Source organism: Uloborus diversus, chromosome 3 (assembly GCF_026930045.1).
Source record: "Uloborus diversus isolate 005 chromosome 3, Udiv.v.3.1, whole genome shotgun sequence".
NCBI lineage: Eukaryota > Metazoa > Arthropoda > Arachnida > Araneae > Uloboridae > Uloborus > Uloborus diversus.
Genome location: NC_072733.1, coordinates 119,489,240 through 119,561,328, shown reverse-complemented (window position 1 = coordinate 119,561,328; position 72,089 = coordinate 119,489,240).

The following is a 72,089-nucleotide window of genomic DNA, read 5'->3' as shown; positions in this document are numbered from 1 at the left end:
GTGTTTTTGGATATAGTTTCTAAAATTATTTTTATGTTCACAAGTTTCAATGGTACTAGTGCATTTTTCCTGAAGTAAAATTTTAATTTCCTGCCGACGTAAATGTAAAACTTTTAAAACACAAGGGTTTCGTGTTTGTATCTAAAGATGCTTAATTTTTATTAGTTTTTTTTTTTTTTTTTTGGAGTGCTTCATTGATGATTTTTTTTAAAATTATTATTATTTTAGTTTTGATCGATAAGTATGAAAGCTGGCTCCAGAAGAAAAAAAAAAACAGAAGAAAGAAGTTAATCGCGATACGATAAAAATTTACTAGAAAACATAAGAATTTAAATTTTAAGTACTCACATCCTATATAACACAAAATAAAATCGTAAACAAAGTCTAATGTTCTAATAACTTTAAATACGATCAAGGAGGGAATTGATTTCTTTTTAAATCAAATTTGAGTTTCAGAAAATGTTTAAAAACTATCATACGTGCAGTAAAATATTCAGAATAACAACAACTACTCAGATTTTTGCTATAAAGCAATCGCTACAACTTAACTAAAAGAAATTGCAAAGTCAACATCGACGAATATTGGAATACGAATTACGATTTCTAAATAAACACTGTTATTTTACATACATTCTCGATGATAAAGAAAACTACATTTTGAGGAAAAGGGAATGAATAATATAACTAGCACTTACCTTTAACTTGGATTACAAATGAGCAGTCCTGCCTCAGCACAGCCGAAATATCAACAAAAATGGCTGTCGATACCTTGAATTCATTAGTTTATCTTCCCGTATGAAAGAAAACACCTTTTGCGCATCGTTTTGCGCAATCTATAACATTTTTACAATTTTTCTCTGTTATTTAGCTGAGCAGTATTAAACTGTAAGAAAAAACGGTATATTACTATGAAAACAACAATTATTTTTTGCAGTGTAGCATTCCCGTACCCGGCATTGCTCGGGTAATCAATTAGCAGGGGATAACTGTGCATGGTGCACCTAGTTAGGAAAATCCCTTTAATAATTACTTATTACCTATAATTTTTTCTAATGTGGGGAGGGTCCCGGGGCCCCTGGACACCTTATATATATATGCCCTTGTCCTTAACCGATTCTTTAACTGTCATTAAGGATCCTTTTAAAGAATTAATTTTCTTTGCAAACGCAGACCATCTACAATTTATTGTTATACCTATGTTTAAGCAAGAACTTCTTTGTTTACAACATTTTTTTTTCCGGTGCTAAAAGTATTAAGCTGCTTGATGAACTCACTCTGGAGCAAGCTACATTAAATTTTCCGTGTAAACAGTCTTCTCTTAAATAGATCCCTGCTACTTTTAATGTCTGTTCTTGTGACTTATTTACGGTTATTGTAAAGCAAACTTTTACAGGAAACTGCACTCTTCTAAATTCAAAAGGAAAGTTTGCCTGTGATGCTGTTCTTAAAAACTTCGTTTCCAATGTTGAAAAAAATGAAAGCAAAAGACAGCAACATTATTATTTGACTTGAGAAAAAAGCCTAGAAGAATCAATCACGTAAGAAATAAAACCAATATTCGCTATCGACAAAAAGTTGAGATGAAGTACTGAATAATGATTTGAATGGAGGAAAGCCTTCGAAAATAAGGGATTTCAATTACAGGTTTTAATTTCACAGAAATTAAGGGGTTTTAATTAGTTTCTCCCAAACTAATTGATAGTTCGAAAAATCCTTTCTTAGTGGATACTTTCGTAATCATCTGGACATGCCTGCCAAATTTCAAGTCTGAGGTTTCAGCGGTATTGACTGTGCGTTGATATATATATATATATATATATATATATATATATATATATATATATATATATATATATATATATATATTATCTCAGGACATTGATTTTTATATATTAAGATTAGACTTCTTTCAGACATCTAATCTAATACGGAAATTCCTGTTAGACGTTAGCATGCATAGATGTACATTAAATAACGCGAGACGTTTGCTTTTTCTCCCCTTTGTATAAGTGAAATTACTGAGCGTTTTTTTTATTTCCCGCCTAAAGTAACGTTCATTTGTTTCAGACGTCCTTAAGGATTCTTCCTGTTAGCTTGCATAGATTCATATCAAATAAATCGTTTGTGAAACATTTGGTTGTTTTCTTTTCCTTGCATAATTGAAACTACTGATCTGCTTAACTATTCAAAATTAAATCTCATTTTTTTAGAGGTGTTTAATTACGTAAGAATTGTTCCTGTCCGCCGTTAGCGTACATAGATATGCATCAAATAGACATTTACCGTGAGTAAATCGTTTAATTTCCATAATTAAGTAAAACCATTTTGATATCACCATTTTGAATGAATCTGAATGTTAATTTAATTACTGCCAAAATTAGATTTATTTCTGCCATCTATTCTTAAGGACAGATTCTTCCTGTTAGCCGTTAGCGTGCATAGATGTGCTTTTAATAGAGGTTAATTGTAACCTGTAATGTAGAGCACTTTTCAATGAATAATTATTAATATTTAGCAGCTAATTATATTTACTGCCAAAATTAAATTTCTTTCAGACTTCTAGTCTTAAGTAACGGTTCTTCCTGTCCTGTATATAATTGTGCATCAAGTGACTTCATTCTGGCTTTCCTATTACATAGCTGGAACTATTAAGGTAAATTCTATGAGAATGCAACATAGATATCATTTTTTAAATTTAAACTAAATCAACTGTTTTTTGTTTTAGTTGATAGAAAATAAGTCAAATTTTAAGAAAATAACAAAATATGATAAAATAATTGCATACAAAATTATTTAGAATTAATCACTTGAAGACTTACTGAGAAACTGAAAATCAGTTATTTTAACCTCTAGTTTCATGCTCCTTAATGCATATAAATACCACATAGATTTTTTAACAAGCATATTTATTTGAAAGATTGGTTCAGTTTCTTTTCAAAAATACCAAAATTTTAACAGGAAACCGTTTATTTAATTTGCTTTCTCCCCCAAACATGTCTGTTACAATAAGTTTTTAAACAACTTCGCATTAATGCTTAGCTTTTAAGGTTACTATATTATTGTTATTTAGCTTTGTATTGGTTGTAGCTGTATTTTTTACTACTAAGATTTACTTACTACTAGATTTATAACCTTGAGTTTTACTGCTAAAAATTAGATTCCTTTCAAACAAATATTCAGTCTTTAGGTCAAGATTCTTTCTGTTGTGCTATGCTACAACAAAAATGCGCAACAAATGACATGATTTTGTTTCACTAATGTCATTTAGCCTAATTCTGTAAGCTAATAGTTTAGAGACGTACTGAGTATACTTGGTAACTGCAAGGTACTCAGCCAAATTTTGATCAGGTACTCCGCTAATACCGAGTAGTTGTAAAAAATTGAATATTGTTCAAAGCAGATTTTACAATTAGTAAAAAAGTACAAGTATATAATATACTGCAATCGTTTACAATTCAAATTTAAAAGTCAAATTTAAATTTGTAAATCTTATATTTTAACGCCCCCAAGTTGATGAAACTTATTTATTAAATTCGGCAAAAAAGGCAAGTACAGAAAATATGAAATTTTTATATTATTAATGGATTTTTGAAGCATTAAAATACCTTTTCTTAAAAAATAAAACTACATTAAAAGCACAAATGTGCAGGAACACTGCAAACACGTGTTTTGGCATTACAAGAAATGCTTTTTTAATTGCACAAAATGTGAGCTTATGGATTTAAAGACGTACAAGTCAGATCTTTTTACATTCATTAGCTCACATTTTATGCACTGAAAAAGATGTTCCTTGTAATTCAGAAACATGTGTCTGCAGTGCTCCTGCACATTTGAGCTTTTAACGTTGTTCCATTTGCTATTGAAAATTATTTACGTTTAGCGGACTAGAAGTATAGATTGATATAGTGTGTTTTGATTCTAACTCGGTTAATCCTACCTTAATGTATTTGTTTATTTTTGGTTTAAAAAATAACTTATTGGTAAAATTATTGACACAAATAAAATCTTTTCAGAAGTGCATAGTTAAATTTCAGCTGGAATTTCGTTTTTAAAACTAATTGTGGACATGGAAGAATGGAGGTCTATAATACTATTCCAATGAGTTCAAAATTCGTCACATATGTGTGTCGTGGTTCTTCTTAAAACATAATTGGTACTCGGCACGTCTCTATAGTAGTTGATACAAATAACAAAGCAATAGAGAATACTTTTCAAATTCTTTTTAAAAAAAGAACAAATGACCTGTGCATATGGTAAGAATATTTTTCTTTTTAATTTGATGGCAATATTTCTTTCAGACATGAAATATTATCTATTTATTTTCATTTCCTGGGATAGTTCTCTAATTAACTTTTTATTTTGTCTAGCAACAAATGCGAAACCTGTTTGCAGTTTGCTTAGAGCTAAATTATTTAAGCATGGAATACTAATCAAATTAGTAGGGCGCCTGGCATATTCGTGAATATAACCTGAAGTAAAAGTTTGTCTTTCAGTGAACAGTCACTGTTGGAACAATCATTGAACTCTTTGAGGTAGTGCATCTGTTTTGCAGCATGAAAGCAATTGCAAGTTCAACTATGCGCTAACTTTCTGTGGATGTGTAAAAATGCCATATTTCAGTGTGTGCCCAAAGTTGAGTGTTCAATTTGTACTGTGAGTTATGACTGCATTATTTGTTTATTTACATATTTATTTCTCAGAGCAGGTTCTGTGTTAATTTGATAGCACGTAAATCGTTTGATCCTGAATAATGAGAAGATGCACAATTTCTTGGAAACTTAAAGCGCACTAGTTGAATTTAGACATTGCATGACAGTTACTTTATTAAAGTCTGCTGCAAAGTCTGAATTTTGCTGGTGATAATGCTTTAATTGGAAGTTTACCTCTCAATGAGCTGGAAAAGTTACTGTAGTGCACCACCTTCCTGTGGACATCTCTGTCGGAATTCCAAACAGTTTGGAATACTCCAGGCATATTTCAAACCTTGGGTTGAGAGAGCATTTCTGACTCCATATTTGAGTCATTCCATTTCAACTGAACTAATTTTTCAAATCGTTCCCACTCGACCATCTCCGTTTTGGATGAAATTTTATAGAGGCATAGAGATGCCTTTGAAACTAACCTATGCAAATTTTCAGCTTCCCAGATCCAAATCCTGAGAATCTAGAATCTCCGAAAAGTATGATCCAAGATGGCGGATTAGCTTTTTGTGCCAAATTTCCAAGTTTACACCAAGTTTACAGGAAATTTTATTACACTGGAAGGCTGAAATTTTAGGCGCTTAAAGTATGTTTGACCGTTAGTATATTCAAGTATTTTTGTGAATTTGAGCTCGTTAGATTTTGTGTAGCATGAACTTGTGAAAAAGCGCGATGGGAAATTTTTTGCCTGGATTTTAGGATGTCATAAAATCTAAACGATGGTTTTCTTTCAAATAAGGATAAAAAACGAGCTTGAAATTATATCTGTCGTAATGAATTGCCATGTTCAATCTCGGATTACGGGACATTTTAGAACACTGGAAGCCTAAAATTTTAGAAGCTTTAAGTACTTTTGGTTGTCAACACGTTCTAGTATTTTTGTGAATTTGAGTTGATTAATTGTTGTGTAGCACGTATGCAAAGTCTTGACAAAACGCAGCAGAGAAACAACTTTTCCCTGGATTTTAGAATGTCATAAATTCTGAACAAAAATGGTTCAAATGCACGAATTTTGTAATTCTATTGTCAATAAGCACGTTTTTAATGGGTTGTAGTTGCAGAGCGTAAATATTGACTTTCTAAGAGATATTGGCATCCAAAGTGGCTATCAAAATAGTTCACATGAAGAATAACCTGTTTTTAATGCCCTGTAGCTCAAGTTTGTCACCTTGCATCTTCTTTTCGATGGTACCATGAGATAGAATATATTTTTTCCTATAAAAATACTTTTTCTTTTCGATGGTGTTCTTTCATATAAGTGGAAAAAAATGAGCCTGAAATACTATTTGTCGTTAGTGAGAAAATCTCGTTCTACAATAAATAAAGAATGGTGAATGCCGTGACAACCGGCTTATACGGATTTTGCTACTGTTATAAGTCAGAAATAATTTTTTATTAATCATTTAAAAAGATACTTTGCAAATGAAATATGATAAAAAAAGAAAATTATCTTGTTCTGTCTATTGTATCAGCTTCTTAAACAAAATCTTTTTCTGATTCTAACGTATTTAATTTACAAAAGAAGTTTTTAAATGATTAATAAAAAAACTATTTCTGACTTATAACAGTTGCAAAATCCCTATAAGTGGGTTGTCACAGCATTCACCATTCTTTTTTTTCTCGCTAATGACAAATAGCATTTCAGGCTCATTTTTTCCCACTTATCTGAAAGAACACCATCGAAAAGAAAAATTGTTTTATCTCATGGTATTAATGAAAAGAAGATGCAAGGTGACCAACTTGAGCTACAGGGCATTAAAAACAGGCTATTCTTCAAGTGAACTATTTTGATAGCCGCTTTAGATGTCAATATCTCTTAGAAAATCAATATTTATGCTCTGCAACTGTAACCCATTAAAAACATACATATTGATAATAGAATTGTAAAGTTCAAGCATTTGAATAATTTTTGATTAGAATTGATGACCTTCTAAAATCCACGAAAAAGTTTCTCTGCTGCGTTTTGTCAAGACTTTGCATACGTGCTACACCAAAAGTTAATGAACTCAAATTCACAAAAATACTAGAACGTGTTGACAACCAAAAGTACTTAAAGCTCCTAAAATTTTCTGGTTTCCAGTGTTATAAAATGTCCTGTAATCTAAGATCTAACATGGCAATTCGTTACAACAGATATAATTTCAAGCTCGTTCTTTATCCTTATTCGAAAGAACACCATCGAAGAAAAAACTTAATTTGAAAGGAAAAAATGTGTTCTTTCTAATGGTATAGACGAAAAGAAGATGCGAGGTGACAAACTTGAACTATAGCGCTTTGAAAATGGGCTATTTTTCACTTGAACGGTTTTGATAGCCACTTTGAATCATATCTTTTAGAAAATAGATATTTAAGCTCTGTAGCTGTAACCTATTAAAAACAAGCACTTTTACAATGGAATCACACAGTACGAGCTCTTGAATTATTTTTGTTCAGATTTTACGACAACCTAAAATTCAGGAAAACAAATTTCCCATCGCGCTTTTTCATAAGTTAACGCGTATGCTACACATAATCTAACGAGCTCAAATTCACAAATGTACTTGAATATACTTTTGGTCAAACATACTTTAAGTGCCTAAAATTTCATGCTTCCAGTGTAATAAAATTTCCTGTAAACTTGGCAATTAGGCACAAAAAAAGCTAATCCGCCATCTTGGATCACATTTTTCAGAGATCCTAGATCTTCAGGATTTGCATCTAGGAAGCTGAAAGTTTGCGTAGATTAGATTCAAAGACATCTCTACTCCTCTATGAAATTTCATCCAAATCGGAGATGGTCGAGTGGGGACCCCTAGGTTACTTGACATGGAAATGACTCATTTCTATACGATTTCGAGTCACCATGATGCATCTGACCCCTCTTTAGAGTACCGAAACAGTTAATTGAGACATCCTGTATAGCTAGCTGAGTTAAGTATGTTTATTTCATTCTTTATTTCAATAGTTTATTCATTTCTTATCTTTATTTTAGTTTTTGGTCCATAGCAATCAACAAAATATTTGTTCCTCTTATGTATTTAAAAAAAACATGCAGAAGATTTTTTATGAATCTTAAACAGTTAAGATATTTCAACATGTTTCAAATGTTTGGGATGTCGATGTTTTTGCTGATCTGATGAGCGAACTGCAATTTGTTCTATTATTAAAAACGAATTGTCGAAGATTCATTGATTACAAACTGGCATTGATCTCGTTTTTAAAGCATAATTTGATGTTTTGTTTCAATTTGTTCTTTTAAAATTTGTTTTGTTTTTTTTAAAAACTTTTCTTGTTTTACTAATTAATATATAGTATTGGTAATTTGAATATTATTCATGGAAATTACAAAATTTGAAAGGGTTCAGTTTTTGTTTTATTTATCATTTGTTTTTGACTTAAAATAAAAAATGCAATAAAAAAGATTGTGAATACAAGAGTTAGGAAATTTAAACATGCCAGCATTGAAAGAAAAAAAAAAGCTCATCAAATAATTGCTTACTCAGGCCTAGGAAGTAGTCTTTAAAGTATCTATTTTCATGTTGAAGTCTTAAATCTTTTTTTTTTTTTTTGCTCTGCAAAATTCTTATTTTTAGTGTCTTTTTCAAACAATATTCAGAAGTTTGTTCAGAAAATGTGCAAATTACCTATCAGATTGCTTCTAGCTATCAGAAATGAGCCTCAAAAAGAGCAAGCTTGGTGAGCAGAATGTATCAGTTTGTTCAATAGTCCACATTCTCTTTTCATCATACTTAGAAAAAGTACTTCGTTTGTAAGCGGAATGCAGTAGTTAATTTACAGGTTCGGAGACATGTCGGAATGTATTTTTTGAGGGCTCCTTTGTCGATCACAGAACTATGTAAAACATTTATTATATGCTTGTATGAATCTCCTTTGGGGCCTCTCTTAATTGTGACATGGTAAATTCGCTACTGACAACGAATAAAGATTCTCCTTTAAAAAAGTTTTTTTCTAATTTAGCAAGTCATTATTTTTTAACTATTTTTAAAAGGTGTTTTTCGTATTGTTGTAATGCCATGCACAATTTTTTAAGTAATTTGTAGCCCCTTAGGAAGTGGGGGGACCAGGCCTAGTTGGCCTATGCGATCAGGCCCTGGGATTGAGGAGGGAGGGATTTCCACCTGCCAACATTGCTATGCTTCAGCGATGTTATGCTGACAATTTCGATTCTTTTGCTTCCTGCAATTTTGAAGTATGAAGTTATTTCATCATATGCTAGCCTAAGTTAATCTTTTTAATTTTAATATTTTATATAATTTTTAAATTCATTTTTGTTAGTTGTATATTTTTGGAGAAGCACAAAATGTGAAAGGAGTGAGCTTTTAAATGCTTAATTTTGAATTTGTTCAAAACTTAAAACGAAATACTTTTGAAAATCTTTTAAATATGAAATAAACTAAAAAATAAAAATTCTCCATACATTGAAACATGTGATTCACAGGAAATTTCTTTCCCATTTCCATCCTGTTGCATCTTGCAAATACTTCAATAGTTTTCAAGTGGAAGAGATACTTCACCACTTGGAGATGGTTTTTTTATATGAATTTTTTTAACATTTGTTACTTTTTAGTGCTTGTATATTTTTTCTGTTAGAATAGTTGTTTACTTTCTCCTTTTGTTTTTAAATTTAAATATTATGTTTATTAACAAGTTAAAGATAGGATCATAAGTATGAAAGATACTTGACCATGCAAATGCTGAAGTTTCCATTGCTTGATGGAAAATTGCTCACTGTATTTGAAATTTCAGTTACATTTCTGCCTTTAAAATATATTTCAATTATTTTTTAGGAAGTTGTTTTATTGTGTACTAAGATGGAATAGCTCTTACAAAATAATTGCTTATTTCTTTTGTGAACTTGAACTTCATGTAATGATTAATTATTGGCACTTACTTATTTCAGTACCGAACTGGAAGGTTAAGCAGTTTTTATTTGTTTTAACATGGAAATTAAGTATTTGATTTTTTAGATGATATAAATTCAAACAATTAAAGAATGCCAACATTGAAACGTGTCCTTTGCATAAACTCAATTGTTGTGTTGAGATCCTTTTGCAGCCTGCCAGTGCATTTCATTTATTTTGAAATATGAAAATTCATATGTTTACTGAGAAAGGTTTTATTTACCTGAAATTTCACCTATTAATACATTTTTTGTAGTTGCATATTTTCTGGGTAGTGCTAAATTTGTGAGGAATGAGCACTTCTTGTTTGATTTTTCTATTGTTTTTATCTCAAAGTAAAATGTTCGAGCAATAACTTTTAAATTAAATAAGAATTATTAAATGCATTTAAACACGCCTACATTGAATGTTTACTTCTCAATGGGTTGTTTACTGTGTTTGAGATTTCAACCTTTTGTCTTGCTAGTGACTCAATTTTTTTTAATACAGAAATCATTTTATCTTTATGCTTAGAATAGCTTTTTTTAGAAAAAATTTTAATTGTTTAATTACTTATTAATAAGCTGTTCCTAGTTAATCTATTTTTCATAAGAATTAAATTTGAAAGGATTATATATTTAATTGTTTCATTTATCATTTGAAAAATAAATGCATTGAAAGCATTACTACAAATATACAGCAATATTTAAGCATGGCAGCATCCTTAGCTAATCTAAGGCATGCATGCTCCTTAGATAATTGCTTACTGTGTTTGAGGTGCAAATCCTTATTCCTCCTGCTGTTTTTTTTTTCCCCTCATGTACCAACTAAGAATAGCATATTTTTATTACTTTTATTTTTAGTGGGAACTATCAAATTTGAAATAAGCAAACAATTGTTTTGATTTTGATTATTTTTCAGTTAAACAAGTAGCTTATTGTGGAAAAATATTTTCAATAAGATATTTGAAATAAAATCAATATTTCAGCATACTGACACTGAAAGACATATGCTTGATTACTGCTGTGATTGAGATTTCAATCCCTTTCCTTTCCTGATTTTTTTTTTTTTTTTTAATCTGGAAATTAGGGAATAAATTGCTGAATTTTTGAGCGTTTTTAAAATGAAGGTAAAATGTTATTTAAAAGTCTTTAAAATTTGAATGTAAGAGTAAAGTGTAATTGTGTGTGTGAACACATGGTTTCCGAAAAAAAGCTTGCTGTGTTTCAGATTTTGACCTTCTAAATTTTGACCTTGTAAATTTTTAATTCTTTTGTGAATTACAGAAATAACGCAATATTATAATCTAGCTTTTCTCAATTTAAGAAAATAATAATGTTCAATGTTGTGTAAATGAATGTACTTTTTGTGTGATGTTAATAAATATTTTTAAAAATTATTTGCTTTTTGTTTTTTAGTTTCCATATCAAATTTTCCTGCAAATATTCGATTAATCCACATGACTTATTAACGCGTAGCTTATGCTTGGCCTGCACGTTTCCATTACAGGCTGTAAGAAAACGAAATATTCCATAGAGATGAAGTAGTATTATGTAACAACTTCAGAAAATCTGGAGAATCATGTCGGATTTGATTCGAAATTACCTTTATTTTGGAAGATATTTTATTTTTAAGAATTATTGAAAAGGGTCCAATGAAATATTGTTTTAAACTTGCTATTCTGTAGGATCTGTAAATGATGTATTTAGTTTTGAAAAAGGCATGGGGGCAAACCCAAGTAACTTCCCGCATGACATAGCTATTGGTTTAATTCAAACTCAAGGGAGTGGACCAATGGGAAATGCGCAAAAATTATTTGCTCAAAAGGTAAGTAACGTATGCAATTTCTAAAGCAGAGAATATTGTAAATTATCCTTCAAAGTTAACTGCCAAGGGGGACAATGGCATGTTTACCATGCCAAGTACGTTTGGTGTCAACGAAGGAAGGAAGTCTAGATATGTCGGAAAAAGCGGGTGTTTTTTTTTTTTTACACAGATCGACGCAGGAAAAAGATCTGTATTCAAAAGGTGTTACATTTTTCGGAAGATCGACGTAGGGAAATCTGGATTTATATTGAGGTCTAATATAGATCTATGTCAGAAAAAAAGCTATTTTTTCACACAGATCGACGTTGGGAAAAAAATCTAGATTTATATTCAAGACTAATATAGATCTATGTCGGAAAAAAGCTTATTTTTTTACACAGATCGACGATGGGAAAAAAAATCTAGATCTATATTCAGGACTAATATAGATCTATGTCTGAAAAACTATTTTTCACACAGATCGACGTTGGGAAAAAATCTATTTTTTACACAAATTGACGTTAGGAAAAAATCTAGATATATATTCAAGTTTTATATAGATCTATGTCGGGGAAAAAGCAGATTTCTTATACAGATCGACGTAAGAAAAAAATCTAGATCTACATTCAGGACTAATATAGATCTATTTTCAAAAAGTGTTACGTTTTCCGGAAGATCGACGTCGGGGAAAAATCTAGATCTGTATTCAGGACTAATATAGATCTATGTCGGAAAGGAAGCTATTTTTTACACAGATCGACGTTAGGAAAAAATCTAGATCTACATTCAGGATTAATATAGATCTATTTTCAAAAAGTGTTACGTTTTCCGGAAGATCGACGTCGGGGAAAAATGTAGATCTATATTTTTGCTGCAAATTTTTCTATGTCGATCGGTTAGAACGCTGCGGTTAGTAACCGGTCGACCGGTGGGGTTCGTCGAACGCAAGGAATGCTTGCGTTCGACGTGGTCAACTGGTAGCTCCCGTGATTCGATCACGTGACATCAAATGATCACGTTCTTCAATCAACTAATCAACATATTAATACGGTAACCGGTTGATGATAGAACGCAGCGGTTAGCACCGGTTACTCAGTGGTCGACCGGTTAGGATTGTCGAACAAAACCAATCACAGTACATTGGCGAAACGAGAAATAAAAACGAGCGCGTTCTATTAAACAGCATGGTAACCTGGATACATTAAAGCAACCCCGAGTAAAATGTAAACAGGGCCGCCCCTTTAAATTGTGAGGTAGAAATTGCAATGCGAAATATTGCTGTTTAAGAGCCATTATTTTGAAGTTCAGACAAGGTGTGGCAGTGACCATTTTTGATTTTTCTAATTTTTTTATATGTCAAAGTAGGTCATGAGAAGTGAACATTTTGAAATTTTTAGCCTTCCAAAAATTTTTTTTCGCTTGTTAAAAATTCCCAAAATTTGAAGTTTTGCAGCGCTTTTTTAGAAAAATTCTAAAAGTAACATTTCAGTGCGCTTTAGCTCTTTACAGAAACACCACCCCACGATTATGTTTATATTTATTGGTTATACAGTATCTAGTGATGATGACTTCATAGTTATTTTGGTTGGGGGTTGTTGCTTTCTTCAGATAAGGGGTCGCAAAATATGGATTTTATCCGATTTCGCGCAAGTTTAACCTGCGTTATTTCCCCCCAAAAGCCAACCCCCGAAAAAAATTTAACATATACTGAAAGTTTAAACTATGAAGAGAGTACATAGCACAAAATTTGTTTGAGGTTTAATTTTTTTTAGGAGAAAAATGCCCTGATATTTTTCAATTTTTCAAAAATTGTGCTTTTTTTGATCACAATTAACTCAAAACAGCATCACTAGGAAAAAAAAACCTTTTATATATTATGGTACCTGGCTATGTGTAAAACATCATGAAAAAGGAAACAGCATGGGATCTCTTCTTGTTTTCTAGAAAAATTTTTTGTAGCTCATTTTATGCGTTTTCTCGTGCGTAAAATGTGTGTATAGTATGCAGATTAGATCTGCTAAAACTTAAAGTATGTAGTAGGAATGTATATATGTGTGAATAGAGAAAGAGAAAAAGATTAGCAATACTTTATTTTTCTGATTTTTACAAATTGATGGTATTTTAATTGCAGGTAAATCAGAAAACGATAAATCGATATCATATATATATATATATATATATATATATATATATATATATATATATATATATATATATATATATATATATATATATATATATTGATTTATCGTATCAATCCCAAAATAATTCTTTTTTATTTATGTCCATAGTAGTGGAAGAAATTTCATGAATAATATCTGCTTCACTTTCCTCTAAATGTCTATTTTCTATGTCATCTTTAAATACCTGTTCAGAGTTCTGTTTCTTATGGTCTTGGTCAGACATCTACCAGTCAACAAGGAGAAAACAAAGAAGAAAACATTTTGTCTATCTCATGTGAGGGGTGGGCTCTCCCAACTCGTAAAAGTACACGATTTTCAATCAAACAAGGAGAGTTTCTTTAAGAAAAGTTCCTTTATGATGAGAAAACCGGGAGAAATCAGACGCCCGACCAAGTAGAACGTGCAATGAGAACAGAGATGATTGAAGACATGAAAATATTCCAACCAAACAATATCTGACAAAAAGTCAAATTCAAGCTGCTTTTAGCCTATATACAAAGCAAAAAAAAAAGCAAATAATACTGATATATCAAGAACCGACAGCCTTTTAGAGGTATTTGAAGATAACATAAAAAATAGACATTTAGAGGAAAGTGAAGCAGATATTGTTCATGAAATTTCTACTATTGCTACGGACATAAATAAATAAATAAGAAAGAATTATTTTGGGATTGATACGATACAACGATAAATCAATATATATATATATATATATATATATATATATATATATATATATAACACATATGATATCGATTTATCGTTTTCTGATTTACCTGCAATTAAAATACCATCAATCTGCAAAAATCAGAAAAATTAAGTAGTGCTAGTCTTTTTCTCTTTCTTTATACATACATATATACATTCTTACTACATCCTTTAAGTTTTAGCAGATCTAATCTGCATACTGGACACACGTTTTACGCACGAGAAAACGCATAAAATGAGCAACAAAAAAAATTATTTTCCAGAAAACAAGAAGAGATCCCATGCTGCTTTCTTTTTCATGATGTTTTACACATAGCCAGGTACCATAATATTTAAAAGTTTTTTTTTCCCTAGTGATGCTGTTTTGAGTTAATTGTGATCAAAAAAGCCCAATTTTTGAAAATTTGAAAAATATCAGGGCATTTTTCTCCTAAAAAAAATTAATCCTCAAGCAAATTTTGTGCTATTTACTCTCTTCATAGTATAAACTTTCTGTATATATCACATTTTTTTCGGGGGGTGGCTTTTTGGGGGGAAATAACGCAGGTTAAACTTGCGCGAAAACGGATAAAATCCATACTTTGCGACCCCTTATCTGAAGAAAGCAACAATCTCCAACCAAAATAACTATGAAGTCATCATCACTAGATACAGTACAACCAATAAATATAAATATGACCGTGAGGTGGTGTTTCTGTAAAGAGCTATAGCACACTGAAATGCGACTTATAGAATTTTTCTAAAAAAGCGCTGGAAAACCTCAAACTTTGGGAATTTTTAACAAGCGAAAAAAAATTTTTGGAAGGCTAAAAATTTCAGAATGTTTACTTCTTATGACCTACTATGACACATAAAAAAATTAGGAAAATCAAAAATGGTCACTGCCAAAATTTCCGTTTTTTGTCTGAATTTCAAAATAATGGCTCTTAAAGTTTTAGTTCGTTTTAATTTCACGATTTACTGTTTTTTGTGTTGTAAAATACCGTTTTCGTAGGGTTTCTTCTGAATCTTAATTTACATCTGTCTTTTTATGTTTGGAAAATTCTACCTGCTGTAAACATTCGCAATAAACTCACATTGAAAGAGACGCAGAACAGATTTTAACATGGTACGTGGTAATACATGCTGTTTCAAAATGAGTTTCTTTGACTGTTGATTTTTTTTATATTCTTGAGAATATTAACTGAAATCCGATCTGAGTGTGCTTCTCTTATGTTGTTGATGTTTTAATTTATTGGTTTTCTCTGAACAATATGTTCAAGATTTTGGTTAGTTCATAAAGTTTTTTTAACAATAAAAATGTCGTGAGAAAATCTGTAAAAAATACTACCATTTAATGATCTAAGAATAATACATTTTATCTCAGGAAAGAATATAATCCTTTTCATTTAATTTGTATTTTCACCTTCATCTGTCTCAGTTTTTAGTTTTATAAAAAAAAATATAAAGGGGAAAGGACGGGTGGGAAGATGGTTGAGTCACTGCTCCTATGCTCTGTGGGGCTCGTGAGGATTTGAGCGACCTGTGTCAGCCTTTGCACACTCCCCCCCCCCCCTATTTCCTAGAAAAAATTGAAATGACACGTTTGGCTACCACCAACTACTCGCAATCAGTAGTCATTGGCCCCAGGAACTGTAAGCTGTTCCATTTCGATTGTTTTATGCTCCGAGCTCGTGTCACTCCTTAACTGTACTAAATCATTATAGTCTAATAGGTGTGAGTTCATTTGTATGCTAATGATAATAATATATTCAGAGCTCTAAAAAAATTTTTTTTTGGCCTTGTTAATTTTGCCTGAATGAACTGATAATTGATAACAATTTGCAGATTGCACCAAAATCTTAATTATATTAAAATGTTCCCTATCAAAGGAGTTTACAGCAATTATTGTATAATTGACTTTGAATTCATAGCACCTGTGATAGTTAAGTTAGAGGGGGGGAGGGGAGCCAAAGTGAGTGCCCTTTGGCTAGTGCATTCTTGCACCCTTTGAACTTGTTCGTTTCCGTTTCTTTCCCTTACATTCATGGCATGTGAAGCAATCCGGAAAACTTGCAGAAGGGGTTGCTATTCATATTGTATTGTAATTAACTCTGAATTTGGAGCACTTCAGAAGTGATTGGTAGTCGGGGGAAAGGGGGGGAGGCTCTTGAGTCAAAGTAAGCACCCTACAACTTTGTGAGCCACCCATGTTTCTTTTTTAGGTTCAAAGCAATCCATATAAGTTTGCAGAAGGAGCTTGCAGTTAATTCTTCTTGCATTATAATTAATTTTGAATTCATATGGCACTGTGGAAGTGGAAGGAAAATTGGGGGAAGGGCCAGATCTGAAGCCTAAGTGAGCGCAAGATATGGCACGCTTCTCCATGACATTCAATCGTCTTCTCAATTTCATACTTTGTGCAGAAAAGGGAGCTGACTAAGATTCAGTGCAAAGGGTTGTGAGAGCTCATGGTGCCCCTACCAATCCTTACGCCCTTATGAATGAAGAACCTTTCAACAGAAGACATTTTGACAAAACCTTATTCTTTTCAAAGTCAAAGAGTCGGAGTCATTTTTCCTCCAATTCCTCAGCCTTGGTTACCACCTGCTTTCTCGACACTAGCTGGCTTATTAGTAATGGCAGATTAAATCAATTAAATTACCTGTCTTATTGGTAAACTTGCTGCTAGTAAGTGTATTTCATTTAATGATAGTTACTTCGAAATAAAAACTTTTTGCAATTGCTAATTAACAGTGAAATAAGAATCAAACAGATCAAAGTGATATGGCATCAAAAAAAATTGAGAAAACTACAAGAAAGGCCCGCATATCTTTCAAGATTCAAGACAGATACTTAACATTTTGTTTGATTGCTGCTTCCAATTTGAAAGTTAATGATGATTATGAGCAAGATTTGAAGAAAAACACACATTTTTACACATTTGTCAATTATGCATGTATGACATCCAGAGACTGCAATTTCATCCTTGTTATGGACTCATCAGTCTGGAATGGTCAATCACCAAGCTGAAGGCAGATGTCATCTCATTGAAGCTAAGAGTGCCAACAAACCGGTAACTAAATTTAATTGAGCAAATCACAAGGGCTCACAGCAGTGGTGTGCTTCAACTAAACAATCGAAGGCAATGCATAGGTATAAAGCAGAAAGTTACCGTCCTTAAGACTGGGCTAGGGCAGAACTACATGCAATATACTGACATCCCAGTCATGATATCCAGAGACTGCAGTTTCATCCTTGTTATGGGCTCATCAGTCTGAAATATTCAAGAAGCGAGTTTGAGAGGCAGATACGAGACTCATTCAGCTTGAATGAGATGATTTCCGTATGTTGCCTGTAGTTCTACCTTAGCCCTGGCTAAGAGGGAGTAAACCGCTTTATACCCAGGTTTTATTTCAATTGACGAGTTGAACTGCACCATTGCTGGGGACTCTCGCTGGTGTGTTAATTTTAATTTAGTTACCAGTCTGTTGGCACTCTAAGCATCAATGAGATGACATCTGCCTCCAGCTTAGTTATTGACTGTTCCAGACTGATGAGTCCATAACAATGATGAAACTGTAGTCTCTGGATGTCATAACCAGGCTGTCGGTATATTGCATATCTACCTTAGCCCTGGATAACTTACTGCTGAATTGTTCCATACATGTTTTTCTACAACAATGTAATTTTCTTTAAAAGTTGGGAGTCACTGTAGACCCCTTGTCAGCTAGGGCTTGCCAGCTCGCCATAAATATATCACTTGGATTCCAAGCTAGGCCCACTATAGTTGGGGCAAACCTAACCTGGGAATATTGTGAAGGCTACGCAAATCCTAATCACAGCATTACAGAGCTGCCGGTTAGGTTTACACCAGGCAGACATGGCCTCTTGTTGACCCCGTAGAAATTTAAACTTCCTATAAATAGGCCTGTCATTTAGGAGGGTCAATTGCCTCACCCCTAGCTTTGAGAAATTAATGTTACATATAAGGAGTTGTAGTTCCTGCAATAAAATTTGCATTGAGTAAACACCCTCTCCCACCCCTCAAACCCTGGAAAAATTCGAAATGACAAGCCTGCTTATACGAAGTATTAGCAGTTCAGGAATACTAAGAAATTAAGAATTTCTGTACTTATTCATGTATTAAGCAAACCAATGTGATTTTAGCCAATTGTAATAATTACTGTGAATAAGACACAATTACCTTTTCACAGATTATAGGTAGTTCAAGTATTTGGTAAATATTCACTTCAAATTACTTCAGAGTTACCAGAAGATTAGTTTTCAGTGGCTGATTTATGAGTTTAAGAGGCCCATTGAAACATATTTTTGGGGACCCCTTTGTCTGTAATTATCATCATAATTGGCTGCATAGCCCATTGCGAGCCTTGGCCTATTTCAGGAGATCCCGCCAGGCTGTCCTTCTCTTTGTCGTTGACCTCTAGTTTTTGATTTTAATGAAATCAAAATCAGAGTTCACACAGTCGACCTATCTTGTTTTTGGTCTACCTATTGGTCGCTGTCCAAATGGGACCGCACTAAAGACCGTCAACGCAGCTCTGTCATTTTCCATTCTTAAGAAATGACCAGCCCATCTCATTGTTCAGTTTGGTAAATTTCAAAATGTTGATATTTCTAAGAAGTTTATTAAGTCTTTGTCTATCATAGAACTAAGTAAAAAAAATAAAAAAAAAAAGGCTGCAATTTTGAATCATCTTTATAGCCTTATGGTCCTGGGAGCCCCTTAAAATTGCAACATGGTAGATCTGCCATTCCATCTTTAGAATTTTTTTTTTACTTGTTTTGATGCTGTCCTAGATATTTTGGTCTAAACTCGGATCTTTTTAATGCAAAACCAAAATACATCATAGCTTCAGAACAACAGTAACATACCTAATCACAGATATAACACTAAGATATCTTACTGTTGCTTTGAGGGGACAATATAGGTTTTTTTTTAAAGAAACACAACCGAGATTTTATTAGTATTTAAAATAAATTAATATGATATTCCGTTACCATTCTTTATTTTCAACTTTAAATTTTTAATCACCAGTAGGATTGCAGGAAAGGTAGGAAAAATTCTTAATATTTTTTGACTGTTCCACAACCCAACTAGTTTTTAACTCATAAGTAAAATGCATTTTAATATTTTTCGGAAAATATAAAAGGAATATCGTCTGCAATTTGAATTATGCGTAACTTCAACACACAGAAGAAGCAAACTGAAGTATATTTACCATAGACTAATAATAAAAGTAGACCGAGCTATGGCAACCCTTTTGCTGCTCATAAACCAAACCATGTGACTGGTGGATATCCTAGCAACAGCGGGCGTTGATCGTAGCAGACGATCAACGTCCGCGAGAAATAAAATAAATAGAATTGATGGAACACGGAAGAATGATATTTTATTGAGTCCGATTTGTAAATTTGTTGTTCTAAATTGTAAATATTTTGTTAATATAGTGATTTTTTCGTTTAGATAGTATTGTGCATTTTTTAAATCAATTTTAATAACTCTCTAAGCCATTAAAGATACAAGCGCCCAAAAAGAATCGGCAAACGGTAAGATTTTTACTTACATATTCAATTTAAGATACCGATTAGTATATTTTTGCGTTAACGCAAAACGTTTACGCCATTACGTTCACGCCAACGCTGACGTAGCAGTTCTAAATGAAATAAAAGTTACTGAAAACTGAGATCAAAAACTAATTACTAATGTCAAAATAATGCATAACTAAAAGAAAAACAGTTCAATCTCTGCACCTGGAAAAAATTATAATGAAAACAGATTACGTCTTAAAATACATGCCGAGTGCCAAACTATAGATAATGTTGCGATCTAGCAACCATGCTGCCAAAGTTTTCGCCAAGCCTTCCACCAGTCACATGATGTATCCATGAACCAATTTTTTCATCAGCAAGTCTGAGAAAGCTCGGTCTACTCTTATTATTAGTTCCCAACGCGAGCCACTTGCGAGCTCCGCCTTTCTTCAAACTCTGATAACGATGTTTCCCGAGGGCCCAGGGAATCGACTCCCCATCGAGAAGTGGTTGAATGCGTTCCTTTTGCTAATTCCAGCGTTTCACTGAGGCATTTCTCAATTTTTAATTTTGTCGGTCTGTATTTTGTTATTGTGAATGCCATTCATTAATAAAATGAAAAAATAAAATAAAAGCGATTTTTTGGCTATTTTGAAACGAAAAGCATTTATATATGTTTTTTTATTTATGAGATAAATGTTAAATCATAGTGCGTTTGACTATATGTGAGCAAAAATTTTAAATTTATCTCAACTTGTCACGTTTGCTGTATTGTAGAGTTTGGTTTGAAGTTACCGGTTTAACGATTGCTTCGGTTTAGTCACTTAATAAAGGGATTTCTTCTCAGGAAAAAGCAGGCGCTATCAAATTATATGTATTGTTCGATCAACACTCAGAATAATTTCTGAAATTTCAACTTTTTATCATAGTTTTCCTAAACATTCCTGACTTAATATCTCAATAAGAAAAAGTATATAATTTGCACAAACACAAACATCGTATATGAGCAATAAAGAGAAAAACGAAAGAGGAAAAAATGTGCAGACCAACTCCAAGAAGCTTTCCTGTTTTGAAAGTTTTAGGGTTATGACTATTTTTCGAGAAAATGAGGAATCTCCTTTCAATAATGGTTTGGAAAAGAATTTGATACTGTTAAATTTATTCTTGTCTTCCTTTTCATTTTGATTTTCCCTCATGAAAATTGATCATTAACTTAATTTCTTCAAAATATTTAACATTTATGACTCCTTTTTGTTCAGTATTTCCGTAATAAATACCTACTCAGCACATAACAGTAAATTTTAGTGGGGGGGGGGGGTTGGGAGCTTCTCCTATGTAGTCAAAACTTACAAGAGACTAAATTGTCACCTGCAATGGTACGGAAAGGCTTAGGAAGTAATTTATTCCGCGATCGAGGAATTTTTATCTGAAGTTATTACATTCAAATTAAATCAATCAAATATAGATTACTTTGTTCCAGGAAGGTTTCACTCAACTGGAATTGGTAATTAAATAATTCTCGAAATTCATTCTCTTAGAAACGGTTCATTGGATATAAAGTAAATATAAAATCAGAAACATAATTCTCTTATTATTGACAATTTTTTACATGCAATTTGATGACTAATGATATAATGAAAAATGTGGCGTAATGACTAATGATATAATGAAAAATGTGACTATAAATAAACATTTATACACAAAATAAACGGCTATATTTTGTTGATGAGCGCCTTGCCGAGAGCTAAGGCATGCCCCAAACCAGTTTGGTCGCCGGGCCCCCACTCCAGCCCTAAAACTGGACAAATTTATACTACTCCGATTCAGAGCCAGGCCCGCGCAAGGGACGGATCCCTAGTTTCCGATTAGGTGGCATGCCCTCTCGTCGGCTCTGGTTGTACTGTATAGTGTTTACATACAGGAAGAAAGACGGAGCAGATCTAGCTTCTGATTTAGGTGGGGGGCTATTTCATTACTGCAATATGACAAATCAAGAGAACTGCGTCTCGTATATATCCGGAGAAAGAGAATTCAGCAGAGTGAGCTTAGACACAAAGTGACGTAGGCACAACAAAATAGTGGTTTTTAGAAACCCGCCTTTGTACGGGGAAAAAAAAAAAAAAAAAAAAAAAAAAAAGCTCATAAACACACGAAACAGCGAATCACATAAGCTGGTGGCGAAAATCCTCTTAAGGGAGCCAAGAGAGCCATACAAACTGGTAGCTAATGTAGAATTAGCACACCAGATGAGTGACCGCAGCGATGGTGCGGTTCAACTCAAAGATTGATGGCAAGGCATGGTATTTTGCAGTAAGTTACTGCAAAAAGAGGAAAATGTTTCACTCAACTGGAATTGGTAATTAAATAATTCTCGAAATTCATTCTCTTAGAAACGGTTCATTGGATATAAAGTAAATATAAAATCAGAAACATAATTCTCTTATTATTGACAATTTTTTACATGCAATTTGATGACTAATGATATAATGAAAAATGTGGCGGTGACTATAAATAAACATTTATACACAAAATAAACGGCTATATTTTGTTGATGGGCGCCTCAAATGGATTGTACACGAGGAACTATGCAGTCAATATGCATCACAGCTCACAAGATGAATATATACATATCATACAAAGCGGAAAATACTTAAAATACACCACCAGCTCAGTTATTCCATCCGAGGACTGCAGTTTCGTGCTTTTTAGCACTCATCAGCCCGGAATAGGAATCACATAAGCTGGTGGCGAATATCCTCTTAACTCTTTAAGACCGAGCCGGGGGAAACTTTGCCGCAGTTAAGTCCTGACTTTTTCGCCTAAGCTATTTTAGAAATGGAACCGTCCACGCTGAAGACCCCTCGACCGTTCCTCTTCCGTTCTTGTTTGCTAATTGCAATAGGCGTGGTTAGCTGTCACCTTAATCACTCACGCTTCGGGCGCGGACTTCTTCACTTTTGCTCTAATGGTATCTTTGATGGCATTCAAACTTATGTCGAGATGCATAACAGTCATCTTGTTTTGTTTTGTTTTTTTTTCTTTAGAGTAGATAAACAAAGAAAAAAAATATATTAATCATAAATAAGAACATTACAGTTCAAGCACAAGCTTAAGATTTATTATGCAATAATTTAAATTTTCCAATTTCAATCAATTAAATTTGCACAAACTGATGAGAATAATTACTGAAAGAATGTTTTTGAAAATATTTTCAAATATTTGGAAGAAATCCCCTATCTCCTCTTTTCCATTTCTGAGTATACTACGAACAAGTAATAAAAGCTATCCCAGTCAGGAGAAAAAAAAAAGGAAAGTTGAAAGAAAATAATAGAAAGATAATATTTCAAGAGTAATAATGAAAAAAAAATCTTTTCCTCAAAAAACGGGGGTTAAGAGAATGGTTAGTGGGGAAGCCACGAAATCTTATTTATTCCCCCCCCCCTTTTTTTTCCTTTTTTAAAATAAAACTAGCCTATGTAATTGGATTTTGACATTACTTATTAAATGACAGATAAAAATGGAGTTTGGTGTCAAAATTTGGGATGAATAGTAGGGTGGGCCGAAAAAACTTTTTTTGGAAATCTGTTTTTAGATAGTGCGGAAAAGTTGCTATATGGACCCGTTATTACCCATAAAAAATTTCGCTAAATTTGTTTAATATTTAGCCGGAGCTATTTGACATTGAAAAACGAAAAAAAAAGGACAAAGATGCACTTTTTTCAAAAAAAAAAAAAAAAAAAAAAAAAGAGGGGGGGGGGGCAAAAATAAAAGTTTGAAGCTAGTTTCAACAAACATTAGAAGTATCTGTCAGTGCATTAGTTGAAATCCTCAAAGATTTTTATACATTTCGTAGAATATTTAGCTACGCTCCTTTAATACTGAAACATTGGAAAAATGAAAAAAAAAAAAAAAAATTAAAAGTAGTTTCGAAATAAGTAAGTACTGAAATGTTACGCAATACGTTACCTAGAAAAAACAGTGAAAATTCAATCAATTTTATGCGACATTTGTACGCCAATTTTAAAAAACGCACACACTCAAATAAAAAATAGTTACATAAGATGCTAATTTTTTAATCTTTGGTTCCAGTAGTTTCTTCGGAATAATAAACAGCGCTCAACTACTTCTATTATTCCTAAGATTATTTTATAACTATTTTATATATATTTGATAAATAGAGCCCTTGAGTATTAAAAAAATGTGAATCCTCTGAAGTCCTTTAAACTGATTAATGAATTGAACGCAAGTATTCTTCTTTAAGAAATGCTGTAATTCTACACCTCCACAGCTGGGAGTTAAGCAATTAAAGGGGTGCTCCCTTGCGTCCAATGTCCACAATGAGTTGCCACTGAGGCATCTTATACTGGAATTGGACGGTTGCACAAAGTGGTCACATTCATATTCTGGAGCTATCGAACAACTTCTTAGAGATAGTAAAAAAATCCGGTGGTCAAAATTTGATAAAATTGACTGCAATCTTCTGGTTTTGGACATGGAAGATATAAAAAATGTAAGTATTGAACAACAATATTTGTATAGAATCTGTCTTGCTGTAAAAGATGGTCAGTTGTCCTTCAAACGTGGCTGGCTGACAGTAGCCCAGGCAAACTCAGTCAGTCGTGCGCGATGGCTGACAACTGCAAACCATTTGTTCGCTTGTATATAGGCACTCCAACTCCATCAGAAAATCTTACAATACTTGTAAAGTATGTAATGTTAGTTTATGCTCCAATGTGGTTTGAAATAAAAATAAAACCGAACTGCCAGTACGCCGCCCAACATTTTTGGAAAATGATTTCTCCTGGAAGGCAGTTTCCAGACAACGTTAAGGAGATAATTTTCAAAGTTCTATCAAGTAATGCATATTTCGCTCATCCTGAACAGCTACTGTTGACAATGTTGTTTGACTCAAGAAAATACATTCGGGAATTAGCTGTTAGGCGCATTCTGAACTCTAGAAATAAGAAGACGAAGAGCTCGGATGGTGTACGATTTTTTGAGCGTCCTAAACTCAATTTTGAAGCCGTTGATTATGTTGATTTAGTTGATTGGGCAAACTGTGTTGTAACAGAGCCAACTCTTACAATGCATCTAAAAGACCAACAATGGAAAGAAATGTGCAAAGAACATTCTACAGAGTTTATTTTCGAGAAATTTCCCTGTCACACGCAAGCTGTGAAACGTTGTGTGAAACTAATAACCGAAGCTGCAATAAAAGTTCGTGGTGAAACTGCACGAGATGGATACATTCGTGCAAAACTTCATGCTAGGAAAGAACTTCCATCATTTGATAACAAGGGACAATATTATTCCAAAAAATAATATTCATCATGCATGAGGTATTATAAATCAAATTTGAAGATTTCTTTTTTAAAATTTTATTATCTATATATGTAATTCTAGAAAATGTATGACACTATTGCGTGATAATAATTACTATGATTGATAGTGCTATTTAAATAATTAGTCTATGATTTAATTTTGAAAAATAATTTTCACATTGGTTTTTAAAAAAATTCAATATTTTTTCATTTTTCTCCAATTTTTGATGTCGGAAAGGAGCGGTTAAATGCTTATTAAAATCATTGAAACATTTTATGGGCTCGAACTGGCTCATTATATAACATTTTCGGTGCATTCCAGCAAAATATTTGGAATTTAGTTTTTAAAAAAAAATTTCGACAAAAATTCCTTTTTCTCTTTTTTTATGGTTTTTCAATGTCAAATAGCGCCGGCTAGATATTTTTTAATATCCAAGAAATTTTTTGTGAGTGCTAACTAGCTCACTACGCAACTTTTGCGCGCTATCCAAAAATTGATTTCGAAAAAAAATTTTTTTTTAGCTTATTTCGGCCCACCCTAATGAATAGCCACCGTAGACTAACTCTTCCAGGGCCGGATTTAGGGGAGGGCAGGCGGGGCTACTGCCCCCATTGAGCTATAACACTAAGAGGAGAGAGAACTTCCCATTCTTCTACACTGAGGCTCACGGTCTGAATTTCGAGCGAGTTTGGCAAAACCAATTGTATTATAAAACATCTTGTTGAATGGCAAAAGACCGCTTCTTTTGCCACAACGATTTGAACATATTAAGGATTTGAAAAATGCACGGCAAAAGGCTTTACATGATAAAACTTGAGTTTAAATGTTAAAAGTGCGATTCTTTTGCCATACTCGCTTGGGCAAAAAACGGACTGATTAGTTCGCTCTCCTCTTTTAGTGTTAAGCTCAATGACTGCCCCGGGGCCTCCACAACAAAGGGGCCTCCACAATAAAATTTTTACAAAAGATCCTAGCTTTCACGTCGAAAATATCGGATATATACATATATATCAATATATTCGGATATACAGTAGAAGACCATTATAACGCACATCTTGGGACCAGAGCTTTTGCGTTATACAGGTTTTTGCGTTATATAGATCATTTCACAAATTTTGAAACTAATGTTCAGAATATGTCTCTATATTAGCACTTCAGAATGAATTTTATCTGCAATGAGTATTAAAGCACCAACATTACAATTAGTTATTCACAAATAAATATGTTTCACAATCAAAAGAAAGTGCATTATCCTGCACTTCTGCTAGCTTCTTGGTTTGCATAACAGCTGCATTTGCAAGAGTCATCTGGTATTTTCTGTTTACTGTAGGGGGGGGGTACTAATTTCCATTTAAAAGCTTTGGATTAAGATGGAAAGATGAAAAACTGTTTCAAAATAACAATTTTTATGTTTGCATAACAAAACAGAATTATTTTTTAAACTTCAAAACCTATTGTTTACTTCTGGAAAGTTGTACGGTTTATGGAGAATTGCGTTATATAGGTCGGCGTTATAATGGTCTTCTACTGTATATCAAAGTATCGGATATTTTCGAAAATATGATGATCTTTTCGAACCCTGATTAGGGGCCTTCACTCCTTCGTATGCCCCGGGGCCTCCACACTTCCAAATCTGGCCTTGAACTCTTCCAATTATAATCTTCATTCCAATGAAATAACATAAGAAAAATTCAATTTTTTTTTTGGAGTTTTTGGGTTTTATTCCCGCAAAATAAATTAATCCGTAAAATCAATCTGAGTAGAAATGATTTTTCAGTCGATTGTTAATTTTTAACTCTAAAAAGTGAGAGGGCAAGTCTCCTTTACTTTTAAAAGTAAGGTAAAGTTGCCCCCCCCCCCAACCCACAAACACAAAAGTTGCCATGGTTATCGTATCTAACTAGCTAATCGAATATGATAAAGATGAGAACATACAACTTTTTAACATAGAAATGATAGAAATGCAAGATAGATAAATCTGTAAGGAACGAAAGTTTTCTTGTTTTGATGCAACTCTGAAATCGCTTAATTATTATTGACAACAATTTCATATTGGGGGAAGGAGGTGACATTTGTTTTCTCTTAAAAAATCAATTAATTCTAAATTAGTGCTAAAAGTGTAAATGCAACAGGTGTAGAAGCACAGATTTAGATTTTCTTTATATTTATCAGTAAGTAAAATGCTGTGACATGATTTAAAAAAAATATTCCCTACAATTTATTCTGATGATGTTTTCCTGAATAATGCCATTTATACAGAAGTAAATATGTAGGTGCTTTAATTTGTTTGAAGAATTGAACAATTAATTTATATTTTCAAGGAAACAAAGTTGTGGGATGTGCTACTGAAAACAAGAGATAATGTCTTTATAAATTAAATGAATTTAGGAAAGAATTAAATCCAATTTTTTGATGTTTGTTACACTACAATCGTTAAAGGAATATTACAATGTGACTTAGCGCCATTAGAAATTTCTGTTTATCCCACTTCAGAGACAACTGTTTTTGAAGATTTAAGCAGATTGTCATTTTTCACCTTTTTTTTTTGTAAATCATGGTTCTGAATTTACATGTTGACAAACTGACTGAATTTCCCAAATTAATGAATAACATGTTGTTCAGAAGAAAATTAGAAAATGCTATTTTGTGATTAAATTTTTATAAGTGCAAATATATATTATATTGCTAGCAAGTATCACATTACTCAAAATTTTGAACTCTAAAGGTAAAGTGGATAATACGGTAGTTTGTAAATTGTATAATATCGTAACAAAATTCTTTTCTTTCGACCATTCTAAGAGAACTAGTATCTAAAGAATTTTCTTTAGTCACCCGTGCAACCTGAATACTGGAGGTGGTTGACCCATGCATACATTTTTACATATTATGTGTGTTTTAAGTCCTTATGGAATTATGACCTCCTATCTCACTTTTTGTGGGGCGCTACTGTTTGGGTAACAGTTGTGTGATGGGGTGCAGTATATTTTCACGAGCAAGTTAAAGCTCTGGGCAGGTTTGTTTTGTTTAGATGCCTTCCAAGCTCTGATTTGCTGAGTACTACTTTTAGGTTTATAAACTGGAAAGAAATAATTACATTTGGGTTGAAAATAAAAATAATGAAAATAGTGTACTGTCGAAACGTACAGTACGCGAAACACCAAAACACATACCCAAGATCACATTAATTACAATTCTTTAAAGAAAGAAACAGCTTTATTCTTACTAGGTGGCATGGTTAAGATGCAGCATTATAACACAAATACAATTTCAAGAATAGTGCTTTTAAAATAATTTAAAACTACTCCTTGATGAAATACTAACTCTAAAAATAACCCCTAATAAAGTTAAAATACATTAGTTATCACACGGCCAGAGTTTCCGCCTATATATATTTACAAAAGCACCAAGCCCAAATAACTCTCTGCTTAAAATTAACTAATATGAAATTTGCATTTCACACACATTAAAATAACATCAGCCTATGACAACATAATACCACAATTTGCACAAATTAGAAAGTTCTTATGTAATACATTAAAACATTACTTCACAGGGGTTGAATTCTACGACGAGGCATCAAACACTAAAAATCTCACACGCTGTACAAAAGGCACCAATTCGACCTTGCTTCAAAGATCTAGCGTAGGCTGAATGATTTGAGGATTTGCCCGCTGCCGGTAGCTCCCAACTCCGATTCCTGCTACTATTTTCACGGGCCACAAGACTTACAATTTCCAACCATCCGATGCGTTCATTAGCTCCCAGGTCTGGTCCATGGGGCCTCTACTTCCGACACAGTGATGAATTTAGTCTGGCAGAAGATTCTGATAGTTTCTTGGTTCACTTATGTGATGCCGAGACTTCACATCTTAGCGAGGAACATTTATCTGCACTTAACCTTCCAAAGGGCCATCTTTACATTCACTATTTGAACGAAACTCGAGAGATTGTTTCAGCCACGCACGCAAGGCGAGATGATATGCGTAAAAAAAAAGGAAACTTTAGCTCTTTCGTACTGCCTTATAACCATTGCGTCATTTCCAACTGTTGCCACTACGCTTTTGGGCAGTACAGAAAATAGAAAAGGTTAATAGATGGCGAAATATTGCAAGTAGTAATTGCACACCCGTGTTTCGAGGTTCCTTGTAACTCTGAAACATGTATATGCAGTTATTTGCAAAGTTTGTGCTTTAATATTTTACGAATTATCATAAAAATTATACAAAACATTAATTTATAAATCCTAGAATAGAATTTATTTTTAAAAAAGTGGTACAAAAAAGTGAGGATTAGAAGTGGAGGAAATTGAAACGAAATCGTACAACGCATTCATCTTTTCTCATTTTTTGAGGAAGGCAAGCGACATCAAGTCATTAGCAGCTCCCCATTCTAAATTAGTGCTAAAAGTGTAAATGCAACAGGTGTAGAAGCACAGATTTAGATTTTCTTTATATTTATCAGTAAGTAAAATGCTGTGACATGATTTAAAAAAAATATTCCCTACAATTTATTCTGATGATGATGTTTCTAAATAGCTATCGGCTGGAAGAAAGGGTCTTCTTCGGGGAGGTCTCGCAGTAGGGTGTTTTCTTCTACCCACCACCCCTGAATTCGCAGAACTCGGCCGGATACGGGCGGTCTCGGATCTAAGCTACAAAGCCGTATACGGTCGGCCTCGGTCTTAAGGAGTTAAGGGAGCCAAGAGAGCCAAACAAACTGGTAGCTAATGTAGAATTAGCACACCAGATGAGTGACCGCAGCAATGGTGCGGTTCAACTCAAAGATTGATGGCAAGGCATGGTATTTTGCAGTAAGTTACCGCCATAAGCCAGGGCTAAGGCAGAAATACTTAAAATACCCCACCAGCTCAGTTATTCCATCCGAGGACTGCAGTTTCGTGCTTTTTAGCACTCATCAGCCCGGAATAGGAATCACATAAGCTGGTGGCGAAAATCCTCTTAAGGGAGCCAAGAGAGCCAAACAAACTGGTAGCTAATATAGAATTAGCACACCAGATGAGTGACCGCAGCGATGGTGCGGTTCAACTCAAAGATTGATGGCAAGGCATGGTATTTTGCAGTAAGTTACTGCAAAAAGCGGAAAATGTTTCACTCAACTGGAATTGGTAATTAAATAATTCTCGAAATTCATTCTCTTAGAAACGGTTCATTGGATATAAAGTAAATATAAAATCAGAAACATAATTCTCTTATTATTGACAATTTTTTACATGCAATTTGATGACTAATGACATAATGAAAAATGTGGCGGTGACTATAAATAAACATTCATACACGAAATAAACGGCTACATTTTGTTGATGAGCGCCTCAGAGGGGTTGTACACGAGGAACTCTGCAGTTTATGCAGCAAGTTACCTTTTTGAATCTTTGATTTCGGAAAATTTCGGAGCAAAGTTCCAAACCCCCTCATCTGTTGCCTTAACAGTATTGAAAGTGGTGCATAAATGCGCTTTTACGGTGTTCTATAAAGGGAAGAGGGTGAAAGATAAGACTTCAGGATTTTTTTTTGACATCGAAGCTCTCAAAACGCAATTTTAGATGATCTTGGATAATTTTAAAGAAACGGGGGTTCGAAGGCTCTCCCCGGAAATTTTTCAAAATTGAACTCCTGAAATTGAATTGCCTTCGATGACCTGACAAGAAAAATAAGGTTCCGGGGTTTTCCCGGGATTTTTTTAAAATCAAAGTTTTAAAGCCCCAAATTTTAGGCGGTTTTTGATGATATTGGGATAACGAAAGATACGAGTCCACCCCCGAAAATTTTTCTAAATAAAAGCCCTAGAAAAGCAAACATGGACCATATTTGAAAATGATAAGAATAGACGGTTTTCAGGACTCTCCTCCGGAATTTTTTTACTATTGCTCTAAAAACTCAATTTCAGATGGTCTTAAATGATATTATAGCCCTAAGCGGGCCCCAACACCAATATAAGCTTTTCAAACCAAATTTTATTTATAGAAAAATTTTCGGGCTCAAAACTTTTCGGGTCCTTGCCAACTCCCCCCCCCCCATTCCAGATCCTACACAAAAAACTTCTCTTGACTCTTTTTCAGGATTCCTTACAGTCAGGACTTTTTCTTTCTTCTCCCTTTCTTTTTCGGGGATTTTCCCTTTTCTCCACTTTTTGCTCAGTGCCGTCCCAAGGTTTGGTTTTCGCACATGGAAGTTGGGCCGTGGGCCCCATTTTTTCCACTTATAGGCCGATTACTGAATTGGCCATGGCCTAGGGCTCCTGCTATTTAGGAGCCCCAAATTGGCTAAGACTGGTTTAGCAAATGGCAAAATTTGAAATGTTTGCCTACAAGAGGGCATAGATCTTTAAAAGGGATAGATAGGCCTTTCTCCTACAGCGCAGCGTATTTCGCCCGGAGAAAGTGGGGTCATCATGATTCTTCCGGGAATCACGTGATCAAGGGACATCGTGTCTCCCTCTTCTCGGGCAGCAGTGATATAACAATGCGAAGCGTCGTTAGAAGTCTAGGATTGTCTGAAGATTTTCATTATACTTATGTGAGAAATCTCTATATGTGTGAATCTGAGATTTTCTAGCGAAAGCGGGTTTGATGAATTTTATTAAAAAATAAAGACATAGTGAGTAACAGAAATCTTTCTTTCTGTTAAAGGCAAAAAAAGTCCCCATGCAGAGTCGAAATTAAGAATATTTTCAGCAATTTACTATAGATACCGAGCATTATATTAAATTACTAAAAACAAGCGATGGAAAATTACAGTATGTCAGCGAAAAACTGGATTTTTAGGTTTCCTGATTTCTATGAAAAGTGTGCTGGGAACATATGAAAAGTATGTAGGTGCCCAAATTCCAGTTCTAAACTGCGTAATGACTTATAAGCTTACTCAGGATCACTTTGAAACTTTTTTCAGTGAGATCAGGTTGTGAGGGGGGATTCAACAATAATCGTCGGATAATTTCGAAGTGCAAAAAAAAAAAAAAAAAAAAAAAAGATTATTCATTCATACGGAAATTAAAGAGTCCAGTTCTTCAAATTGCGCAGATTTTGACAATCTTCAAATGATAAGATCAAATTTTAAGCGTAACGAAAATGCTTTGAAAGAAAGCCTTTTCTTCCGATTCCTGTGACGACGATTTGGAAAATTCAGAAATCATCTCAATTAACATGACGCAGTAAATTAATGATGTTTCTGACTACGCTGGATTTTTTGTCCGGCAAGTGCACTCTGTTGTGAACTGCGACGACTGCAACGCAGTCTTAACTACAACAAATCAAAAAATAGACCTAATAAAATTTAAGAATTTTGGGACACATTCAAGTATGATAACTTATCGCAAGATTGCAGCCATTGAAATATGTACATTTGTGAAGAACAACTGAGCGAGAATGTGAAAAAGTTTTGGGAGTAGAACACAAAAATGTAATGTTACTCATGAGACCACAAGAGTTATGCGAAAAATTTCAAATTCCGTTTTTCTAAGTTTAAATAAGCATATGTTGGAAACGAAGCAGCAGATTTTCTCGTTAAAAAGTTTATAAAATTAATCGTTACTAAATATTTAAGCGTTAGAATGTATCGCGCAGTATATGATGAAAATAATTCACAAAGACCAATAAGTAGGAAAGTAACAAAATTAATATTGTTAAGGGACAATAATCACTAGTTTTCTTCACCCTCGAGTTTAAATTGTCAAAATTATCATAGTATGTGGGAAGAAAAAAAAAAGAAAAGAAAAATTGGGGAGGGGGCGGAAGTCAAATGACCATTCATGTAGTTTATAATTGCAAATAATTTATTTTCTGAGTACTTAAGAAAAAACACTGAAGTTGCTTAAAAATTAGGAACAAACCAAAGTTATTGGTTTGGCTAATATAGTGTTGGTGCGAAATGCATGCGAATATTAGAATATTATTTAATTGAGTTGATATTCGATACTATTTACATTTGTATTTCTAATTGGTTTATGGTTTTAGATCGGGTTTTATGTTAAATTGTTGCACTGGCTTCAAAAGTTGTGGGAAAAAGCACGCATTGAAACTATTTACCTGTATTTGAAAAATTTGATTGAAATAAAAGAAAATTTATATGGTCAATTTTTGTTTAAGATTTTTGAAGACGTCTTTTTCTACTCAGTATTTAAAGCACTTGAAAAAGGTTTAAATAGCTTGTGCGCCTGCTTCAAAAGTTATGATGGGAAAATATCTAATGGACCATTCTATGAAAAAGCTGTCATTTTGTCCCGCATTTCATTAAAAAGTAATAACTTAAAAAGGTAACAAAAAACATATTTTGTTAAAGTACAACAAATACATTTGGGATTTCTTAATGAAAAAAAATGTTACCTTTTTTAATTATTACTTTTAGTGAAAAATATGAGGTGTTACGTGAGGGACAGAGTGTTCCGTTTTTCTTTAATAATGGGTAAAATGCTTTAATTTAACCAATGCTTAAAGGGGGGTTTAACCCACGCTTAAAGCATTTAACCCATGGGTTAAATGCTTTAATTTCCCTTAATTGTGCAAATGATCGCGGCGCAAAGTGATTCTCTTCGATAAGGGAAACAGTTTCTTGTGAGGGGAGTCCCTTGATCACGTGATGTCCAACGGGGGATGTTGACGCGCGTTATGAGGAGAAAAGTGGGGAGAAGGCACATCTATTCTATTTTAAGATCTATGCAAGAGGGCCCCGAAAAAATGTCTGAAATGGTGCCCCCGATATCCTAAACGGGGGTTCCACGTCCATAGTTTCTGGGGTTCTGGGGGGGGGGGGGCAGAACCAATATAATGTTTTCCAACTAAGTTTGAATTACGTTTTTTTTAGTTTTAGTATTGCGGTTACTAGTTTTTTTTTTATAAAATTGAATGAAAACAAAGCTTGAAAAATTTCGGGCCCCTCCTAACTCCGGGCCCCCGAGCGTTGCGGGGTCGTGCGGTACGTAGTTACGCCAGTGAAGGTAAAACACTTGATTTGCATAGCAGGATACTCCAAAAGCTTTTTAGGGGCAGGTCCGGATCTGTATATCCACAGACCCCACAGTGCGGGAGGGCCCACGTCCTTAAAAGGACCAAGGACCCAAGAAGTTGAAAAAAATAAATAAATAAATGAAATCAATAAAGAAATAAAGCAAACAAAAGTAAAATAAAAACACTTGCACTAAGAGACTTATTAGCTTTGCAAATATGCACTGCTGGCCTCAAGGAAAAGGCAGTACAGATTTTATTGCAGGGTGGGGGGACCAAAATTTATAGATCAGTGTTTGAGCAATAATTTCACGCATATTATTTATGATTATTATCATATATATATATATATATATATATATATATATATATATATATATATATATATATCTGATAATAATCAAAAGCAAGTTGAAATTAGATTTTTTCCCCCGGCAATTTTTGTTGTAGAATTGGAGACATCTGCTAGAAGTTTTTCTTCTCTTTTCCTGGAAAGTATAAGAATAGGGAATTGACAGTCAGATAATAAGGTAGTGTCGGTATGAAGGGGGTGCTGAAGTCTTTTTTTTTTTTTTTATCGGTGTGTTCCCTAAAAGTTGACTCTTTGTGTTTTTCTTTGGAACAAGTGCCCGATCACTCTGATGACAGGAGGTGAATATTTCGTAGCCCAAGTGAAAACGGGAAAACGTGTTTCCCATCGTAATTCGTTTATAACTTTGAGATTGCGAAACATTTCAAAATAACTTGTTAATCGTTATGTTATACAAAGTGGTCGTATAGTAGGTGAATGTGGAGCAAAGTGAAATAGTTAAGATAACATACTTTTTTCAAAATGAACAAATTGGAAATTTGTTCTGAAAATTACGGTACATAAAGAAAGGACAATATATTTTATAATAAAACTAGAATTGGAACATAATTTTTTTTATATTTTAGGCAGTAATTTTATACCTCCTGAGAAGGGTGGAAAATTTTCCCTTCTTTTTTTTATGCGGCAAAGTGGGAAACAAATTATTTATAATGAAATATTTTCTATTCGTTCTTGAAACATATTTTTCATCAGATAAATGAGTAAACAAAAAAATGAATGAATAAATAAAAAGGAAATGAAACAATAAACTAATAGATAAATAAATTAATTAATATGTGAGAAAAGATAATTGAGTGAATAAAATAGTGAATGAATAAGAAAATAAGTGAAAGAATGAATAAATAAGGGAATTAATAAATCGTCGCCTCCAAGCAACAGTAGGATATCTTAGTGTTATTCCTGGCATTAGATGTCTTAGCGCTGCTCTGAGGCGACGAAATGAAGGTTTGCAAATGAAGTAATTAATAAATGAGTATGTAAGTCATTTGACTAAAGAATGAATCAGTAAATGAAATGAACTATATTTCACTTCGCCCCATCCACTTTGCTTCGCACGCACTAGACTACCAGTACAAAGCATTTAAAATGCAAATAAGCTTAATCATAAACAAATAAATACTGCACTGAATATTACAGTGAGTGACAGAATATTACAAGTTACTACAAAATTATGTCTCATTTATAATTTACAAGCATTTTATAATTTAAAAAAAAAATATTTTTGACTTGCATCAAAATATTAGAAAATGAGTACCAAGGGCGCCCATATGCAAAATTGTAAGGGGGGGCTCAGATATTTTCCCCATGGGTTAGGAGGGTATTTTCTCCATGGGAACTGATTTCAGGACAGATTAGAGTCATTAAAATATTTCATTTTTAATAACTTATTCATTAATGGCTGGAGAATAAATGTTTTTACATTTTTGCAAAGGAAAAAGTACCGAAAGCAAGGAAATTCTAATTTCAAAGGGGGGGGGGGCAACCGCCCCTGCCCCACTATATGGGCGCCCTTGATGAGTATCAATTTTTGAAAATTACTTGTATTATATTCTTTGATTTCCAGAAGTATTTTTTTCTCTAATGGAAAATAGTCTATATGGGTTACTGAATTGTTAAAATATTGCTAGAGAGGTGGCACTAAGAGCATACTAAATATTTCACCATTTCACTTTACCTAGTTATTTCACTTTGCCCCACATTTCCCTACATTATATACATGTATTTATCTTATAGGTGTGTAATTGTAAAAGTTACTAGTGTAATTTTTTTGAAGCCTTGATAATCTCGATTTTTTTTAATCTTTCCAAGAGATTCGCTGTTGTACTCAGGGCCGCCGAGAGCTAAGGCGTGCCCCAAACCAGTTTGGTCGCCGGGCCCCCACTCCAGCCCTAAAACTGGCCAAATTTATACTACTCCGATTCAGAGCCAGGCCCGCGCAAGGGACGGATCCCTAGTTTCCGATTAGGTGGCATGCCCTCTCGTCGGCTCTGGTTGTACTGTATAGTGTTTACATACAGGAAGAAAGACGGAGCAGATCTAGCTTCTGATTTAGGTGGGGGGCTATTTCATTACTGCAATATGACAAATCAAGAGAACTGCGTCTCGTATATATCCAGAGAAAGAGAATTCAGCAGAGTGAGCTTAGACACAAAATGACGTAGGCACAACAAAATAGTGGTTTTTAGAAACCCGCCTTTGTACGGAAAAAAAAAAAAAAAAAAAAAACCTCATAAACACACGAAACAGCGTTCCCGAAATTTAAACTGTTAAGTTGATGAAGAAATAATGATGACGTTTCGCATTCAGGGGAGCCTCGATGGGAGGTCACAGCAATATCCCAAAAACTTCTTATTCGGTAAATTTTGCTGACGATTCAGAAGATTTAGAGCTTACATTTCAACATAGTCTTTTTTCTTTTTTTAAATTCTAAAAATTGTTTTTAAATGAAACCTAACGTTCCTGCTTATTAGATGTTATGTGCGTATGTATGATATGCGTGTAAGCTCGTCTTTTATCATTCGATAAAATTAGAATTTTCCTTTCCCCAAAAATTTTATTTCGATGAACTTTAATGTCTTGTGCGTTAACCATTTTATCAGTCGTTATCTTTATTAATAGCAGCATCTTTATCCTATTATCTTTTTTATCTACGAATCAACGATTTGAATAATTTACTCTGTTATTACGTTAACTGACTTGTGTTCTTACAACTCCTTACTGTTCAATGGTATTTCTTTAGTAAATTGTAACTGGAATACATTGCAAATAGTCTAAAGTTTCCGCTTTTGAAAACTGCATATTTGAAAAAAAACATGTTTAAAAAATTTTTGATGACTCTTTTTTCTTCTTCGGTTTTTAATTTAGCATGTTTCCTTTATTAGACTGGGATCTGAAGGGGGTTGAGCATGCATGGAAAGACTGACGCAATATTATTTCTGATTATTGTTACAGGCACGATGGTGATTATGAAACCACATGTCGTCGCCCCCCCCCCGGGTGGTCGACAACCCCGGGGGAGGGGGGAAAGCAGTAGGGGGAGCCGTTTGCTAAAACACTCATAACTCGCGAACTATTTGAGATAAAACACTGAAAAAAGTGGCAATCGACGCAACAAAACAAGGGCTTCATAAAAGCTAAATATGATTATGGATCTATCTTTGTTGGTTTCTGAGTAAAATTCCATTTTTCGCAAACAAGCAAAATTTTTGAATAAAATGAACAAAACAAATTTTTGATTAAGATAAATTCCAAATCAAAATTGTTTGATTTTTGTTTTCAAATAAAGTCCTAAATATCATCATTCAATTTGTTAAAACCATTTAAGTACTGTTAACTCGTTGAAAAACAAAATGACAGTAGCAAGCTCGAACACGATTTGCAGTATAGTTCAGGATTTGAAGGATGGTTTTGAGCATGTATGGAAGTCCTGACAAAAATTATTTCTGATTAATGTCACAGGCACTATAGTGATTATGAAACCACATGTTTTCGCCCTCCTGGGAGGTCGACGGCTACATCCAATTTCTTCCCAAGTTCCTCTCCCTCGAGACGTCACCTGTCAGATTATCCATTGTAGACACTTCCTTTGTCAAAGGAAACAAACTTTAAAAGCAGGTACAATGTGTCCGCCATTACTGGTCACGCAAAATTTGTAAATCTCTGGATAGACGCTCGCCAAAAGAAGAAGGATAACAGGCCAAATTGTTGCAATCCTTCCAAAAGAGTTCTCTCTTCACAGTTCTTCGAAAATTCTTGGAAACCGTGAAACTGCTCTTTGCAGTGCAACGGGTGGTAGAAAAGAAATAAGAGATGCGTCACAGCATTCAGTATATAGTCGTTCTCACTCATTTTATTTTTTAATTTAAGACTATTTCTTAACATACCTTCTCTGTCATAATCAGGGCCGGATTAGCCATAGAGCAGAAGTAGCAAATGCTACGGGTCCCTCGCTTCTGGGGGCCCCGCGCCATGAGAAAAAATTCCAGAAAAAAAAGCTACTTTCCGTACTTTAACCCGTTTAAATTTCTCTCTATCTTTCTCTTCTCTCTCGATTTAGCTTTTCTAAATGCTCGGATAAAATAAAAATCTTATTTTTTCGATAGATTGCTTTCCAGTAATTTCTCCCAATTGAAGTCTTAAAAACGCAATTTTAGTTGATCTTTCTTAGTGGAAGGAGAAAAAGCTCTGTTGGGTCAGAAAAGTTTCAAAAATGACCTAAAAATTACAATTTTTGGCAAAGTTTGGAGAACGGAGAATTGGGTTTTCTCTGGATTTTTTTTTTCTTTTTTTAAAATGAAGTCAATTTTAAGCTACCTTAGGAAATTTAAGGGAGTTAGGGTCCTAAAACTTTCAGCTAATTCAAGCCTAAAAAAAGGAAGTTTTGGTTGTTTCATAATAATAGAGGAAAGGGGAAGGGGTTCTTTCCTGAAATTGTGCTCAAAACTGTAGTCAATTTCAGGATATCTTTGGGAGGAAAGGGTTTGAGGGATCGACCCATGGTTTAGCTGAAAACAAAATTTCAAGCTATGTGAGAAGATTAGAGAAAGGGATGAGGGTCTGAACTCCCCCAGAAACAATTCTGACTTCAAGTTTCAGACCGTGGTTTTAGATTATCACTGGAGACGTTATCGGGGGGGGGGGGGGGGGGTTGCTTCGCAGAATGTTAGAAACTAAAATCTTCAAGACGCAGGCTATCTTTAGTTCTAATTTTAGGTAAAGATTGATGCTTTGGAGCCTTTTCCCCCGAATGTTGAGAAGCTAGGGAAGTAGGTGGGTATTCTCCTTTGGAATTTTTTTGAAATTTTGAAATCGAGATGGTTTAAGGGCTTTCTCCGGAATTTTTCGGATTTTAGGTTCTAAAAACTCAAATTTAAGCAGGAGAAGGAGGATGCTGAAATTCTTAAAGCACAAGTCCTAAAACCACATTTTAAGGCTTTCTTTGGTGATGTTAGATAAGAGAGGGGAAAAGGTTACCATCCAGAAATTGTTTAAAAGTGGCTTTCTTCTTAAAGCGTTCGAAATTGGAGTCCTAAAAAGGTAATTATTAGTCATTTTAAGCTCTCTTTGGTTACTCAACTTCATTTCAATTTATCACCCTCAAAATTTTCCGTCCGTGACACGACCCCGTAGATCCGGCACTAAACAACAATGAGCAAAATTAAGAGATCATGATAGAAGAAAAAAAAAAGATTCTGAGACTTCACACTTATGTAGAGCGAAATAAATGAACTGTAAAGAGAACATTATTTTTTGATGAACTAAAATAATTATATGTAGAAGAAAGACTTTAAATATCGTTTCTAATTTTTTCCTCTGAGTGGGAGGGAACTAAAAAGCTGCCACCCATGCCCGAACCTTTTCTTTTGCATTACCAAAGGTAGCCGAAAACTTTTTTATTCGAACTTGAAATTCAGATAATTTCAGGAAGAAAATTGTTTAGCATAATCGAAAACCCGCTAAAACTGCTTTCCGGAACTTCAGTTTCGAAAAATTTCCATGGGTGTAATACCGAGCCCGATCCCGTCCTATAACGTCGTCTAATAAGGTGGCCTGCAAATGCGCGTTTTGGCCTATAATTTCGAAAAATTAAAATGGGTGTGTACCTCTCCCCCTCCAACATTGTTAACAGTATTCTAAAATGCACTTTTAAGACTTTAACTTCGAAAATTTTCCGGGTTGCATCGGAGAGTGCCTTAACCCCATCCCATACCGAAACGTAACCGCCGATGGCATGCTATCTATCACGTTTTCACAACTTCACTTTCGAGAAATTTCCAGAAAATGGCTTTCACGAATTCCGCCCCAAAATCACCAAAGAACGTAAAAGAATACCATTTCAGAGTATATAATTTCGAGAATTTTTGCTTAAAATTGTGTTTTTAGATTAATAACAAATAATGAATTCAAAAATTTTTCCAATGGGACCTCCTTGAACACCACTTTTTCTTCTCTCGGCAACATCATTAAGGATAATCTAGTTTTATTTAAGACTTCAATTTTAAAAAACTGCCTGGAGAGTCGCTGTGAACCCAAATTTTTTACTTTGATCGCGTTCTTTGGCTTCAGTTTCTCCAAATAATGGCTTCCGAATCTTCTCGTCCGAATATGATCAGGGGTTGTTAGAATTGAATTTTTAGGATTGATACATCGAAAATTTTCTGGGGGTAAGCCCCCGGACCCCCTCCCTGTATATTGTCCAAAAATTGCGTTTTTGAAATTAAAAGTTAAAAACGTGTAGTAACGGGAAGACGAGAGACAATAGAAGGGGATACCATCGTAAAGCTCTAAAACTGTATCCACATGTATGTATTCATGTACGGTATAAGTACACCTCCCGTCTCCATGAAGAAGTGCTATATTGTTCACTATATCATTCGAAAACGAAGGGCCCCTTGGAAGCGTTTGCTACGGGTCCCGCGCTGGCTTAATTCGCTTTTTTGAAAAACATTACAAAATAATAGTAATTTTAAAATTAGAGTTTAGCTAATAAATTTAACGAATTAACATCGAGGATTAAACTTTTCAAGTGATGCAGGTTTTTGAGCTTTCTGTGATTCGAAGCAAGTAATCAGTTCAAAAGCGCTTTTAACAATCTTTTTTTTTTTTTTTTTCCAGTATAATTGTTCAAAATGGTTTTTGAATTGGAGCTTAAAAAGTTGCAATGTTTAGAGCAGATAATGGGAAACATAAGCTATTCTCTCTTTAAGCTTAATATATATTTTTTTTAATGAAAGTCTATACTTAAAAAAATAACAGGTAAATTTACCTTTAATTTAAAGAAGTTTCACCACAAATGAATTTCAAAACGATAAAAACTTCAAGATAAAATGCACAAAATGGTTTTTAATTCTGAAGCCTATTTATATGAGTTTGGTTCGTTCTAAAAAAGTATCAAATGTAATAAATGAGTATATGATTTCTAGCTCAAAAATTTGCATTTTATCTTTTCCCGTTATAACTAATTTAATTCTGGAGCAGTCAATACATTTGAAACTGCTTAGCTGCTATTAAGTTTAGCTAAACTTTAACGAATTTTGTATAATGAACATCCCAGCGGCGGGTGAGTCGTAAAGGGGGTTGACTGCCTCCTCACTCCTAAAAGTAAAGGGTTCCTTGCTCCCTCCCTTTTCGGAGGTAAAAATTAGTAATCGATCGAAAAATAATTTTCTGCTCAGTGGATTGATTTATTTCGCGAAAAAAAAAAAGCTGAAAACTCCAAAAAAATAGACCTTTTTGATGTTATTTCATTCGAATGGAACTTTGATTTGGAAAGAAAGGGGGGGGCTACAGACATCCAGACATAGAGACTTTCAGCTTTATTATTAGTAAAAGAAAAATAGTGCATAATAGGCAGGGTTGTTTGGTTTAAACCACGTTGGTTTAAACCGTGCTTTAAACTAAGTGTTTTTTTTAAAAACCATTTTACTGTTTTCCCCCAGATGTTTTCATCATTTTAATATGTTATTGCAAAGAATAAAATATAATTAATGCAAGGTAACTAGCAAAGCTTTATAGATAAATTACCGATTCAATAAATTAAGAAATTATATTTTTTAAGGTAATGAAAGTTTGCTGAATAGTTTTCATTTTTTTTCTTTTTAAAAACCTATGCAGCTTTTCTATAAGGTACATAAATATACAGGGCAGACCATGTAAGTTTTTCTAAAATTACATGGAAAAAAAATCCAAAAAACTCTGTTATAATTTTTATTTATCATTATTTTTCAGCCTTTTGCATTTCAAAATAGTCCAAAAAGCCTATTTCAACCAAATCTTCATATATTACCTAATTTGCTTGATTACTTAAGATTTATTGAGTATAAAACTTAAGTAATCAAGCAAATCTAAAGTAATCACTATGTACCATTGAAGTGATGCATAGTGTAAAAATATCTTCACAATAGACTACTTTTCGCTCATTGTTTTTTCTTTCTTTTTTTCTGCAATTTCTGAGTAAGTTTTCAGCCGCATTTCGAGTCTTACAGTTTCTAGCTCGCTTTTCGTTTCAATGGTGTATTTTCGTAATCTAGCCACCAGATATCTCCAAATATGTTCCATTAAGTTTAAATCTAGCGATTTACGAGATATTTCTAAGCTTAAGGTCAATTTTTGAGGCACCAAACGCAAACTTGTGCTGCTTATCGTTATCTTGATTTAAAAAAAAAAAAAAAAAAAAAACAAAGTTGTTTCCGATTACCAAATTTTGAGCTAATAGTTTAAAAATGTTTTTTAAAATATTTAAATTAATAGCATGATTCATTATTTCATCAAAAAATTAAAAAGTTCCAAGTCTTGATGCTGATATACACCCTCACACAAGAACACCTTTACCGTACTGATTAACTGATCTAACTAAGTTCTTAAGATTATAAGTTAATAAATTCATCCTTCTTCTGTTTTTTTTTTCTTTTTTAAATTAGAACTTGATACATGAATTTGAAGAAAGATTTATATGGGCGTTAAGTATTAGTCAGAACATGAAGAAGTGGCACATGAGGTCAGGAGCGGCACATGAGGTTTTTGCACACGGGCGGCCGACACCCTAGGATCAGCCCTGAGGACAAAATGAGCTTACTGAATTATGTAACTATTCAAAAACAACAAGCATCTACAATCTTTACCCAGTAATCTTGCAATCTATAATCCTGTCTCGGATTTAAACATTTAGAAATGTCATCCCTTAATATTGAACAAACATGTCATTGTAGAGTACCCGTGCAACTGGAAAGTCAGTGAAAATCATCATGGATTTCAATAATTATAAAAAATGAACATGGAAACTGACAATTTGGATTTGTGGATTTTATGTTCTAGAACAAGTATATGTACCGAATTTCACAGATTGTGTCCAAGCTGAATGTGTGCTCATCAAACAGTACATCAAGCAGTTATGGCAAAAAAAAGTGTCATGTTGAAGCCTTACATTCGGAAAAAATACGATGAAATGGCCCCTTTATTATTTTTTTAAAAAATATATTTATTAAAAAAATTTCAGAAGTTGAAAAAATAAAATCAGCTTAACTATTCGCTATTCACCAGTACTTTTACTTCATTATTACTAAAAGTTTTGAGGATTCTTTTATTTTGGAAAACCATTTTAAAATTAGAAGAAAGAAAATTTTCACGACAATTTCATGTCAATTTTCTAATGCGGGACCAGTACGTCTTGTTTCCTCTTTTGGAATGAAAATATGCAGTACAAATAATCGTTATATGTTGCGGAGATTTTCTTTTTCTAGTAGATTGAATAAATGTTACGTCCGCCATTTTGAAATCGTGGACACACGTGCTACCTATTCTTAATTTTCACTCACCTGTTAATGGGTGGGCAACCCCTTAAGACGACAAGTAATCGCCAACTTCATTTTCAAAGGAAAAACAGTTTTCTATTCTCAAACACCTTTCTCTGCGAGAGGTATGGTTGGACAGCATCGGCTAACAATAAGCGCTTTGTTAGCTCCCCCTATTCCTCCGGAAAGGCTGACGCAATATTATGTCTGAGTATTGTTACAGGCACGATGGTGATTACGAAACCACATGTCGTCGCCTCCCTGGGTGGTCGACAACCCCGGGGGAGGGGGAAAGCAGTGGGAGGAGCCGTTTGCTAAAACACTCATAACTCCCGAACTATTTGAAACAAAACACTGAAAAAAGTGGCAATCGACGCAACAAAACAAGGGCTTCATAACAGCTAAATATGGCTTATGATCGTATCTTTGTTAGTTTCTGAGTATAATTCTATTTTTCGCAAACAAGCAAAAATTTTGAATAAAATACGCATTTTTTTTTTCAAATTATCAAAATTATTTAACTGTTTAAGGAACCAATAAAATCTGAAATATCATTATCCAGTTTGTTTAAAATTACTTAAATATTATCAAAGCGTTGAAAAGTGAAATAAAAGCAAGCTCAAAAAGCATTTGAGATAATTCACAAAAAAAAAAAAAAAAAAAAAAAAAGCTTGCGGAATGTACTTTGAAGACTCGACATAAACCAAAGTAAATTTTGTGGCTCTCCTGTTTTGGCGGTTTTATTTCGTAATATTATCAAAACAATGTCCTAGTTATGTAATTATTTAATCTTTAACGCTTTATAGCTGCTTAGTATGGGTCACAATGGCACTTTTTTAAAAATTAAAACTGCAAGTTTGCAAGTACGAAGTAATTACAGAAAGGATAAATATAAATGATCAGGATAACCCTTTTGCAGATTTTACACTTGAGTTATGAAACATAGTGAGATAGGCTATTGCCACATAAACAGCATCAAAATTTCAGTGGAACGTTAAAGAAAATGTGAATAGTCTCTTATCCAGAGAAGTCCTGCAATGGCAATGTCTTCAATAGTGACTGCAAAACAGCAAAAGAAAACCAAAAAAAAACATTTAACCTGGGAAATGTTAGCTCAAAAGTGATGTTAGTACATCTAAAAATCATTCCCATACAATAAGCCCAATGCTAGGTTAGGTTCATCAGAATGGTTCACTAAAGCAAAGCGTAAGGTCCGATTTCGTGAATGTAATTGAAAATGATACTTCTTGCAGCAAAACTCTGGAAGAAGCACCCTATTTTAAGAACATAGCTCAAGTTATCGATGGAATGACTATGGTCCATAATGTCCCAAACACTACTTTCAAATCCAGCAAAGATTTTGCAGGTCTCCAAATAAAAAATAATAAAATTTTTCTCTCCAATAGTCAAACTACACGAGTGGACCTTAAACACGATCGGTACATCTCACTGTCGTTTTCATAACTTGAAAACCAGAAGTTCAGGAAAGTCTCCTTCGCTTATAAAAAAAAAATCACTAGGTACCAAACCAGTGGTTTCGTATCATAGCCACACACACACACATTCCTGAAAATAAAAAGAACCCTAAAAGTACATTTCAGAGTATGTAATATGTAACATATCCGTTCCTGCATCCAATCAGCTTCTGGTGTCTGATAACTCTGAAAACGAAAATGAATATTATTTAAAATCTGAAAGTCAAGTAATAAATTTCTCTGAAATGCACGAGTCCAACCAGGACGAAGCACGCAACAGAATCTATCTTCCTGCATATGATTCAGTGCAAAATAGGGAAAAAAGTAACTAATAGGTTATAGATCATAAACTAAGGAATTCTTATTGGCAATCTTTGTTAAAGGACAGAGGTTGCCATTTCATGTGCTGGTGTAGTGGAAAGGAAAAGAGCTTTAGGATGACATCTATCTTCAGGAGCACTTACGGAAAAAACATCTAAAATTTTACTAGCTTTTGATGCATTTTCCGCCTGCGATTCAACAAGTAAAATAGGAATGAACAAGTATGCTTTTACTTTATCAAAAAAGTCGGAAACTTTTTTTGTACACTAGAGTTATCATTAAAACAATATCTGAGTGCTTCAGAATTTCAATTGTTAGAAGCTGTATTATAAAAAAATTATCAAGAAAATAGGCATTTCTTGCGAATGCAACCATTACAATAATTTCTGGTCATTTCCATCAGAAATAAATATAATATCAGCTGTCTACCATGCTTCTGCAATTCTTTCCAACATGTGCTAAGAAGCATTACTCAACTGTACTATTGAATCAATTCCCCTGTACCTTAGCAGTGCCTTTAGATGTAACCAAGTTTGGGTTTTACTTGAATGAAAATAAAACAATAAAGCCCCACACTTTATGATGCAGCCAGTGTTACCAGAGAGTTTAATTCCACCCTGCGCAGGCAAGAACTGTAAATAATCTTGTAAATGTTTTATTAATAATTCATCTTGCTGTAAATACTGTGCTTTTAAGACTAAAGCAAAAACCCATAAACTACAAAATACTCGGAAGAGAATGATTCAATAGAACAATTACGAGTCAACAAAAAAGAGTATGATCCAGCTTTCAGAATTTCTGATATATTAATGCTTTATGCATGCATATTGATATTCTGCAATTATTTTTAATACGCTTTATTTTAATAATTTTATTTAATTAGTTTTTTTAGAACTCTAGTGTATAATTTTATATTTATATTCGTTTTTATAAAAACTCAAAGATGCTTCTCATTTTTTATATTTATTTAGTACATATTATTTCTTGTATCACTGTTCTTTGTTGGGTAAATTATAAAAAACAATATCCGTAAAACAATACCCTCAATATTCTTTTGCGCAAATTGAAAATATAAATTAATAGAAATAAAATTATATTTGAATTGAAACTACTCTGGGCCTGGTTCCCTAGCTGCTCTCAAATTTAAAGCAGTATATAACAAAATTAAAGCCATAATTGAATACTTTGCAATTAGAATAAGTTTGTAAACTGAGGAATGAATAGTTCGTCATAAGAATAATAAGGCTCCTTTTTTTCTCTCCTTAGCATACTGCCGTTTTATTCAATGCGCTATCTTAGACAGTGCTTGCATTTTCTATTTCGCTTTTTAACGCTCACGTTGGTAATAATTAAGTAGTTTTAAATAAACTGAATGATGAAGTTTCAGATTTTACTGATTCCCTAAACGGTTAAATAGTTTTAAAAAAGAACTTATCTTTGAAAAAAAAGCTTTTCGTATTTTATTCAAAATTTTTGCATGGCTGCTAAAAAAGGAATTTTACTTAAAAACCAACAAAGATAGGACTATAAACATATTTAGATTTTTCAAGCCCTTGTTCTGTTGCATCTTTTGCCACATTTCTAGTGCTTTACCTCCTGGCTTTACCTTCTACGGTTCTCGACCCTACTAGCAAAATTTCTTGCATCAACCTTGACAGATCTTGATATTATACTGACGGCGTCAATATTGACGTGTTTCATACTGCATAAAGCTTGCATAAAGATTAAAAAGCAATATTACAATAACAACACGTATGCAACATTGCATTCATCTTAAAATATCAATATTGATATTACCTTACAATAACAACATTGCATACATGTTGACGCCGTCAAGATGATATTGATTTCATGCTGTCGCCGTCAAGGTAATTAGTACACAATAGAACAGATGGACCTTCGTTGATACTTGCGCATGCGCACAGTTCTTTCTACCCAGCGTCCCTCGCTTTGCTGGCACATCTTTCTCCTTCGACCTCCGATTCAGTCGGTTCAGAGGAGCTGCACGTGGCGTTGCATTTCTTTAGGCTTCGTTAAGTTGGTTGTTTAGTTATTAATGTGGAATCATATTGTTTTAGGAATAACTTATGAATGATTGATAACTGCTTAACTGCATTTGTTTATTAATATAGTACTAAACAAGTCATATCGCAGACGATGTGCGATCAATGTTGGAAATGACCGAAAATAACTTTTTCGTCCCTAGACTTTGAAACAAAGGACATGAAGCCCAGAATTTCGTATTATCACCTCAATCTCATGAGTAAGATTAATTTTATTCAATGGTTATTTATGTTATTCTTTAAGATAAATTTATGTGTTTTGTCAATGGGATATTTTCAATGCTGACATCCATTTGGAAATGTACTTTATTGTATTTATTTACATATTTATTATTTTGCTTTCTTTACTCCTAAATGTGTTATAAAAACTTCCGCAATTATTCCTAACAAGGCATTTTACGTCTTTATAATACAATTAGAAGCATGAATTTAAAAAATAAGTCAAGTAATATGTAAAACGAAGAAACTTTCATTTTTTAAATTGAATTGCGAGTACTATTAATACCCTTATATGAATTTCCGAACAGATGTCAGCTTTAAGAAAATATTCTTAAGCTAGAAAACTATCTTGAAGAATAACAAAAATAATTAAAGAATGAAATTTAATTCTCGAGTTTAAAGTGAAAATAATACAAATAAATACATAGATAAAACACCTTGCAAACGTGCTGATTTCATACTGTCATGTCAATGTATCCTGACATTTTCCTGTCATATCAATACGTATGCAATATTACAAAAGCAAGATCATCTTGCCTAGACCTTGATTTCATGCTGTCATGACAACATCTTGATATTATCCTGTCATATCAATACGTATGCAAGATTACAAAAGCAAGATCATCTTGCCTAGACCTTGATTTCATGCTGTCATGACAACATCTTGATATTATCCTGTCATATCAATACGTATGCAATATTACAAAAGCAGCCTACCTTGATATTTTCCTGATATTATGCTGCATACACCTTGTCAGGCAATATTGTGGCAGCCTGCTGACAGCATAAAGGGAGTAACATAACAACATTGAGGCAGCATTAATGCAAGATGATTTTTCTTGCATGTCAACCTTTATGCAATACTGAGGCAAGATATTTTGCTTACTGGGCGAGTTATAAGTGTTTTAGTAAACGGCGTCCCCCTACTGCTTTCCCCCTCCCCCGGGGATGTCGACCGCCAAGGGGGGTTGGACATGTGCTTTCATAATCACTATAGTGTCTGTAACAATAATCAGAAATAATTTTGCGTCAGGTCTTCCATGCATGCTCAAAACCCCCCTTCAGATCCTGAACTATGAATAGTGTTCGAGCTTGCTACTGTCATTTTGTTTTTCAACGCGTTAACAGTACTTAAATAGTTTTAACAAACTGAATAATGATATTTAGGACTTTATTTAAAAAAAAAATCAACAATTTTGATTTGGAATTTATTTTGGTCAAAAAAAGTTTGTTTTGCGCATTTTATTCAAAAATTTTGTTTGTTTACGAAAAATGGAATTTTACTCAGAAACCAACAAAGATAGGTCCATAATCATATTTAGTTTTTATGAAGCCCTTGTTTTGTTGCGTCGATTGTGACTTTTTTCAGTGTTTTATCTCAAATAGTTCGCGAGTTATGACTGTTTTAGCAAACGGCTCCCCCCACTGCTTTCCCCCCTCCTCCGGGGTTGTCGACCACCCAGGGGGGGGGGCGACGACATGTGGTTTCATAATCACCATCGTGCCTGTAACAATAATCAGAAATAATATTGCGTCAGCCTTTCCATGCATGCTCAACCCCCTTCAGATCCTGGACTATATTTAAAGGCAATCAGCCTTTTTCGTTCGTCATTCATTTTCATTTATCTTCGAGACTTAATATTAACAGAAAACAATTTTTAAATATTAATAATGTAAAAAAGAAAATTAACGTCAATCACTCAAGAAACCAGCACTGAATAAACTTAAGTATAGCACTAAAATCCTTGTTAAACTCCAATCTTGTTGCGACTTCTGGATAAACGCAACGACACTTTCTGAAATTGACACCCTCTTTTCGTCTTCACTTACTGTTTTACGCTGATCAATTACCATGATTGAAACACATTTGATTTTCATAAGATGTGTGAAAGTAATCATTATTAAATGACAAGAAAAAATTGTAACTTTGAAAAATGAAAAAATGCTAATATTTGACTTTTAAGAACAAAAAAAATTATTAATAATTTAAGAATTAAAAAAAAATGTGGTTAAAGCAAAATTTGCCGCCCCTGAAAATTTTGGCGTCCTTAGGCCTATTGGGAAATTGGGCCCTGGTGTCAATACCTTTCAGAAAAACTAATTCCCACAAGTGCATCAAATCGCTCTCGGAAGCTAAAATTTGACCATTTGTTGCTCTTCAACTACATCCTGAGAAATGTTGAAAGAGCAAACCGGTCTTCGGCTTTGCATTTGCCTGAAGGGAGAGGGGTTCGGTTCCCGTGACAGCTATTAACGCCTAATTACTCCCCTCTGTGTGAAGCTGTTTAGAGAGGGCCCTTTATTTCCCCCCCCCCTATAAACCGAGTGAAAATCCGCGCCATCTACATTTGAAAGTTGGCAAATGAAGATACTAGCTACAGTAAACAAACAGCCTTAAAGGAAGCCAACTGCACTTCAGTCAGTTTCTCCTTGTCAGCTAAAGCCGAGCCCTCCGTGCGGAAGAGTGGATGACGTCACTTCCTATACCAGTTGACGTCACATATGCGTTTGAACTTTAAAAAATATTTAAAAAAAAAAACTACTTTATCGTATCGCAAAATTTTTTTCACCAATGATGTTTATACATGTTACTCTATCATATAAAAATGAAATTGAAAAATCAAAAACTTCCTTACTGTGTGCTTCATCAATTCGGAGACGACTGCTGCAGCGTGGGCTGCGCGCAAGGATTCCTTTATACAGGATTCCTCTCACGCAAAACCATAGCCGTCTGCGGCTACAATGGGCCAATGTGCATAGGAGCTGGCGTGCTGATTGACAGCAGTTCGTCTTTTCTGAGGAATTCCGCTTCAATTTGTGGCAACATGATGGTCGAATTTCGTAGGCGCCCTGCCGGTGAACGGCACATTCCGGAGTGCATTCTCGAACGCCACAGTGGACGAACACCAGAAGTTATCAAAATGGGAAGATTGGGCGCCGACTATTGGGCGCCGGGAACATTGGGCGCCGGGAACTTTGGGCGCCGAGCGTTTTGGGCGCCGGGAACTTTGGGCGCCGAGCATTTTGGGCGCTGGGAACTTTGGGCGCCGGGAACTTTGGGCGCCGAGCGTTTTGGGCGCCAGGAACTTTGGGCGCCGGCAAGCGAATTTTGAAACCCTCTCAATTACAGTGCATTGGCGAAATTCGGAAGCTGCCAGAATGGTTGGCGAGAATTTCGCAGTGCTGCTCTTTGCGGAGTGCAATGCTGTTTATGCTCTGCTCAAGCGCCTCTGCTTGCAACCTTTGTTTGAAAACAAAGTTCATTGTAATAGTCGCGATATTCATAAAGTTCTGTATTTTTAAAACTCTGAACGATATTCTTGGTCTAATTAAACAATTATTTGAAGACAATATGTATCAAGTTTTTAAATGTTGCAAGTCGTGTATGGATATTACGCTAGTTAAATTTTGTATTAAGACTTATGAATTTTGTTTACAAATGCTACTTGTGCAGTCGTGAAAGCTTGGCTTCATCTTCATACGTTATGGCTTTCATATTTTAACTCGTATTATATTTAAAATCCTTGAAACTTATGTTTTGTCACATACAATCTTATTTTGTGAAACAACCACGAATTTTGTTAGCGTTACTAAAAAGTTGTTATATTGTTGACTAATATAATGTAAAAAATATATGAATTTTTTAGTATATATTTGACATTTCTTTTAATTCAGTATTGATTCAATGTATTTTAATTCGTAAATATCATAGACTAATAATCTTAGACCATTAAGAGATAGACGAGCCATTCCATTCAGTCGCTATTGTATGCGCTGATGCAGGAGTAAGGGCGACAAGTTTTACGACCCGGGGAGAAAATCAAACAGTTTCGCCGCTCTCTACCACGTGATTCGGTCATTTGAATTTCAGCGTTTTCTTCCCATGTCTCTATTCTAGTAGGAGAGAGTCCAACTGAATAACATGCCGTATTGCTTTCCGAAACATTGATCACAATCGCTTGTTCAAAAATCTTAAAAACCATGTGTTGGAGTACGAACCTGAAGAAAATCATATATATAAACTAACAAAATTAATAACCGAAAAATATTTAAGGATACGAATGTATCACTACGTAAAAAACATCAATGAATCCCGAAGTGCACCAAAAGTACGCAGCAAATGCACAAAACTAATCTTGTTCAAAAACCAATAACTGGAAAATAAAAAAAAAAGAAATTTTCTTGAATCTTGTGTTACAATTAATTTTATTGCCACAACATTTTTTCTCTAAACAATTATAAACGTTGAAGAATATCAGAGGAGCTAATGGTATTCGAAAGTTGAAAGAATTATATTGAGAAGTATTTCGATAAAAAATAGCGTCTAACTTAGCAAAAAAAAAAGAACGAAAGAAAAAGATATATATAAATGGATGTATGTTTGCGTGTGGGTAGGTGTTTGTTCTTTATACAAATACAAAATTTGCGTGGGAGTTTTACCAAATTTGGCACACAGGTTTTACTTTTAAATGCATTTTGGGTATCACCTCCCAAAAGAGCGTCCCCCGTAGTGATGTCAGTGCATTTTAGACATGAAATATGATTTTAAACATATCTGAATTTCAGTATTTACATTTTTCAGTGACTCTTAATGGCATTTCGTGTATAAATCCACCCCTCCCCCAGAAGGGTATCAACTGGGGGGGGGAGGGGGGTTCAAACAATTGTTTTATAAAAACCTTTTTTCCCCCTGTCCTATAAAACAAAATTAACACTTTTTTTTTATCTCACTAACCACTTTTACACGCAATAAAACAATTTACGTTATGAATGCACTTCTCTATAAAATCATCCAATCTCTAACTTGTAAACTGTATGGGAAATTGCATTTCGAATTTCGTAAATATACCTTTTTTAATTCCGAACCCAAAATATTAAAAATATGTTTAGAGTAGCTAAAATTTTCGCGATTAACGAGCGATCCATATTTTTTGAAAGAAAAGAAAAAAAAACTTTGCTGAATAAGGAAAATACAAACAAGATTCAAACACATAAAGTTAGAGGGGGGAAATTGCAAATTTTTTTCAGCCTTTCCTTAATTTATTTTTGAAAATTTTCTTCCTGTTTTAGCGATGTTTTTTGATTAGATTAAGCCTTTATTTATTTCATTAATTTTCCTTTAAAAAAAAACTTTTGCGGGGAAGATAGGCTAAAAATAGTTTGAAATACATTACCATTTGAAACTTTTAACATCATTTTCACAAAATTAATATTTTATTCATTTCTTGAAAGCATGAAATAGTAAGTTAATAGTAAAAAAGCTATCTTGCATTACAAACGGAAAAAGAGAGAGAGCGAGGGGAAATAAAAGCAATTTTCATTCATCGTAAAGAACTCCTCTGCAATTTACCCTCTTTCGAAAACGTGGGTGAATTAGTAACTCTATTTCTCAATGAGCGAACTTTTAGAACCATTTTTAAATCGGCGTAACTCAACAATTTACAGTAGAAATAAAATAGAAAAAAAATCCATTAATCAGTAAACTATGCGCTTGCGGGTCACAGAAAAAAAATGTTCCAAAACATTTCTGGCCGAAGATAAAAAATTAAAATCAACGCTACTCAAATCCCTACGAGAATTTACGCAGTTATGCGAAACACTCCACTGTGTGTCCATCCCAGTCACGTGGTATCCCCTTACTTTCCCCCGCGGTTCTTCCTGCATCAACAACCACGCCCACTGCCGTATCTAATAGACGAGCCATTCCATTCCAGGGCTAATAGAGGAAAGAAGGGCTAGGTCACTCCTTTGAGGTATCCCTCGCCGCTTTGAGTCCGCCGTTTCCCCCTCGTGACGTCACGGCGCTGACTGGGGAAAGGGGGACTTCAGTGCTATATGCCATCCACGTGCCTCGATTACTTGTTCTCTCTCATTTTTCAAAGTTTTTTACTGAGTTTTTAAAGTTAATTTTCGCTTTATTGAAGTTAATGGTATTAAACTGCGTTCATTTTTATTCGACATGTCAGTGTGTGCAATAGCAACTTGCAAGAACACACACAAAAACTCCAAGGGGAAAAATATTATTTTCCACGTGTTTCCTAAAGGAAATAACGAACTATGCAAAGATTGGGTGCAAAAATGTCATCGAAATGATCCTGTGAACATCAAAAATGCAAGAATATGTAGTGAACATTTTAATGAAGATGATTATGAAGATGACATGAAGAACCGATTACTTGGACTGCCTATTAGAAGAATTTTGAAACCCAGTGCTATACCAAAAATAAATATTCCAACCTCTTGCAATTTAGAAATCAACTCTCCTCGTCAAGAAAGGCAGAAGAAACGGGAAGTAATTGCTAATGCTTTAAATACCTTAAAAAATATAAGTCCGAAGAAAGATAGCGCAAATCAAAATCACTCTAAACAAAATGAAACAGTTTGCAGTAATTGTCCATTATTGGAGGCAAATGTGAAATCATTGAAACAAAAATGTGATTTTTTACAGAAAAATTTACAAAATAGTAATTTAGAAAAAGTTAAATTAAAAAAAATACTCCTTCAAAGAAGAAAAAGAATGCAAGAGTGCAGGAAAAAATTTTTGAAGACAATTCGGGTGCAAAAAAATGAAATTATCAAATTAAAGTCAAATTTGAAGAAAACGAATAAATTAGAGGGGAAAATAAAGGATATTTTCACAAAGGCTCAAATACAAGCTTTAATGACAGATTCTAAAAAATTGAGATGGAAGGCTGAGGATATTTCTCGTTGTATTGCATTGAGATCTCTTTCAACGAAGGCATATGACTTCTGGAAATCTAAAATAGGTATTCCTTTACCAAGTGCAAGTACATTGAAGCGATGGTGTGCAAAATTATCATGTGAGCCAGGATTGCAAAAGGACATTTTGAATCTAATGAAAATAAGTTCAGAAAAATTAAGTGGCTTCGAAAAAATATGTGTGCTAAGCTTCGATGAGATGCATGTCGCTTCTGATATTTGCTATGATGCTGGGTTAGACCAAATACTTGGTCCCTATAAAAAGGTGCAAATGGTTCTGATTAGAGGCCTTTTTTCTAATTGGAAGCAACCTGTTTTTTATGACTTTGAAGTTACAATGGATCAACTGCTTTTATTTAACATATTAAAAAATTTGGAAACAATTCAAATCAATGTAAAAGCCTTAGTGTCCGATTTAGGAGGTTGTGGCACTCTCTGGAAAAATCTACAAATAAACATAAATTCAAATTATTTCCTTAACCCATTCAGAATGTCTTCGAAGATTTTTGTTTTTGCTGATATGCCACATTACATAAAATTATTGCGGAATCACTTTTTAGATTCAGGAATAATTTTGGAAGATGGAACAGTCTTAAATGTAAAAGTGATAGAAGAGCTACTGAGTAAAGATATTGAAGAAATAAAACTTTGCCACAAGCTTAAACCTTCCTATTTGTCAGTGAAAGGAAATGATCGGCAAAAAGTAACGCCAGCAAAAGCTTAATTTTCAGCCACCACAGCCAAGGGAATTTTAAAATTTACGGGAGACAAAAAAGCACACGATTTTTTCTTACTAATAGATGAATTTTTTGATGTAATGAACAGCAAAACTTTGGAGCCACCTCCTGGGAAAGATATGAAAGCTGCTTTTGGGAATCAAAACCATTTTTTGAAGCAAAAACGTGTTCTTAACGAAGTGATGGAAGTTATTGAGAAAATGAGAGTAAATGGGAAAAAGGGGCTTTTACCCTTTCAAAAAGCAATAATTATTTCAATTAAATCCTTATTCGCTTTGTTGGAAGATTTGAAATGTATGGAAGTAAAATACATTCTAACTACAAGATTGACTCAAGATGCCCTAGAGAGTCTCTTTAGTCAAATCAGAGGTCTCGGTCGGTTTAATGATCACCCCAGTCCTACAGAAGTCATCAAAAGATTTAAACACCTTTTGATGGTGAATAAATTACCAAATCTTTCTCAAAAAACAGTCACAGGTCAGCAAAACGCAGAAGTTGACTGTTATTTAACGGCTGAACTTTTAGAGAAAGGGTTTGATAGTGGTTTCAACATTGAAAGAGAAAACGAAACTGAAAATGTTGACCTGGAAGCCCTAAGCGAAGTTGAAATAATGAATGATGCAAGTAAAATGTTTGAATATATGCCTTTGTCGTGGGACATTGACTTTTCAGAGACATGTGAAATTGATCGAAAAGAAAAAGACGGCTTACGCTACATAGCAGGTTATGTTGCATTTCGATTAAGGAGCGTAGATCCAAATTTAGGGACCCCTTCCTCGCAAATTATTTTTGAAAATGACACAGATTGGATTTACTTGTTGTCAAAAGGAGGATTAATTGTGCCTTCCAAAACATGGATGAAAGCATGCGAAGAATTTGAAAAAATATTTAGGACTGCTCATGGAAAGGCGTACAGAAAAACTAAAGGCGTAATTAAAGAACTCATTAAAGAGCTTGAGGAACGTCATCCAACAGTAAACAAAAAAGCAATTCGTTTGTTCTGTCGCACAAGGACATTTATTAGAATTCGATATTTAACCTTTAGGCTACGGCAACTATACAATTATCTTTTCCCTCTCCCTACGGCTCAAAGCTTTCTTAGTTCCTTCCCCCCCGAATAGGACAGCATAAAGGGGGCAATGTCCACTTCGACCACTGAGCTCTCCGCAATACAGGGTTACTATAGTGGGACACTATACTTGGCTAGTCATCACTTATTCAATGGTTTGAAAATAATTTTTTTCCCTCCTTGTTCCTTATGGGGTTCTCTAGGTTTAGATTTTCTGTAAGTATATTTGGTTCAGTTTTAAAATTGAAATCACTGAAATAACGCTTCTCATCTAACCTAAGGCTAACGACAACAAAATAATAAATATCAAACTCTATTTGTGAGGTATAACACTGGATTCAATAAATGCCAGATGTCCTTATCTATGCGCTAAAATGCGGAGGTAAATAGCGTTCAACTGAGACCAAAGCCATTGTAAATACAATGTAGAATACCTTAGATTCAAGGGAGGCAACTTTGCTTTTCAGCTTGGCTATTCAGAAAAATGATGACACTAATACGTGTGTCCAAGAAAGAATCCACAATAATAGCGAACAATTCCTTGCTTTGCTTTTCTGAGCAGGTGCAAGCGGAATATGCTTGAACACCGTATTCATTTACATAAAGAACGTTAGCGCTTATCTATCTTTTAGAGCATGCAAGGCACCCTTTTTTGTATATGAAGCTGGCGTTTCAAAGTCAATCACTGTCGAGTGAGATAATATGGAGAGACAGCCTACAAATCCCCTGATATCCCCATTCACTCTTTCTTCTAATTGTGGTTGAAATACCTCTAGTAATTGTTGAAGGATTAAGTTCCGCTCCCTCCACAATGCACAAGAAAAATATCTGGGCAAATTTGTTTTAGATTCCAAGTCTTTCCTCTTTTCAACATTTCCTATTTATGTACTATCTTTATAATACATTTTCACTACCCAGTACGTTGTTATTTGTGAGTAAGAGAAGATAAGTAAAAAAAAATTCGCATGAGTAAACAGAAAACCAACCTCTTTCTTCCATTTTTTACTGGCATAAACAGTTCCAAATGTAAGAATTAATTAACAGAAAAAAAAAAATAAACAGACATTAGACTCTCATTGAAAACTGAGTAAGATATATCAGGTGCTCTTATAAATCTTTTCACTTAACCTCTTTTTTTTGCGCAAGGAAGAAAGAGGAGCAACCGACTTTGACTTAAAAATTAACATTTTAAGTCCCTTAAATACAAACAGGGGGAAAACTGAATGCACAAATTTATACTTTATTAACTGCTTTATAAGGCCATAACGTTTAAGAATTCCTAAGTTGAACCATAAAATTAAAAAATTCAGCGAAAAAAAAAAAAAAATCCTCGTAAACGTGCCCCGGTGTACCATACTTATTTTGTTTCATTCAGCGTATCCTTAGTCCTTTTGACTTTCTACTGAAATAATATTTGCTATAGACAAAATATCAAGGAAATACATTTATATTTTCTAAAATATCAAAATTAAGTTTTTATGCTTTTCACTCAATAAGTGAACAATTAGATAGATTTTGAGGCGTAGCGAAGGGGGGGGGGTTAAAACACCCCTCAGAGCCCTTGATTTTAACATTCTTGCCATCCCTAGTGCAATAACTTTTACATATGAAAAGGCTCGTTTTGAACAGAAAACCCCCTCCAGAAGATAATTCTGGCTGTGCTAGTGACTCTTTTTATAAAAAAAAAAAAAAAAAAAAAAAAAAAAAATGAGCATTTAGTCTAACTTTCAATTTTCAAACCAAAAGATTCGCGACACAGATTCTTAATTGGACCTCTCTTTCAAATTTATTGATTTTAGAATGTCTTCCATGTTTTGTGGAAACGGTATTACAAATAATTTTCAGTTAAAATGTAAATAAAGAAATAAATGAAACGTGGCAAATCGCAAATTGATAAGTTGTTTCTTATTCAGCATGATATTCATTTTCGAAAAGTTAGCAAAATAAGATATGCTTTTCAAGTGTTTAATTATTTTTATAAAACCATAACAAAAGAAATATTTTGGAGAATGATGTTTCTTGCGCTCTGCTCCCTAAATATCTACACTGCTTAAACTAAATAGGTGTTTTGTACTCAGTAAAATATGCTGTTATTAATTATAGGAAGCCTTACTATTGGGTTATTAAACAGAAAAAGGCTATCAAAAATTTTTCTTTCCTTCAAGTATTTTACTTCTTCTTTTCTTTCTCCCCTCTTTTTCGAAACTTCGCCACACATTCCTTCACAGGGAACAAAACTACGCCAAACGCCTCTGATTGACAGACCCCCAAAAGGGGTGTAGTGCGTTTCATTCATTTTCTCCCTGCGTAGGCGTGTGTGAAAGGATTATCAACTGCGGGAAGTAACTGGAGGGGGAAGGGAAGGACTGGTACAGACGTTGTACCACAGCCGTAGGAAGAGAGCACTTTTTGTCGGTACAGCATATGTACCGCCGTTGGCTAAAGGTTAAACAGAAATCGACCAGTAACATCAAAAAGGAAGGCTACCCAAAAGATGCAAAAATGGATTGAATCTAAGAAAAGCAGAGTCGAAATTTAAAAGTAAGTTTCTTTTAGATTAAAATTAATAAAATAAGATAAGTATGTTCACTCTAATTTCTAATGTTTTAAAAATATCTATTATATTCCTGTAATTATATTGAACAGAAAGCTAAACAGGACAGTAATGATAGCGTGAAAAGAATATTTTGTCTTTAAATTTCTTTTAGCATAAACATATTAAAAATATTGCTGCGCATTTAAAAATAATAATAATGCCTTTGCTTTTCCATAACTATGCAAAATTGAATAAATCATTGTTTGAGTAGAAAAGTTACATTCTAAAGCGCTTTCCTTTCAAAAATTATCATAAAAAATTAAAAAACTGTTCCCCTTCGCACAGAGATATCTGTCGCGGTCGGCGCAGTGACGTCATAGAGGGGAAAAGAGCTGCCTCAGTAAAATGTGGCGAGTGAACTAGCCCTTCTACTTTCTACCGCCCTGATTCCATTCAGTCGCTATTGTATGCGCTGATGCAGGAGTAAGGGCGACAAGTTTTACGACCCGGGGAGAAGATCAAACAGTTTCGCCGCTCTCTACCACGTGATTCGGTCATTTGAATTTCAGCGTTTTCTTCCCATGTCTCTATTCTAGTAGGAGAGAGTCCAACTGAATAACATGCCGTATTGCTTTCCGAAACATTGATCACAATCGCTTGTTCAAAAATCTTAAAAACCATGTGTTGGAGTACGAACCTGAAGAAAATCATATATATAAACTAACAAAATTAATAACCGAAAAATATTTAAGGATACGAATGTATCACTACGTAAAAAACATCAATGAATCCCGAAGTGCACCAAAAGTACGCAGCAAATGCACAAAACTAATCTTGTTCAAAAACCAATAACTGGAAAATAAAAAAAAAAAGAAATTTTCTTGAATCTTGTGTTACAATTAATTTTATTGCCACAACATTTTTTCTCTAAACAATTATAAACGTTGAAGAATATCAGAGGAGCTAATGGTATTCGAAAGTTGAAAGAATTATATTGAGAAGTATTTCGATAAAAAATAGCGTCTAACTTAGCAAAAAAAAAAAAAAAAAAAGAACGAAAGAAAAAGATATATATAAATGGATGTATGTTTGCGTGTGGGTAGGTGTTTGTTCTTTATACAAATACAAAATTTGCGTGGGAGTTTTACCAAATTTGGCGCACAGGTTTTACTTTTAAATGCATTTTGGGTATCACCTCCCAAAAGAGCGTCCCCCGTAGTGATGTCAGTGCATTTTAGACATGAAATATGATTTTAAACATATCTGAATTTCAGTATTTACATTTTTCAGTGACTCTTAATGGCATTTCGTGTATAAATCCACCCCTCCCCCAGAAGGGTATCAACTGGGGGGGGGAGGGGGGTTCAAACAATTGTCTTATAAAAACCTTTTTTTCCCCTGTCCTATAAAACAAAATTAACACTTTTTTCATCTCACTAACCACTTTTACACGCAATAAAACAATTTACGTTATGAATGCACTTCTCTATAAAATCAGCCAATCTCTAACTTGTAAACTGTATGGGAAATTGCATTTCGAATTTCGTAAATATACCTTTTTTAATTCCGAACCCAAAATATTAAAAATATGTTTAGAGTAGCTAAAATTTTCGCGATTAACGAGCGATCCATATTTTTTGAAAGAAAAGAAAAAAAAAAAAAAAACTTTGCTGAATAAGGAAAATACAAACAAGATTCAAACACATAAAGTTAGAGGGGGGAAAATTGCAAATTTTTTTTAGCCTTTCCTTAATTTATTTTTGAAAATTTTCTTCCTGTTTTAGCGATGTTTTTTGATTAGATTAAGCCTTTATTTATTTCATTAATTTTCCTTTAAAAAAAACTTTTGCGGGGAAGATAGGCTAAAAATAGTTTGAAATACATTACCATTTGAAACTTTTAACATCATTTTCACAAAATTAATATTTTATTCATTTCTTGAAAGCGTGAAATAGTAAGTTAATAGTAAAAAAGCTATCTTGCATTACAAACGGAAAAATAGAGAGAGAGCGAGGGGAAATAAAAGCAATTTTCATTCATCGTAAAGAACTCCTCTGCAATTTACCCTCTTTCGAAAACGTGGGTGAATTAGTAACTCTATTTCTCAATGAGCGAACTTTTAGAACCATTTTTAAATCGGCGTAACTCAACAATTTACAGTAGAAATAAAATAGAAAAAAAATCCATTAATCAGTAAACTATGCGCTTGCGGGTCACAGAGAAAAAATGTTCCAAAACATTTCTGGCCGAAGATAAAAAATTAAAATCAACGCTACTCAAATCCCTACGAGAATTTACGCAGTTATGCGAAACACTCCATTGTGTGTCCATCCCAGTCACGTGGTATCCCCTTACTTTCCCCCGCGATTCTTCCTGCATCAACAACCACGCCCACTGCCGTATCCATGTGTTAATAATCTAAGGTTGGGAAAAAGGGGGGAAAAGCTTAAGTGATTTATGGTAGTAATTTAGGAAACGTGTAAGAGAGTGGTTACTTTTCATATTTCTTACTTCAGCGACACCTGCATGAGAAAATTGAAACTAAATGTCTGTAGATTGAACAAGTTTTATAAAACATCCACACTTTAAAATATAAAAATTGATGAAAATGAAATTTAAAAATTATCATTAAGACCCTCAAAGTCTTATGAATCATCGATAACTGTTTTTTCCCCCAATATTATTACGGGATTTGTAGTAGGACGCAAAGTTGCTCAGAAATCTCGGAAAACGTTTTGTTAGCGTTCCACGAAATAAACTTAGGAAAAAGTGATACACTATTGCAGAGCAGCCAACCTTTATCTTAGCATAGTTTTGCGCACCCACGGGGGAGGAGGGGGCGAAATATTTATTAACAAATGTAGCAGACGCAATGAATAATTTAAGAATAAATTTGCAATACTGATCTGCCAATGGCGACTAAAGCTACTATTTTGAAGCAAATGTGACTATATGGCGACTATTTCACCCAAAATATTGCCAAAAACCACTATTTTGCCATCAGTTGTAAAACACGGCGATTTCTTTAGTGAAAAAGCGATTAAAATTCATAAAAACTCTTCTCTTTTTCCCTCACAGCAAAAGAGTTGAATTTTCGCTTAGAAATTCACCTCCCAGTTTCCGGGTGGAAAAGAAAATAAAAAACAGGAACATTTTACCGCTTTCTTTCTTTCTTTTTTTTTTTTTTGAAAATATGCGCTTTAAAAACTAGAAAAATTTAATGTAATAAACATATTTACGATTAAAAATTTGATTTTCGTATTTTTAAACGAAAAGTTTTGTTTTTTTTCGATTGTGGTTTCTTTATAAAAGTTTGTTTCCGCTGCTACTATTCTTACAAACTACTGTTTGCTTTCTGAATGAATGTCAGTAAAATTTTCCTTTTTAGTTTTTTTAGCTTTTTAAGAGAAATTTTTTTATTAACGAGGGTTAATTTTCACGCGATTGGAAATATCGCGAATGCTGCATTTCTATTTATTTTTATGCTGTCAGTCTTATGTTTTTAATTAACAGTAAGACTCAAGAAATCATACTAGAAAGTTTCTTTAAAAAGGATTTGACCCAAGTCAGGAAACTCTTTTCTGCATTTGGGGACTATTTAGAGATTTTTTCATATTACAGGCTTGTTTTTTTATTTTTTATTTTGAAACAAATGTTTGGAACATTACTAAACACAAAAGTAATATTTTGCAATTTATTTTAATATGAATATTATCTGTGATGTTTCATTTACTTATTTATTTATTTGGACTGTAAAAAGAAAGAAAAATCGTAAGTTTTGGAAACGATTTCGTAGCGTCATTAATTGGTGCATACAAACTTTGTGCCCGAAAAAAATCCCCCCCCCCCTCCTTCAAAAAATTAATGCATGTCAAAAATAAATAGTAACTGCTAATTTAACATCTGCGAATTGATTTGAAAAATAAAAAAAACAGAAAGAAAATGAGCGGGGCCAGTGTTTCCACCCCCCCCCCGGCTTACTCATTATTGCGTATTATGGCGAAAAAGATAAAAAAAATTCATAATACTTTCAAAAATACGTATTGAATAAGAATATAAGACATTTAAAAAAATTGCAAAGGAACTGAAATCCCACGCATTAAATTTAAATAGAAAGGGGTAAAAACATCACTATTTGCATTTTAATCATAATGAAAACATTATTAATACTTTCTTCATAAATATGAAAAAATATATTGAAACTTTAACTAATACTAAGTGATACTTTAAAAATACATTTTCAGTTTAGCTGCAAAATACATTTCTATAACTTTCTTTCCTTTAAAAATAAATTAAAGCACTTTTTATATCGAAACTATAAAAAATATTTTCCTTTTTTTTTGCAAAGTTAAAACACAAAATTTTGAAAAGGAATAAAATTAAATGGAATTTAAACAATAGAAAATAATAAGAGAGAAAAGAAACGGAAAAGAACGAAAGAAAAAAGAGAGATTTATTGCCAATAAAGCGAAAAACTTTCAAGTGAAAACCGAGGGTTACCACACACCCCGCTTGCAAGTAACGTTGCTCGTTTAAAGCCTTGGTTTCCTAGGAGCGAATCGCCGATCTTCGACGTCGCTCATCGCCGTAACGCTGGAATCAAAGTCAAGTTGATTCCGACGTGGCCACTCACGACATCGAATTATCTCGGGCGCGCATGTGCAGAAGAATCAAGTTTTCGCCTCGGCGGGGAGCGACGCCGACGCTAAGCGTGTTCGCTCCTAGGAAACCAATACTTAACTCCTCGCGTTTCTTAAACTTTGAATCTCTCGTCCTCCCGGAAAAAGTAAAATATCATCATCGAACAGGGGCGGATCTAGAGACGGGCCATGGGAGCTATGGCCTCTCCCAAAGCCTTGAGTATTGTACATATTTAAAAAAAAAAATATTATGAGAAAATAATAAAATTTAACACATGTGTTTTACTGAAAATGAAGTATAGGCCTAAATTGGGAGATAAATTATATCCCTATCCTCAAAACAAAACTTTTATTTCCCAAAATTTTCTCCATCTTTTACATCATTTCTTGATTCCAACTACAGACACTTGGACGATCTCTAAATGCTGCCTTTCTCAGAATATACCTATTGTTCGCAAGACCAAAGAGACCCCAAATTTTCGTTTTTATGGATGTTTCCTTGATATGTAGCAAAAAATTGCATTTTAAGTCTTATTTGGAAAAAATGTCAAAGGAAACTAGCTTATCCAGCCCTTATCACTTAACTTGCTTAAAAGCAACTTAAATGAAAACTTTTTGGGACTTCAATTACAAACGATTTTTGATAGGACCCCCTCCTTCCCTAGTTTATATCGTGATGATAGCTTTAAAAGGAGGTTTTGGGAGGAGCTCACGAATCTTCCATCCCTTTCTAAAATACACTGCTCGACATTGAAAATGCAACACCAAGAAGGAGTGATCAGAAAGTGATGAAATTTGGAAAAAGACAGAGACAGCAAGGAATAATAAATGATCTTAATTTCAAAATGATAGGCAGAATACAGAGCGAGAACGGCGTCGGCTCAGTAGGATGTAGGACCACCGCGGACATCGATACACGAAGAAACACGTCTAGGAATAGAGTCAATAAGGGGGCGGATGGTGTCCAGAGGGATGACTCTCCATTCCCTTTCAACCATTTGTCACAGTTCGTCTTCTGAACGAGGCAGGGACAGAGTCTGCAAACGGCGTCCAATCACATCCCACACATGTTCGATTGGTGACAGGTCAGGAGAGTATGGTGGCTAGGGAAGCATCTGTGTGCCTTGGACAGCATGTTGGCAGATACGAGCACTGTGTGGTTGGGCGTTATCCTGCTGAAAAATTGCATTAGGTAGCCCTTGAAGGTAAGAGATTGCCACCAACCGCAGCACATTATCCAAGTATCGTTGGGTCGTCATAGTGCCCTGAATACGAACTAGAGGTGATATGGAATTGTACGCAATTGCGCCCCAAACCGTTATGCCACGTTGTAGTGCGGTTTTCCACGTCGACGCCACACACGTATGCGGCGACTATCACGAATAAACAGAAGCGGGATTCATCTGAGAACACGACATTTCGCCATTCTGTCATCCACGTCGCTCTAGTCCGGCACCATACTAAACGTTGCTGTGTATGTTGTGGGTTCAATGGCAGTCTTCTTAGAGAACGCCGTGATTGCAGACCACGTGCGACCAAACGACAGGAAATGGTTCTGGTTGACACGGGAACATTCGGGGTATCTTGCACCTGCTGCAGAATCGAGGAATAAGTGACTTGTGGGTCTGCTACAGCTTGTCGGTGGATGCATCGATCCATGTGTTCTGACGTCACTCTGGCTGCCTCTGCACTCCTTAATCTTGCCACATTTCGTTGTTCCAACCTTCTTCGGCACAACCGATGCACCGTGCTTGCATCCATGTGGGTATCAGCTGCGATTTGACGTACGGACCAACCTCCCCTTCTCAGTCCGATCACCATACCCCTCGTAAAATCGTCTATCTGCTGGAAGTGCATTCGTTGACGTCGGCCTGGCATTCTCTCGTGTTACACGTATCCTCCAAGACAAAAACAAAATTTCTTCGATAATTCTCCAGTCAGAAATAACGACACGAATATCGCCCATTCTGCAAGTTCCATCCCTTATATCTTACATCACGTGCGTCAGAGAGTTGCGTATTTCACATCATTTACTTAACTCAGTGATGTACGTCTACTCTAAAATTTCTATAAATTTCTGAACACTCCTTCTTGATATTGCATTTTCAATGTCGAGCAGTGTATGTATAAATATAGTTAAAAATCGAATTTTTAGAGCCTCAAAGGCAAAATATTTCCAGGAAGGAAGGATTCTAAGCACTTTCACACTTGCTATAATGTAAGTAAACATTACCTATTCTATTCTATTTCTATTCAAGAGTCACAACTGACTACAACTGTATTTATGTCGAGGTCTGCATACTAGTGCCTTGCCTCAATTATTTTATATACCGATAGATGGCAGCACCATCACCGGATCGAACAGTTAATGAGAATTTAGAACTAGTCCAAGAGCTAATAGCTACCTGGTACTAGCACCCCCAGAGGTATCGTTTCACTTGGAGGACATTGAGACCACGAGCATATTTAACGTCGCCCAGTCCCCTTTAATGACGACGGTGGGTCTTCGACCAGCGGGGATCGAACCCGAGCCCCTCCGGCAACGAGTCCAATGCCCTACCGATCAGGCTACCACGGCCCCTAAACATTACCTAAAGGTGCATTTTTAGGCTGGACAACTGAAGAGCTAGTGAGAAACAACTAGAAGAGCTCCTCCTCTTCTAACTTCTCAATGTATAATGACAGAATATTTTGGTTTCTAAGCTTTATTTTCAAAAATTATTTTGGGGCCAGCGCCCAAAAACCTGACCTTTCTCCATACATCATCAAAAATAGACAAAATGCGCTTTTAGTTTCCTAATTTTCAAAATTTTCTCGGAAATTTAAATTTTGAAACATTTTTGAGGGAGATTCCTAAATCCACCCCCTCACCTAATGTCTCGATACCCCGAAAATTGAGTTTTCATTTAAAGAAAATTTCTGGGGAGTTAGGAGTTTGTTCAAAAATTTCGGATAGTCCCTCCCAAAACAATCAGCTGGATCTGCCACTGTCATCGAAGTCGCTTCAGGATGATTATTGGACTGTCCTCTCACGAATCCAGCCTCCATTGTGTATTTAACGGATTAATTAATTGATTTCAAGGCTTTAAATGAGGAGCGTATTCTGTGCTCGTAGTCTTAACACGGAACCTCCCTCGGAGTGAGTTTCCCTACTGCCATGTGACGTCACCTCAAGGCGCGCTTTTTTGCGCGTGGGATTTTAAAAAATTCATTAAAAATCAGTCGTTGTGTTTTAAAATACGGCGTCGGTGAATTTCGGTGTTTTGAGGGTCTGTTAACAATATGTAACAGTCAAAATAGAAATATTTAATAGGTTGCAACTTCCCCATTGAAACACCTGTATCTGTTGACCATTGCATGCTGCCAATTGTCTAGAAGAAACTGTGCGGTCCGTCAGCGTCATACGCACCAGGTGTCTGTCATCGCGAGCTGATATCATATTTCGGGGTCCACTCCCAGATTTCTGAGCTGTCCGACCCTTGTCCGTCCACTGCTTCCAAACACGCATGATTGTGCTGCTGTTACGCTGCACACGAGCGGCTACTGCTCGATAAGAATCGACTTCACGAAGGCCGACGATTCTGCCCCGTTCAAACTCCGAAATTTGCTCAAATTTCGCTTTTTTTTCGTCGAAGAGGCATAGTAAAGATTCAGTTAACGTTTACACTAGCATATAACCACCGATAATCATACACGCCTCGCTACAGCCGTCTATTTATATTCGGTTCGATCCGCCGTTCAAAGGGCGCTGCTCAGCATACGCATGCGCTACAGGTCTGCTATTCTAATCATTTGTATATCATGCCCAACTTTACATTTCCTGCAAATTTCAGCTCACTCGCGTAAGTCCTTCGTGGTGTTGCAATGCAATTTTCACGAACAGGAGTGTATCAGAAAAGACAACATAAAGTAAAAAAAAAGGGTCCCAAACGTCTTCCGAAGGATATAGGCGAATTTGAGGTTTAGGGTCCAAAATTTCAAATGATCATAAAAATGGAAAAATTGGTTGTTTCGTTTGTGGTTTTTTCTGAAATTATTCTTTTTATCGGTATTTTCTTGAAAATAAGTTTAGAAGATGTAATTTAAAAAATGCCGATAGGGGGCGCTTTAGACTTTGGAGTAACGAACAAATATTGTTTTCACTTAAATTTTCAAAATCAGAACTATTGGGAGTGATTAAGTTGCGGAAACAGAACTTTCTTCAAAGGTCGTACATACACTCGTCATAAAAATATGTATGCATCAAGAATAAATTGAGCTTCAACAAACAAACTCGGCAGGAATGTAGTTTGGTAAGAGATGATTTAAATTTCGTCGCCAGTGAGACAAGGGCAAGCGCGCTATGCGCATAAAAGATGCGCAGATAGGTACGATTAAAATTGGGAAAGCTTGTGTCAAAGGGCACATCAAACAAGGACGTAGCCAAAGCGGGGGTCCATGTGGTCCGGACGTCACCCCCCCCCCCCTTCCCGAAAGACCACTGTCTGCTTTTTGTCAGTTGTTGCACCTCACGTCAACAAAAATTTTTCAAAAGAGAAAAATTTTATGAAACCCGGTATTTCCCCCTTAAATATTCCCATTAATCGACAAATTTCCCACGTCCGAGTCAATTCAGAACACGAGAACTTCGTGCAACTGAAGTTCCCTCTTGACGCCTGTCTTTTGCTGTGTCGCGTACTCCGTCCGAAAATGACGAATTTCCGTTTCTTCTTTCAACTCAGCTGGGTTGTGACCTTGAAATTCGGCCCCTTTCCCTTGGTCCACCAGATTGCCATCGGCAAAGTAATTGAAAAAAAAAAAAAAAAAACATTCATTGTCACTTTCGCCGTATCCTAGTCTCATTGGCATGGTTTTCTTTCTTTCTTTCTTTCTTTTTTTTTTTTTTTGTTTTGTTTTTGTTTCGACTCTTTTCCTGTTTGGACTTGACTTCCTAGACACATGCTGCACGAAGGACAGCCAGAGTGGGGTGCATCCTTGGTGAATCAGTAATTGAAATTCCTATTATTTTCTGTTTTAACACACAGTATTTTTCTACCACACACTTATAGGAAACATATCTAGAACAAATTTGTAATCAGAAGAAATTTAAGTTTACACAAACTAAGTAAGTTGCAGTTCCCTTTTGAAGTTTTCTTAACAATACGAGCAATTTTATGTGTTAATGTGTTTTCCCATTTAAATATGAAGTTCAGACAGCAACAAAAAAGAAATTCTGCACATTTCGTGTGTTTGAGGATGAGAAAAATTTAACATTAATCATTAATTTATTTTTGCTCTTTATATTTTTGGGATGATTCATTTCAGATTCATTTTATATTTTGATTAATAATCTTATTTAAACTTTTAGTTTATTTTTAACAATAATAGATTACTTATGTCCCTAGAAGCTTACAACTTTTGAACTGTAATCCTAAAAAAGTTCGCTTTTTTTATCAATCACGATTGCTTATTGTTCTCATTTTAATGTTTTGAATTCCTATAATTTTATTTTCCCGCCAGCACCCTCTGTCAGCACCAGCGTCGCGTCGACCGGCCTCACGATGCTGCTCCTCTTGCGAAAACCATCTCCAGGTTGCGTCCATATCCTACACTTACACGCATACATACACGCACGTACACACACATACACACACTCATGCCTGTGCACAGACACATGCACACACGCGCATACATACAGACACCTACACATACACACACACACACACACCTACACATACAATTACCCAAACACTCATGCCTGCACACAGACACAAACACACATGCCTACACACATATACACATACCCTCCCCTCACACACAAACACACATACTCACAACTACACACACAAACACACATGCCTACACACACAAACAAACATAACCCCTCCCCCCACACACAAACACACACGCCTACATACACACTCGTGATTGCGAAAAACATAATTTGAATTCCAAATGTCAAAATTCAAATTAATTTTCAATTATTTATTTATTTATTTATTTATTTGAACATTTGTGTCTTATTTTTAGTTCAAGATAACATTGAGAAACTTCTCTCTCCTTTCTGAGAAACAATCTAGATTTTTTAAGGATGTTTTTCCACCCAATATTTAAACATGACCATGAAACATATTTAATGCCCAAAAAGAATTTGTGTTTGAAGGTAAAATAAGTGAATGAATAAAATTTGAAGTTGATGCAACGAAATTACTTTTCGCTGTATCAAAATTTTATAAAGCGAAGAATGAAATTGAAAATTACTCGAATATTTTACTGTGAAAAGTTTATGAAATTGCAAGTTCGGCCATATTAACACATGTAATTTAAAAGTAATTATTCGAAATTCGTACTTTTAAATCTTACTGAATTGTGAGTCTAAGGTCCCAAGAGAAGAGTCGTTAGTCATTTTTAACTGAAGAAAAAAATCTTTCTCCGATGTTGTTCCGTTTTTCAAGTAAAGCATATTTGTATTTGCTTCATTGGAATAAATTTTCTGATTGTTATTTGCGCCTTTGTCCTGAGGAATTATTTAGTAAGCATCTATGCATCCATCATTAGTAAATTGCGAAGGTAGCATTTAAACGTAACAAAAACTGACATGTGCATTTAACAATAAATTACCAGGTGAAAATTTCTGCTATTTACTGCATTACAAGCAAATAATTTAAAAAAGGTGAATGCGAAATAAATTTTCTTGTGTTTTTCACTTCTTTTTTTTTAAACTCTTAATTTCTTCAAGTTAAAATTACTTGCTAATTCTTGCAATAGAATATATTTTACTAACATCAAATAAAAGAATGAAAAAAAAAGTCAATACCTACGTTATAAAATATGATATGCTTTCGAGAATACAGGATGATTACAAAATTGCTCCTAGAATGGAAGTTATACCAATTTGAAAATGAAAGAATCAGAAGTGTTATTATTGTTATAGTGATTTTGGAAGATTGATTTAAATCATTACTAGATTTTTAACCACAATTATTCTAAGAGTTTTTACAAAAGATTGTCTTTAGACTTTGGAACATCAGATGATTGAGGAGCAAAAAATTTGCAAACTGAGGCTATAAGAAACCTATAAGTTTTGTTTTCAAAAATTGGCTAGTTTATGCATACATATTGTTGAAGATGTATCTAATTTGATGCTGCTGTATTATCGCAAATCAGACGAAGACTACCTTAATGATCAAAATTTGACGTTTGACTCCAAATTATGAAATTTTCGAGTCTGACACTTGCTTACTGCTAATAAAGACAGTAAAGTAACCAGGTTATGATTAAATATTGTCACGATAATTTGTAACAGAGTATATTGCCATTTTCCCTGTAGTTTACAATTACTTTTTTATTTTGAAAAAGACTGATTTATAAAGAAGTTGTTTTGTATCAGCAGAATAAACAGAACTCGTGTTTGGTGGTGGATAGGTGGGTGCAATGCCTCCTCTTGATCTTTTAAATGAAGCATCAAATTGAAAACATCAGAGGAAAATTGCCAATAATGTTCACATCATTCATGACCTTATAAAAAAACATTTATAAAAAGCAATCATTTACATTTTTTCCTAAATGTTGTTAAAATAAAAATACATAGATGCTTAATTTCATTCACTATACATTCCATTACTCGCCAGGTAAAAGATCTTTCAGTTATTCGTTTGGCTTGACAAAATGGAACCCCTAGTGCAGTTTCGCATCGCAGAGAGCTCAAGTGTCTCCATCTAGTGGAAACTTGGCGTCAAAATTTCCTGTGCCAGCCACATCGGCACCTTAATGGTAGCATAAGAAAGACTAGATGCAATATCGGTGGTTCGCACTTGGTCCGAAAAGGCTAAAGCCCCCATTAGAAAGAAAAAAAATTACCATAACGGATCCTAAGCTAGCTTATTTTACCAATTCGTTGCAAAAAAATAATAACGATAAAAAAACGGCAATACGCCTTTAAAAAAAAATGATTGCATCAAAGGAAGTCTCCGTCCCTCAAAGAGTTAATAGTTCGTTCAAGCTTTTAAATGATGATTAGAAATGATAATTAGAAAACGGATAAAATTAGAAATTTCATTCAATTTCTTATTATCAAGAGAATGTTATAAACGTAAATAAATAAAGAACTAGTTCAAGTTTTTTAAATGAAACCTTGCCAATATTTTCGTCGAGAAGGTGGTTGAATTTTGCCAGAAATCTTGTTCAAATCGAACAGGGTGGCAGAATTACGTTATATAGCATTCGACTCGATAGATATAGATTTCTTTATTTTTTCAAATAAAATGACTTGTACATATTTTGTTGAAATACATTACAAAGCTTTAATATTTCATGAAATTATCACCTGCATTTTCCAAGTAATCCATAGAACAGTTTTCGTTTTCCGATTTTCTTTTATTGTGAACTTTTTATTAATAGGAATTATATCACTCATTTTCAAAGCATCAGAACAGAGGAAGCTTATGTGATGGAATTTTTCTATCCATGTTTGGAAACTTAGTATGGGATAACTTTTAGTTTAATGTTAATTTTATAAACTGACAATAATTTCTTTGCCTCTTAATATAAAATTTTGTTAACTAATTCTAACTAATTGCTCTA